Raw genomic sequence first — 72089 nt, forward strand, 5'->3', positions numbered from 1 at the left:
ACAGTGCACAACTGCACATGCCCAGGCTTTCTCCTCCCCCTTTTGCCTGTGCCCTATTCTGATTTGCTCCCCTGTTTGTCTGTCTGATAGCCCACCCTATGTTCTGCCCCCTTTTCCCTGGCGGGACAGTTAAGAATCGGGCACACGCCTGAATAAAGCATTCTGCTTGCACCCTTCCTCGTGTCCTGTCCCTTCCTCCCTTCGGACCGCGACACTCTCCAGCTTCCCTACAGGCCCCTTCAGATTCTGGAAGGTGCCGTGAGGTCTCCACACAACCTTCTCCTCTCCAGGCTGAACAGCCTCAGCTCTCCCCTCCTGTCTCCATAAGGAAGGTGCTCCAGTCTCTTTATCAACCTTGGTGCATCCTCTGCACTTGCTTCCACAGTTCCATGTCCTTCCCATGTTGGGGCACCAGAACTGAGCACAGTGCTCCAGGCAGGGTGTCAGGAGAGCAACAGTCAGTCATAAATACATCATTTCTTTACACCAGTTATGTCACATTTGTGACAGACACTATGTCACCACATCAGGCTGCCAAGGTGGCGGTTCAGGGAAGTGTGGTCAGTTTGCCATCACCCATGAGGACTTAGACTGAAAAATTCCCAGCTCCTTTTCAAGACTATGCAGATATTTTAAGGCCTCTCCTCACCCCTGTTCTGAAAGTGTCTTCTTCCTCCACACCCTTCCCACGCCTTCTTTTAATGCTGAAAAATTAAAGCAAAAGAACAAACAAACACAAACCCCACCACTGTGGACTGAGGTTCCACACACTCCACAGCAGTCAGTGTGCACAAGCAGATTAAATGCAATTCTTTCACAGGTTTAAGGCTCAGCGATCTTTAGCATTTACAGAATTCTTCCAAGTCACTAATGCTGAAGGATTACTGGAACAGAAAATATCACCCTTCTACTCCCAGTACTGCCTTGCTGAATAAGTGTCAGGTATTGAAGATGGTTCTCCATTCTCATTTCAGTGTAAAAAAAACAAACACCCAAACCAAAAGAAAGACATTACCAAAAGTACTACTAAATTAAAGTGTTAACAGGCAGCAATATATACATGAATTCAAGAGGTTCAGAGTGTAAAATCTTCCAACTTAAGTGTCAGAAATGTCTGTAAATGCCTATGATTCAGGAATCTGAACTTTCTGAAAGTTGGGTATCACAGATATGCTTCTTTTTAACATCAGCTGGGAACATTTTTGAAACAAAATGCCATTTTGTTCATGCCCTTCAGTTTCATATAACTTCAAAAATGTTATATATTACCTGGCTCAATAAAATAGAACACAACTGTGTTGTTGAGTACACAGCACTATGCAAGTCTGATATATCTCTTGACCAATGGGAATGCAAAACACTGGAAAGGTCATGTATTTCAAACCTTCCCACAAAATTAACAAGGGAAAGAGAAGAGCAGTAAACAAGGAAGATAAGTAAAATTTTCAGCAATCCGTTTATAGAATATTGAAAAGGTCACTGTGTATACTATATTCCCCAAATTCTTTGAATATATGAGACTTTAAAATTCCAAATTCTTACTGAAGGTTGTAATGAGAACAGAACAGAAATGTGAAGCTATTATTTTGACAGTAATTGTAATGACAATGTGAAATGTTATAAACTTAATGTACTCCAAGGGAATCTGTCACCTTATATACTGCTATATATATAAAAGCAATAATAATCATACACATACATGTTGACAATTAGAAACTATAGATTTTATATACAAAAGGTAAGGTTACAGAAATGCTTTAATTCTAACTTGTGAGACAAAATGCAATTTAACAAATAGTCTTACAAAAGACACAGAATTTCTTCTTTCCTTCTGCCACCAACAGCAAGAATTTAGGCATTGCCTTCCTGTGCCTTCAGATTAAAAAATTATTTAGATGATGCTCAATTCTGCAGTAAATCTGAAAACTAGACAAATTTCAAAAAATTCATAGAATATTAATTAATTCACTGTTGACAGTTGTACAGACAAGCAATAAACTGATTACATGGCCTCACCTGGGGCCAGGAGAAGACTTTTAATCTTATTTTTATACACATAATTAATATTGCAATAACTATCAATAGCAGAGTTAAATGAAAAAAAAGATTGTCATTTGGATTTAGTAGCTGGCTTCAAACTTTATAATAAGGCAGCTATTGTGGAGATATTTTTATTGAGATTAGCTAAATAAAATACTTATTAAAAATTCTTAAAAACCCCTCTGTTTTTATTCAATGACTGGGCAATGATAGAGCTGACAGAAGAGAATAAAGATAATATCAGATGTTCTCTTTTGTTCTGTTCATGATCAAATTGCTTTTATGTTCTGACAGGTAACACCCAAGCTAAAATCCTGTGAAATTTGGCTTCGAGTCCAAACTGAAAGCATAATTGAATAGCCTCACCTCACACAGATCACCTTCCTGTTCTTGATTTTAGCCAAATCAAATAAATCATTCCATCACTTATGCTCTTTTTTATAACTATGAATTATTAAAAAAATCTTAAGTGAAGGCAAACAAGGTTATTTATATTTGTCCTTACTTTCCCTCTTGTCATATCGTCTTCACAAATACATTAGTGTTAAGGAAAATTTAGGTGACAAATTTCACCACAATTGCAGAATACACATGATTAGATCACAATATTCTGTAATTAATTGTCTCTTAATTTGTCTTCTCTCTGCAGAAAATTTGGGGTCCTTAAGCCAGTGTTATTTAAAGAGTCTTTTTTATATTTCACATCTGAAGTTATAAATGTGAGCTAATTTAATAAAGTATTTGTTCATATTATATTTCTGTCTCTAAATCAATTAGAATCTTGTTTCTGCTGAGGATATCTAATTTTCCTCTCTTGCTACAACTTAAAATTCATATTCCACTTCCATTTGCCATTTTTACCTAAAATTGCTGTTCCTGCAAACATTCTTGGCTCGTGTCCTCACTTGTTCAGAAGTCTACATAAATCCAAAACAAATGAATTTTTAAAACAGCCAAATAAAGTCCTTGGACAACTCTGAGTAGACACGTAAAAATAATAAAACAGGTAATATTAATTCTGCAATATTTGGAATAATTCTAAGATTATTCATTTGTTCAACACGTTGATTCACCATATAAAAATTGCCAGAGGTTATCATTCTTTGAGATAAGGAGCTTTGAACCAAGAATAGCAATGTTTCTGTGACAAATTTCTTCCGCAGTCATAAAGTAGTGCATTAATGGACACGTGCAAGGAAGCTTTTCCCATTTCTCTCTGCACTATATATGTCTTCAGTGCCATTAGTTCCTCACTTAGATGAATATTGAAATTTAAACCAAAAGACTTCCTCCTTGTTTTAACCTTGAAGTTCTACATTGTGCCGATGGATGAGCTTTGAGAAACCAGCTGAGAGGAACTTTTGGATTAAATGGGTAAGAGACAACTGCTCAAAGAAGGGGGCTGGAATACTGTTTTATTCCTGATTCATTCAGTGGACTAAGGAATAATTCCTCCAAGTGGAAGTCAATCCAAAGAAAATAGAAGAGCATCAGAGCAATGTGTCCATCACCATGGAGTACAGTACAACCCAGAAAAGGTCCTTTTACTTCAAGTTTCTCTTTACATCTAAGTTTAAACAATAAGAATCTACACTGAAAGAATTAAGATGGGTTTGAACTGCACAGTAAATGATCCCAAAGTAAATGTAAGAAATAATACTGCTTTTTTTTTCCTTAACTGCGACACAGCAAAGGGTTTCAGGCATAAATACTCCTTGACATATTAAATACTGGGAAAGAAATTCTTATTAAAGTAGCCACAAAATGGAAAGAAATTCTTATTAAAGTAGCCACAAAATTAACGTAGATAGGTACAACAGGAAGGCTTCTATTTTTGGCTGCCTTCTAGAAGAGGAATACACAACCCCCATTTGCTTTAAAATGCAATCATTATGTAAGTTGACAATATTGATCTAATTTCTAGGCAGTCTTGTCACTCTTAAAGGTTGGATTTTTTTCTTTGTTTATTACCACCAGGAAAGAAACAATAGAAAATGAAGGTGTATCCTGCCAAAAACCAGCAGCCACATTTCGTGTTGTTCTGTTTTGCCAGTGTTTCAACATATCTATTTCCACAGCATGTCTTGGAGTATTTCTGTTGCACAGGTAGAATTTGAACACCAATTAAACAGTTCTTCATAAGTTAAAATGTCTCATGACTATTTGTCATCCACCTTCTTTCAAAAGCCTCAAAAAATCCTCCCTTTTATCGCTAATTTATAAAAACTGCCCATCTGTCAGATGAAAAACTTACAGAAAAGACGTAGAAAACATTTCATTATACAGAAAAGTGCATTTTTTAAAGGGCTTTTATTGTGAATTTTTTAAAGCTTCTCTAAAGAATCTTCTTGCTTATGACCATGGATGATGTAAGAAGGCAACAACCACATGCACAAATGGCATCATTAAAGACAAGGAAGTTATTGTCATCATTTCTATGAATTGAAAAATTATATATTCATCTCCACCCTCATCACTATACTGGAATTAAATCTGAAAGGTAAAGCCAAAGATTAGGGTTTTCTTTTGCTTAAAAAAAAAAAAAGGTAAAAATTAAATGTTTCAAACATCTACGATATTTCCTCTTTTTTCCCTACTTTTCTCTCTCTTTCCCCTACACCCACCTCAGCGCAATTTGAGAGTCACATGTACTTTGTGGATTCCAACAACTGCAAAATTACTAAGAGAAGCTAAAAATCCCCCAAACTAACAACCAGGCCAAGAGCAACACTGTTTTCATCACTGTTAGGTTTCTTCCCAGTCATGAAGGAAAACTCCCCCCAAAGGCATGGGACAAGCTGACCTCTCCTCCTGTTCCCCCAGATCTGTTTCAATTGTTTTGGTCAAGACCTTTAGGGTGCTTTTGGCACCAAAATAAGACACTGCTCAGTTATCTGTTTGAGAACTCTTGCCAAACGCTTTTCTCTTTTCCCAGAGGAAATAAAAAGCCCAAAGTTATATTTAGAAATGCTTGACTTAGCTTTACTTATTAAATATTTATTTTGATAGAGGTCACAATCATGTAAGTTAAGTTTGATTCTAGTCACAAGTCCTGAACTTAGATATGGTTTGGCCTTTTTTTATGTATTTAATGCACTAAGCAAATGATCTTCTCTTGCAACTGTATTATTCTACTTTTCTTGAAAAATCTGTGTCTAAAATATGCAGCAGGAGAAAGATCAACTTCACATTCTGAAGACAGAAAACAAATATTGTTTTTTGTACAATATCAGCAGAAATGGTTACTCTCCTGAACAGCAATGTAAGCACTGCACAATGACTGAAAAAAGGTAAGAATTTAGCAGTTGTAATATTAGGCCATTGTGTCTGAATCTGATTTACACATAGAACTCATCTTTTTCTTCAGCACATTATATAAGTTATATATAATTATTCAAAATTAACTAAGAGACATGATTGCATTTGGATTCTGAACTGGAATAATTTACATAAATCAACACTGCACCTACTGGTGTATTTGTTCAACATTTTAAGATTGTCAATGCCAAAAAAACCCAAAACCAAAAATACCCAAAAAAGCAGCAGCTCAGCACAAAAGAGACATTACTGTTGTTGTCTGAAATTCTATCGTAACCAAAACAGGTCAGCAATAACATAATTAAAACAAAAATTAAAATATTGCTACTTGTTTGACAACTGTTCCTTAGAAGTCCATCTAAATGTCTTTGACATGAGCTCAGAGAGGACTAAAACAACTTACAATGAAAACCTACAGAGAGGACCACAACTGTAGCAAGACTTTTTATTCTTAGAAACGAGTGGCTGTACTTCATTTTGTGAATAAATTTAGAGATATATGAAATAATGCTGCAAATTTTTGTACATACATGTAGAATAACAGGGATGATGGAAACATGAGTTTTAAGAAGTAAAGAGCAACAAAATATATAAAACGATAAATCTCCACTGGATTCTCTTCTTCGTGTATGTTCTCTGCTTTACTGAGGAAAGGGAATGTTATAAGTAAACCAAGGAAATTTGCTGTTCAAGGAGTAGATTAATCAAGTTGTTATGTTATTAAGAGTTATGGGTAAAGTGATTATAGAATCCTTAACCACAATTTTGATTATTGCAGAACACAACGCAGAGTAATTCAGTGGTTTTGAAGTTGTTTGTTATAGGCATGCTGATGTGAACTAATGTAGGAGGAGCAAGCCATGAGGAGTCTGGTGATTAGATGACATCACCCCATGGAAAGTTCCTGAACTACAATCTCATAGAGACTAATGGCTCCGATATCATTGGTGGAAACCCCTCGACAACAACAACGCCCACCCCTTAGCAACACCAATCACAAATTTGCCCACGAAAAGGGAACCAAACAAGGAGCAGCTTGCAAAATCCAACCAATGGACTATTGACATGACTTGGGGGGGTGGTGCCAACCGAGGGGATAATTGTTGCTGTTTCGGTTCTCCCTTTTGCTGACTGTGGTGGAGCAAGGGTTTCCCCCGGTCGCCCGGCTAGCCGCTTTTGCTTGTTAGCTTTAATAAACTTGTTTTGTTTTACCTTGCAACCGAAATTATAGCCTCATTATCTATCACAGGGAATGTCAGATATCAGTGTTACAGTGATAATGTTTTCAGGCACATTCATATTTGTCAAGCAGTCTAAAATCCTGCCATGAACTTTCTACCTATAACATTGTAAACCAGAAAATTTATAGAAATCTGGCAAAAATTAAAATCTTTATCTGCACTGCCAGCAGGGCAGGGAGGGGATCCTGCCCCTCTGCCCAGCCCTGGGCAGGCACATCTGCAGGGCTGGGCCCAGCTCGGGCTCCTCAGCACAGCAGGGCCAGGGAGCTCCTGCAGCGGGGCCAGCGCAGGCTGCAGAGATGCCCAAGGGATGGAGCAGCTCTGGGAGCAGCAAAGGCTGAGGGAGCTGGGGCTGTTCAGCCTCCAGAGCAGAGCCTGAGAGGGGCCCTCCCCAGGGTGTGTCAGGGGCTGCAGGGAGGGGGCAGAGGATGGAGCAGGCTCTGCTCGGGGGGCCCAGCAATGGCACAGGAGGAACGGGCAGGAACTGATGCCCAGGAAGTTCCCCCTGGACAGGAGGAAGAACTTCTTTGCTGGGCAGTGACCCAGCCCTGAAGAGGCTGCCCAGGGAGGGGCTGGAATCTCCTCCCTGGGGATATTCCAGACCCCTCTGGACACAATCCTGTGCCATGTGCTCTGGGCTGGCCCTGCTGGAGCAGGGAGGTGGGACCAGATGACCCACTGTGGTCTCTTTGCCAGTGAACCTTAGAGGGAACTGAACAGTATGTGAGCTGTATTACAAGCTGACTTACAGGAAGAAAATCCATCTATGGAGAGGTAAAATAAAGAATTTCAAAAGAAGATGGACATTCCTGATATCTTCAAAGTAGATAAATAAATCAGTGCTGACAATTCTGAAGAAATAGGGAAAAGCTTAGGGATGCCCAAAGTTGGCAAAATACCACCAACACAACACTGACTGAGGCAAAGATAGTTTTAAAGAGTCATAGGGAAGATTAAAAACAGTCCTGGACATGAGCTCATGGGACATTTCAAAAAGGTGGACAACGATAATAAAAGTATGCTACAAATAATAGTAGTATAGTTCATTATACTAATGAACTATAATAGTTCATTAGCCTGAAAAATAAATGCAATGCTTACTTGTTTTTCACTACCTGTCTCATTTTATAACCTACACCATGATGGAAATAAATGTGAGATTTCTAGAGGGCATTTGGAAAAAAATCTCATTTGCCATACTCTCTTAAAAGTACCCAGTAAAATTACACTAATTAGATTTAATGGCATAGACCATGCTGAGATATATGCAACTCATAATTTAAATGAGGAGATTTGCCATAAACCTAGTTGCCTGTCTGCTGAGAGAGAGAAGCATCAAACCACCCCTCAGCACTCTCTAAAAATTAAGACCCCTTTTGAAATTGAAGCCCACTGAGTCACTGATGCTACTCCACTTAGAACCAGAGGAAAATTTATGCTGGAAGAAGGCTATAGAAATCATCCAGTCCAGTCTCCTACTCAAAGCAGAGGTAGCTTTAAAGCAAGATCATGTTGTTCAGGGCCTTTTGAAAAAACCCATGGACAGGGATTACACAAGTTGTCCGGTTGCTGCTCCAAGGCTAAGCAGCTCTCATGGTCACAAGTTTTCTTCTGTGTCTAACTGGAATTTTCTTTGCTGAAACTCTAAAATGATTGCCAGCCTTGGTTTTGCTGTGCATATCTAAGAAAAGGTTGGCTCTGTCTTCTCTACACTCCACTCTGTTAGGGTGTGAAAGCTTATAAAGCCCTGAACAGTCTCTTATTCCCCACACTAGAGGAAACACAACTCCTTTAACCTTTCATCACGCATGTGCTCATGGTGTCTTCTCTTCATCCCATCGTGCATCCCTCACTTCTGCTCCCCTCAACACATGTGTTAGTCCCTCACCCACCTCAGTGCCTTTCTCATGGACTCCTAACAGTTTTCTGGTCTCTCCTGACTGCTGAGAGTCCCAGCACTGCATTCCAAATTTCAGACACAGCATCACAGATGTCAAATAGAAGGGAAGAGTCACTTGTTTTTGTAGAATCACCTGGTAATGCAGCCCTGTATGGAACTTGCTCACACAAAGACTCACTGCTGACTCATAGCCACCGAGTTAATCACTGCCACTGATGGACCAAATCAAGCAGCCAGAGCTGTTTGAGGACATTCCTCCGGTAAATGTGCACTGACAGCCCAAAAACCAACCCTCTCCCGGGCAGATCCCCCAATGTGGACAGCAGGGCAGGAGTGGATTCTGCCCCTCTGCCCTTCAGGTGACACCTCCCTGCAGAGCTGCTCCAACCCTGGGGAACAGCACAGCAAGGACATGGAGCTGCTGCAGAGAGTCCAGAGGAGGCACCAAGATGAGCAGAGGGATGGAGCAGTGTAACGGCGGGGTCCTTGTGTAACAAGGAATGAATCTGCTCCTCGTGGTGGTGTAATCAAAGAGGCTATATTTCAAAATTCCCGTTCCTTATATCCCTGCATACCATGTGACTTCTTCAGCCAATAGAGTTATATGTGACCGCACATGTTCTTTTGAGCCCACTGCCCTGGCACATCTCTCGTGCCTTCAGACACGCCTCCCACATATCCCCTCTCTTAATTATCTAAAGAAGTCACAAAAAACAGTGCAAAAAAAACAGTGCAAACAACCCAAACGTAAACTCCTAAGCTTCGCAGTGACCCAGCACATTGCTGCTCAGTTTCTTAACTCTAATGTAAACCTTTTTAAAACTTTCTTATATTCTTATAGGGTAGTGCAACTTGGATAATTACTTTATTAACTTAGGGCCTTAGCCCAACTGTGTGTAAACTATAACCTTTATTAACCTGAGGGGGTTTTTTAATAACTGGGGTTTTCAAACTTTATTTAAGAAACAGGGTAAGCATAGTAAAAACTCAATTCCTTTAAAGTGACCTTGTGGTGTAGGTAACGTGGTTTTGTGAGGTGTTCTGTGTTTTTATATTTGTCCAGTCATACAATTCTTTTATTCATTCACTCATCTCACACACTGATGGCCGTCATTCACGCACACACATACACACACCGGTATTTTGTAGATTGCTTCTTACCACACTGGTCATTCATTAATATAAACTGAAACATAAAGTAACTCTTTTTAAACTACTGTGTTATCTGGTTCCTGCAGCTGTGATTGTGTATCTAAATAGGCTTTACACACCTGGAGGGAACCCACTTTAATTCTTTTCCTGTTGCCACACAAGCGTAACCTCTCCCCCAAGTCATAAGATCTAAAGGTCCTGTCCATTGTCCCGAGATCAAATCTTTTACCATGACCAGTGGCCTGGGAGAGGTAAACGCCTGAGATTTGTGCTGCTTCTCATATCTGCTTCTTTCAGCACTGTCACAATTTAAAAAATTGATCACAGATGTGGCTTTCCACAAACGTTCTTGTGGACTATACAGCTTCTCCCCCCCTCTTTGTTTTATTAGCATCTCTTTCAGTGTGCGATGTGCCCTTTCTACAATTGCTTGTCCAGTAGGTGAGTGTAGGATCCCTGTGATATGTGAAATTCTCCATTCTGATAGGAAATCTCTTACCTTTTCAGAGATGTATGCCAGTCCGTTATCAGTCTTAATCTGTTTTGGGGTGCCAAGGGTAGCAAAACAGCTTAGCCAGTGTCTTATTACATCCTTGGCTTTCTCACCTGTGTGTGCTGTTGCAGTGATGTACTGTGAGTGTGTGTCTACAGTTACATGTACATATTTCAAAGTGCCAAATTCCGGGATGTGTGTGACATCTGTTTGCCAAATCTCATTGGCCATTAACCCTCTGGGGTTAATGCCTTCCTGAGATGGCATGGGGGTGATTCTTTGACAGTCTGGACAAGTCAATATGATGTCTCGAGCCTGATTAATTGTAATTTTGAATTGTCTCTTTAGAGAGCGTGCATTCTGGTGAAAAAATGAATGGGACAATTTTGCTTGCTCAAGGGTCCTCGGTACTGTGTTAAACATTGCTGCTCTGTCAGCTTCCCGGTTCCCTTCAGCTATTGGCCCTGGCATGTCAGTGTGAGACCTGATGTGCATTATGTAAAAATCAAACCTTCTGTGATTGACAAGAAACCAAATAGAACGCATTTCAAACAGCAAATGAGAGTTAGAAACATCCCGAAGAAATGAACATTCTAGACGTGAAACTAACCCTGCAGCATAACAAGAATCAGTGACAATATTAACAGGTTGTTCAGAAAACTTTTCCAAGGCAATATGAATGGCAGCCAGTTCCAGAACCTGCACAGAGCATTGGTTCATGGTCTGTATTTCTCGTTCCCATTGTCCTGTATCAGGGTTTACCAAAGTCACTGCAGCCTTTTGTGATCGCTCAGATGCATCTCTAAAGACTGTGAGGCCTTTTACTGGCTCACTTCTGCATCTAGTCGTAGCTCTTAAAGGTAAATTACTGATTTCTGCCCAAAGTCTGTGCTTAGTGAGATTAACTGAAATGTCACCATCAAAACCTGCTAAGGCAGCTTGGAACTCGGCGTCCTCAGCCAGCATCCAAGCTAAATTGTCCTTCGTGGCTGGAATGTACATGACCGCTGGATCTTTTCCATCCAGTTCCTGTAGTCGTCCTCTGCCTTTAATAACAAGCTTAGCAAACATTTCATTAACTGTCCATACAGTTTTAGGTGGTGTGTGGGGCAGAAATAGCCATTCTAGAACCAGCAGTGGGTCCTTTTCAGTCTGGTCCCACTGAAACAAGACTGCAAATGGCTGGTACCTGCTGGGAACTAAGGTCAGGCAGATTTGCAGTTCAGGATCTCTCCTCCTGCTTTGCCTAGTTTCTATCGCCTTGGCACAAATGTTCAACGCCTGTTTGGCCTCTGCTGTCAGAGCCCTATTAGATGTTAGATCAGTACCCCTTTAGTAACACAAAGAGAGGGTGTAGCTCCTCTGTGGTTAAGCCTAGAACAGGCCTTAACCAATTAATAGCTCCCAGGAGTTTTTGCAACTCATGTAAGGTTAGGGTGTCTTTTACCTCGAGCTGCAGCGGCTGTGGGGAAATCTGTTGTTGCGTGATTCTCCATCCAAGATAGCTCCAGGGCTGCGATCGCTGGATTTTCTCTGCTGCAACCTGCAAGCCTGCTTCTTGGACAGCATCAGTCAGAGCAGTGACAACAATTTGCAGTTCATTTTCTGTGGCCATGCTTATTAAAATATCATCCATGTATTGGTAAATTATTGCTGAGGGAAAACGCTTTCTAATGGGTTGAATAGCGTTTGCAACTACTGTTTGACATATGGTAGGACTGTTTTTTATCCCCTGAGGGAGGACAACCCAGTGATACCTTTGCATAGGTTGTGAGTTGTTTAATGCCGGGATGGAAAATGCAAACCTTGGGGCATCTTCAGGGTGTAGAAATATGGTAAAAAAGCAGTCCTTTAAATCAATTATTGTTAGTGGCCAATTTGCTGGAAGCATAGCAGGTGAGGGTAACCCTGGTTGCAAAGCCCCCATAGACTCAATGACTGCATTTATTGCCCTGAGATCCTGAAGCATCCTCCATTTGCCACTCTTTTTGGGAATGCAAAATACAGGAGTGTTCCAAGGACTGTTTGTTGGCACAATGTGTCCTGCTTCTAATTGCTCTTTTACAAGCATTTTTAAATGTTCAAGCCGTTCCTTTTTCATAGACCATTGATCTACCCAGACCGGCTGGTCACTTTTCCAGACTAGCTTAATAGGTGCTTGGGATGGCTGACCAATGGCCCCTATTGAAAAACCTGGCTGCTTGCAGGAGGAATTTGCATGACTGTGCCAAATTGTCCAAGTACATCACATCCCCACAAAGAACAAGGGATTGGAGCTATGAATGGAGCTACCTTTGCTAATTGTCCCTCTGGTCCCAAGACAGTGAGTATTTGAGCACTCTGTCTGGGCCTTTGTGTACCTCCCACCCCCTGAATGGTTGCAGCTGGGCAAACAGTAGGCCAGTGAAGTGGCCATTCTGAGTCTTTTATGATGGAAACATCAGCCCCAGAATCTGCAAGGCCTGTAAATCTGTGCCCATTAATCTGGCACGTCATGAGCGTCTGAGCAGCTGTGATGGCTGCTGCCCAGTAAACCTGTGGGTGTCCTGTGCTGCCAAAGGCCCCTGAACCCCACTGCCTCCCCCCCTCCCCTGCAGGCGACGCATTGTAGAAGGAGATTAATTGTGCAATCTTCTGTCCTTTTGGGATGAAACAGGGGGGTGAAGGGGTCCATGCCATTATTAGAATCTCGCTATGAGAATATGAATCTATTACACCCGGCAGCACAAACAAACCCATTCTGGTGGTGGAGGATCTTCCAATCAGCAGTGCGTGTATCCCTGGACTAAGGGGACCCCAACGTCCAGTCGGGATTAGCACTACCTCAGTGGAAGTTATGAGGACTGTGTCCCTGTTGGATAAGTCCAGCCCAGCGCTGGCTGTGGTGGAGGGGCGCAGATCGCTGGCTGGGGTATAGGGGCACAGAGCGCTGGCTGTTGGGGGGTGGCACAGATTGCCAGCCTGTTCCCTTGTGTCGCATGTGTTTGCTGTATCGGGGCGTGAGACAGCGCCCCTCGCCTCCAGTTTTTTGGCATCCTCTTTGCTTTGGGGTGCTTTCGGGGTGCCACTACTAGAGGTTTCTGAGGGCAGTCCCTTTGGAAGTGGTCGGGGGCCCCACAAATGTAGCAACCATTTCTGGGTCTGGCCCCCTGCTGTTTTCTTAGTTGAGCACTCAGTGCTACTGCCAGTAAATCAGTTTGGTGTGTCAAGGAACCAACCCCCTGGCAGGCACGAACTAATTCTGAAATGCTACAACTTTCCCTTTTAGGAAGGGTTTGCAGAACTCTTTTACAATCAACGTTAGCATTTTCGAAAGCCAGTCTTCTGCTAAGGATTTCCCTGGCTTCCTCATTTTCAATCTGCCTATCTAGAGCAGATTGCAGCTGATCTAGGAATTGTGTGTAAGGTTCTGTTGGGCCCTGCATTATCTTTGTAAATGACAAGTTTGTGTCTTTGTCTGATGTGGGTAGTTTTCTCATTGCCAGCATTGCATGTTTTGCTATGACTTCATATATTTCTCTATTGCACCCGGTTTGTGCATCTATGGAACGGTAGTTCCCATCCCCTGTGAGCTGGTGTGCTGTTACCCCTGCTTGTGGGTCATTAGCATAAGTGGAGCAGATTTCTCTAAAATCGTTCAGCCATACATTATACTGTGTGTTAGTGAGGCTTATTTTCAACAGAGTTCTCCAATCATGTGGCATGAAAATGTATGTGGAGCTCAGTATTTCTAAAAATGCAAGTGTGTTAGGGGAAGATACACCAGTTTCTCTTATCAGCTGTCTCAGTTCTTTGGTTAGTTCATGTGGCAAGGGTTGAAACCTGCGGCTTTGGCGTGGCCCAATAATTACTGGACATGCATGTATAACTTGTAAGTCCCCAGTTCGCAATGCCTCCTCTCTGCACAAATCCCATCTGTCAATCGAATCCTCTCAGTATGTTGCTTCCTCCCCTCCCGGCAGAGCTGTCCCGAAATCCCCCTCCTCCTCCCCCCATTCCTCTCATTCCTCCCCCCCTGCAGCTTCGGCGAAAGCGGCTGCCTGTGGGTGGGCGGTGGTGGTGGGTGGGGAGTACGGAGCGGGGGCGGGGAAGGACGGGCTGCTGTCCATTCTGCGTGGCGAGCGAGATGGCGGCACCCGCCCCTGGGCGCGTGCTCGGCGTTCATCCACGGAATGGGTTGGCAGGTAAGCTGGGTTAGCCCCCCCATTCCCGTCACGGGGCCCCCTGCGGTTGTCCCACGGATTGGGACCTCGCATCTGGGGCCCCGCTCCTTCCCGCCGACCCGTGTCCCATGGGCTCCCAGTTCCCTTCCCCGAAGTGGAATCGTGAACGGCTCCACCCCCTCCCCCCGCCGAGCTTTGTGTGTTTAAACTGTGGCGCGTAAGAGTTGGGCTGCTGCTCGCAGCCTGAGTGGGGGTGTGTGTTTGTTTTTCTTTGGTGGGCTCTGCTTAACGCAGTCATTATAGCTTGCCAGGCTGGGTAAGCATTGTTTGCCTGGGAGTCTCCTCCCTGAGCTTTGACTTTGATGAGATTTCCTATTTTGTCCAAATGTGAATGTGGAGGGCTTGGGTAAAGGCCCGCGCGGTCTGAATGCGGCGCGGGGGCTTTTTTTCCGGCAGTGCTTTTTAAGCACGCCTCAGGGTCAGTCAGAGGCGACGAGCAGGCGGGGAGCCGTGGCAGTTTCTGCTGGACAGAAAACTGGAACGGGGCTCCACGGGGGTCAGCGGTGGCTGAAGATATTAAGAGGCTGTAGCGGCAAGACCGCTTTTCGCACGTGGTCCGGCCGGAGCTGTCGGCAGCGGCAAGCCGCTTTTACCAGATGACCGACGCACGAGGGACCAACAGGCTTTCCCTGACGATCTTAAGGTGCTCCACGGCCCGGGTCTCCAAGCTGCAGTCACACTCTCGCCCAGGGAGCAGTCTTAGGCGTGCGGAATGCCTCCCAGCTAGACTCACCGGTTTTGATGTTGCATAGAGCCTCTCTGCTCTATCCGGTGGCTGCTTTGACCTCTCGGTTTCTTCTTTAACTTCTTTCTTCTCTTCTTTCATGCACTATCCTAATATTTTGGAGCTCCTAAACTAACTTTCCGTTTCTCAGATGCCACTAAGACAACGGGATTACTGACGTCAATGTTTTTTGCGGTAAAGGTTCCCGTCTCCGAAAATTGAGACGATATCAGAACCACCGGCTAATTTCCTGATCCAGGATAAATATCTGGCTTAATATAAGCTAAAAGAGTCCCAACTTCAGGTCGCCATATGTAACGACGGGGTCCTTGTGTAACAAGGAATCCTCGTGGTGGTGTAATCAAAGAGGCTTTATTTCAAAATTCCCGCTCCTTATATCCCTGCATACCATGTGACTTCTTCAACCAATAGAGTTATATGTGACCGCGCATGTTCTTTTGAGCCCACTGCCCTGGCACATCTCTCGTGCCTTCAGACACGCCTCCCACAGAGCAGCTCTGCTGGGAGGAAAGGCTGGGAGAGTTGGGATTGTTCAGTCTGGAGAAAAGAAGCTTTGGGGTGACCTGATTGTGGCCTTGCAGGGCCTGAAGGGGCCTGGAAGAAAGATGGAGAGAGACTATTGACAAGGGCTGGAGTGACAGGACAGGGGGAATGGCTTCCCACAGACAGAGAGGAAATTTAGATTGGATATGGGGAAGGAATTCCTCCCTGTGAGGGTGGTGAGGCCCTGGCCCAGGTTGCCCACAGAAGCTGTGGCTGCCCCATCCCTGGCAGTGTCCAAGGCCAGGTTGGACGGGGCTTGGAGCAACCCGGGCTAGTGTCTCTGCCCATGGCAGGGGCCAGAACAAGATGAACTTTAAGATCCCTTCCAACCCAAACCATTCTATGATTCCATGATTTTATTCCACATGCAAGACTTGGTGTTTGTCTTTGTTAAACTTCATGGGGCCTTGAATGAAGGGACTGGGGTGAAAAGGAGAAGCAAGATCTGTTCAAACAGTCCTGTCCTGCAGTATATCAACCATTGCCTCCAATTTGGGAAATTTGGCTAAAAAGATTTACCTTTTCCTGCCACAAATACTTTACCATTCAGCAAATTAGATTAATGTAAAGACTCAAAAAAGGTTTGTGCAAAATCCCCAAAACCTTTAGCTGTGGCAGTGGGAGAGAATAGGCATCTATTCTGCAGAGCTGAGCCATAAGCAATTTAAAATACTTCTCAGATATTCTTTTACCAGATTTTTTTCTTTGCTTTTAAATAAATTTCCTTTGATTTCTCAATTTCAAAGCCTAAATTACAGTTGCTCCCTTGATTATTAACAGTCCTAACTTTTGTTTATCCAAGCCATCAGGCATTGCTTTTAGCAGTACATGACCACTTCTGTTTCATTCTTTCTCTGTTTGCTAAAAAGCTGACTTATTCCATTGAGGTTTGGCCAAATCATACCTACAGTAGTAGAGTATTCAAATTCTTCAACCATGTTTGATTCTCAAGGAAAGAACTCACAACTTTTCCTTATTATTAAAAAGAAAGAGAAGGTGTTGCATTTATAAATCAGTATTTATGTATTTTGCCAAAAATAACGGTGTCAATGATGAAATTCAGTTAAACATTGCTATTTTCATGAACACAGAAAGGAATTTCATATTATAAATATTTCTATGGATTTCTAAAGAAAATGGATGTAAACACAGACTTCCTACATGACACCTGTCATATCACACATTTTCTAGAGTACTGAAATCTCCTTTGGAGCCTCATTTCCCAGTGAGCTCAGAACGTGACACTAAATGTTTTAACATAAATGATGAGCAAAAGTTTTGGTCATATATATAAGTGACCCTTAATTAATTTTTTTAACTAGGCAGCAGACAAGTGCTTCTGGTCCTAATTGTCATTTAATCATCATCCATTATACTTATTGCAAAATGGAAAGTACATAGACTGTTGTTGTTTTCTTTTGTTTTTAATTTTTATCAGAACTACTTATACCACCAACATTGTCAATTTTCCTTGAATTTGTTACTCCACTTCTGACTCTTGAGTTTCATATGCTAATATGGTTCTATCAAAATTTTCTATGATAAAAACAACAGTGTCATTATAAAAATCAATGGCCTTGTAAGGATTTTACATAAAACATCTAAATTTCCTTAATGATAGATTAGAAAGGTACATACTTTTTTCTAGGATAGTAACAAACAACCCGACAAGAGTTAGTCCAGGGACTCTTGGAGGTTTCAGTAAGGAGGAGCTAAATCAAGGAAGTGTTCCTGTTCACAGACCTACATTTTGGGTCTTACATAAGGTTATGATGATCCTGTTCTCCTTTATTTGGTACTTCATGGACACGAATATGTTTTGCCCATTGTCACAGTAGAGCTTACCACAAAGTCTAGATTTACTGGTTAACATCTGCTTTGCTCATGTTTTATCAGGTGACACAGTATAATAACTAAGACAGATTATGGGCTGTCCATGGACTGTCTCCCAGGGAAGCCAGTTCATTGGACAGCTTTTCCTCGTGGAGTTACAGAACCCTCCCAGAATGCAACCAAAGAAATGGCCAAAATGCAGTCCATTCCCTCAACTGGAAAGTCCTAATCTCAGTTCATTGCCTAGTCTTGGGACAGCACATTAGGAAGTTGCTTTTACTTTGGACCCTCAGGAGGCACAACAGCAGTGGTGAACACACAGAGGCCAGAGGTGCCCCTGGATAATGCCCCAAACCTGAAGGCTGTTGCTCCCTGCTATGATGCAGAGATTATGTGCCTGATCTATGGCAGATAAGACACGTGCAAAACAATTCATGTGTGTGACTGCTTAAACAAACTGGAATCTGCAGTCACCATTAGTGCTGACAGCCACCACATGGAGGTGCCCAGAGCATTCTCCACAAAGGTCACTCATAAAGCATATTCCAATTCATTACTTTTTGCTTCTGCCTTTGCCTTCTAGCACAAATTCAATTACTTCTGTTTTGTATGCCAGGATCCTCAGCAGCAGCACACAGCAGAAAGCAAAACATACTTAGGTGACACTTTCTTAACTGTGGGAAGATCTGATTAATGAGGCAGGGCTGAAATTAACCTTTTCCTTCATGTCAAGAAGATTTCCTGAGTAGCGCAGAATTCCCATTCTGATGTTGTTCATTAACATTTTAACCACTGCCAAGCATGCTGAAAGCTAACACACTTCTTAAGCTGTGCTTACCATCCATCCATGTCTTATTATCTCTGTAAATATAATGAGATGTGATTTGATATTAACGGTCACAGATTTATCTATTTAGATTGGAAATGTTACTCTCTCTGCAGTACCAGCTATCTGGGAATGTACACAGTGACTTCAACTCATTCAAATAAGAGGAACGTGGATATCTTAAAGATTACCTTCATAACTTAAAAACATGACATTTAAAAACGCTCAGTGTTTTGATTAATATTGAAAACACTGCTCCTTCCTGGGAGCAATATTGCTCACACATACAGCCAGGAAGAATTAAATCATCTATCAATATAAATAACTGGTTAAAAAAAATGTCCACTCAAATTTAGCAGGAAGGGAAACTCTTGAAGCATATTTAATTACTGGCAATATGTAAAAGTTCTAAGTGACATCCTGTGGTTTTCCCTACTCCATGGACAGTCCTGCCTATGTAGCATCGCATTGTTAGACTAGTAGAGCTGTCTTATATTTTTTTAAATATTAATTTTCTGGTTACACATACATATAAAATTCAAACCATAGGAAAAATCTGGCTGTTGAAAGAAGCCAAAGGGAATCAAAGCTCTACACTGGAGCCCTGAATGGAGCTTCCAGTTCACCCAGCCTGAAGGTTCTCTGTACCAAGGCAGGCTGTTAAACTAATCAGTCCCCACATAGGAAAACTTATGTTACAAGTTGCCCAGTGAAATTTAATGTTAAAAAGATTACAAGATTGTTTAGTCATAAAGGCAGAAAATAAAAAAAAAATTAAAGGGGAAAAGAAAAAAAGGAAAAAAGTTCACAGTTCCTACCAGATACAAAGTTTTCATGCCTAATCCTATATGCATCAGTACAGTTTTGTTTTACATTATTGTCCTCATTTTTTTGTTACTCACTTGCATAAATTTATGCATAATCAGAATTGTGAACGCCAATGCCCACAACCTGTTATAACATAATTAAATATAATTTTTCCTGATTAGGATCCAAAATACTAGTTGCCTTCCCTATTTTCAAACTGTTCAAGGAAAGCAAATGTGTCTTGGTTCATCCCCTTTCATTTCTCTTTAGACTTTTCCTCTTGACTTTACCTTCCAGGACTAGGTAGATTCAATTAATATACTCACATCTTGTTTCTGATTATCTCTCAAAGATATGAACTTCCTATTCCAAACAGGTAAGAACTTAGACTGTCAGCATTACCCAAGCCAAGGCAAATTAAAAAACACAAATCTGTTAATACAGTAATAACTACTCCCAAAGTAATTTAATTATGTTAAAATTTAGTACACCAGAACACCATTATTCCTGAAGGACTCTGTTACCAAGTCATAGTTCCCAAACAACTTTAAGGTTTGTATATTTTAAAATATATATACATTCTTCAGCATGAAGTGGTTTAAGATTAAAAAGCCAAAACACTCAGGAGAAAGATATAGTGATTTGCTGAGGAGACACCACTTTAGAGTTTTGGGACCATCATTCCTGTGAACTCCGGGTCACACCATCCTTGTCAAAGCTCCACATCGTGGATAGATCACGATTACTGCACTATTCATGAATTATCTATTAGCACATTCCCTTGGATAAATTACAAGTGGAAATTACCTGGAAGTGAGCAGATGGAATGTAATGTCTCAGAATAGAAGAGGTGCAGGTTATAAGAGTGGGGGACCCCTACAAGAACATCCCTTTGCTGGAGCTCTAAAAGTACTTTTGAATTCCAACAGCACTAGAAATAGTAAGTGAAGTCGACCTGATTCAGAATGATCAATTGTTTTGTAACTCTGGAAAATTATCTTTTTCTAGCTGGAAATTCTTATTTCTTCTATGCAGTTAAGAAATGAAAGAAAAAATCCTAAAATTTCTACTAAATATTTCTGATTGTTATATTCTGAAGCACATTGTTATAATCATGGATTTTTTGAGCCATATGGGAAACTGAATTTGAAGACCTACTGATAGAATAATATTTTATTCATTAAGGTAATAAGTTGCATTTTTTCATCTAATTATTTAAAAGTCTGCCTATAAAGCTTCCTCCAACGTACTCAAAATTATTTTTATAAGCTTAATATAGACTTACATTAGAGTTTGCGTTAACATAGCCAACAAATAATGTGTTTTCCCTTGGAAAATGTTGTTACAATAAGTGTGCTTTATCAATAATGTATCACAAGAACTCCACTGTGTCTTGATTTAAATTCTAAAACTCATTCATTATTGACCAGAACTGGGAGAAAAAAAAAATCACATTTGAAGCTGCATATGGCTACATTTAAAATAAATTTTAGATCTCAACATATTCAAATTAAATTGTATATAACTATGCATCGTCCTACTCTGAAGAGCAGGTCAGATTTCCTGACTTTAGGAATTCAGTTTCTTGAATATCAGGGAGCAGAAATCAAACAAAAGCATAACCCAAACAGTCTCTCATTTTTACAGTGCTATGAACAAGCCGCAATTATAACCAGATAAATTATTTATATATTAGAAATCTCAATTTTCATTTCTCCTTTCTTGTGACAAGAAGGGTGAAAATTCGCATTTTTCTGTAGCACAAAGCACATACAAAGTATTTGCTGATATTGCAAGTACATTGTCTGATATGGCTATGGGGTTTTATTTACACAATTTAACTCTTTCAATTATTCAGAATTTTGTTCACCTGTCAGGATGCACGTGGTTGTTGCATTTCAGTCAATTATGGGTCAAATTTGAACAGGCCATTATACTTCTCACTAAAACAGATCTCATCAGCGTACATGGTAATAGTTTCTCTCAGTAGAGTTCCTGTCAGTATTCTGAAGTTACTTTATTCAGGGCTAAATGCAGAAAATCAGTGACTTGCCAGAAGTTCATGTTTTGAGATTTTGTCTCTTTAACTCCACGCTTTATCCCTCATTATTTATATAGTTTCCTTGTTTCCAGAAAACAGCTATACCCATCCTATTTTGCTGCTGATATTCAGTAAACATTACCTCTAGTTAAATAGGGTTTTTTTCCTAAATAGTCTTTTTCAAGAACAAACGAGGGGTTTTACTCAGATATAGCAAAAGCAGGAAGGGTGAGGATTAGATTGTGTTCCACACGTAGAGCACCCATGTGTGTGTGTCAGCCCTTTAAACTGAATATTCAGTGTTTTTATATCATTAGACCCATATCATTGACTTCATGGCACTGTTTGAAGTGTCTTGGTATTGCCTGTTTAAAAAGTCAATACGCTGGATCAAGTCCAGCTTTAAGTTGTCGTGTTGTTCCATCCCAGAGGAAATGAAAACAGGTGTTTCACAGGAAAGTGCTGCAAGTCCTATATAAACTGATATGGCCTGATTTGTTCTCTATGAATAGTCTGCGATATCAACTAGCTAATATTTGGCTTCAGAGGTGAAGAACAATGCCAATTATAGAACATATTTTGGAAGAGATTTTAAACTTTGCAGTGCTGGATAAATGTTAACCCTTCTCCCTGAGAAGCACCTACATTTTGGTTATTATTACTTCATGAATACAAATATCAGATCTAAGGATAAAGAAAATTCTGTTTATCACAATCTAAAATGCAGTATTAGAACATTGGTGATTAATGTTAGCAATTAAGTTACAATCAATAGAAAGAACAACTAAAGCATGCACAGAAAAAGTTAAAATAAATCCTCATAAAATTTCTTCCTATTGCTGCTAACACTGTTTTCTCCAAGTTAAGTAGTTTTATAGTAGAAGAAAGAGCTAGATAAAGTGTAATTGTATTTTGTGCATGTGTAACTGATGCACAAAACTGTGATACTTAGTTATATTACATCTTTAGGAGGTATATAATACAATTCACTGAAGCAATTGAAATTAAAAATGTATATGCAAGGCTTAAGTACTCAAAAGAGAGTCTTAACTAAATCAAATCATGGTGTGAAAATTTAAAGAGTTGCAACTACAGTGCCTTTATGGTACTTGGATAAGCCAGATTTGGGAAACTGAGCCACTGCAGTCATTTTTAGACAGGGCTCAAACACCTTAATGAGTGTCTTGAGGATGTAACTTCTTGAGCAGCCATTTTCCCTTTCATTATTTAGTCTTATTAAACATAAAGAAGTCCTAATATCTGTTCTTCTGCTGGATTAGCTGTACCTCTTGTATCCTGAGATACTTGTTCAGGTTTCCTGTTCTTTAACTTGGCTCATCTCTTGCCCTCCCAGTCCTGCAAAGTCTCTTCAGTGAGCTGATGTTCTGCTCAAGGGATCAATGAAGCCACCCATGTGCTTTACTGTCATGAAATTACTGTTTTTATCCACTTCTGCTCTTCCTCAGCTCCTATTTCACCCTAGATGAGGTCTAGTCTTCCTCCTAACTGGAGAAACAACGTATTTCCACTGTCCAAGAGATTTCAATCTTCACACAGACAACTTTCACAGGCAGGAAAAACAGAAGAATTAATTTCTATCAACCACCACAACCCAACAGTTGCAATTTAACTGTTAAGCTACACACATTGGTGGCTCAGCCAGTCTCCTCCACTGCTTTCAAGTCAAAGAAGAGAAATGGGCACTTTCTGCAGCATGATTCATGTCATCCTGGAGTGAGTGGCTAAGGGTGTCTAGCGATAAGAAATCACGCAACAGAAGTCTCTACCTCTCAACTATAAAGGCAGCCTAAAAGACTAGTTCCAATGGCACCTATTTCTCAGATGACATCTAATTTATGAACATTTCCAGTTAAATGAGATTACCCTCATTCCAAAAAATCAAATCTTCTTGTGATCCGGATCAATCATTTCCATGTTCCAGAGAAAGCCATTAGACTGATAACGAGGTGAAGACTGAAGCTGTTTAGGCATCTGAAGGGGCCTACAAGGAAGCTGGAGATGGACTCTTCATCAGGAACTGGAGTGACAGGACAGGGAAAATGGCTTCACACTGGTAGAGAGTAGGGTTAGGTGGGGTTAGATGGGATATTGGAAAGACATTCCTCCTTGTGGGGGTGGTGAGGCCCTGGCACAGGTTGCCCAGAGAAGCTGTGGCTGCCCCATCCCTGGAAGTGTCCAAGGCCAGGTTAGAGGGGGCTTGGAGCAACCTGGGCTAGTGGAAGGTCCATGGAAGTTAGTGGAAGTTCCAGCCCCGGCCCACGGCAGGGGCTGGAATGGATGAGCTTTAAATCCCTTCCAAGCCAAAGCACTCTGTGATTCTATAACAGAGAAAGAGTAGATCTGTAGCTGTGCATATCCCTTAATATGTCTTTTCGTTACACGTATAAATACATCACACTATTTGAGCTCTTTTTTTCTACCAGGGGCATACACTAATTAATACTGTAAATGTATAAAATCACAATGATAGAATCAGAAAGATGAGTCCTCCAGATGCTGGTACTGTTTGAACACCTAGGAGCGCAGCACATCATCATTAATATTTTCAATGGCTATTATTTTTTCATGCACAGAACATTATTACAAACAGTTAAGATGTAGTAGTTGAAAGAACCCTTTGAGCATTCTAGGCCACTTAAATCTGATATACTATCATTATTCTTTTGAAGCAATATCATAAGCTCAGTAAGGCACATGTGAAAGAAGTTATTGCACAGGACAGTTTTGCTCTTTACAGCACTGTCATCAAAATTTACTGGTATACTAAAGGTTCTAATTTGGCAATAAGTTTTCTGCCTTTTTATGGTATGTGATAATTTATAGAGATTAAATTCATGGAGGAACTCAGAAACACAATAATTAACAACTTTAAGATCTTCTAAATGCCAAAGTTGTTCCATGGGCTGACCAAGAACATTTAAAAGTCATGAATGATGTCAGAGAACATATTCCCCAAGATTAAATTATTCCTGAAGGAAAGATTAAAGCAGTTTACAAGCCTATATTTAATACAAACAAATAGTGATTAAAAAACAAGTAACCAGGATAAAAATAAGAATGTGCTGTGACACAGTCAGAAAACAATTTCTAATATATTCCACCCTTGTTGGCTGATATGTAAATTTTATAATAAGTGGTAGTACAAGAGTTGTATTTTTTTAATGTGGGAAACAAGAAGAAAATGTTGTACATTTTTTGCTGTCTCCTCAAACCATACATGTTAGACCTTCATGTGAAAGAAAAGAAAAGCAGGGGAAAAGAAGAAAGAAGGGGAAAAAAAGAATGGGGAAATAGAAGCTTCATGTTGCCCATTTTCCCCTGGAGCCATTCAGATCCCTCCCGGAACAAACACCAAGTTCTTTGGCCAAATCCAGCAGCAGCCTAATACAACTGGTGAGTTCCAAGATCACGGGTGACTAATGGGTCTGTCAATCAGAGGTGTAATAAGTCATCCAGAAAACATACAAAAAGCATTCAATATAAGAAAGAAGCACAGATGCAGGACTATATGAGGGACCAAAATTCTTTCATATTTCTTTTCTACACAAATCTAATTATTGTCTTCTTCCAGGTGTTCCTTTGGCTGACTTGACTTTAACAAATCACTTCACTCTGTTAGTAGATGCTCACATGAATAAAAATCTCTGCTTTACTCCAGCAGACTATTATTTGAGCAATGATAAATATTTAGTGACACAGGATGGTGTGCACTACTTACAAATAAACACTGATTTATTTCAAATTTGATCACCATTTTCTGTTCTGCTTGTTAGTTGAGAAACCAAGAAAACCATGTTGAAAATAAAATGTGTTCTTTCTTAAACTGGATGATCATTCTCGAAGAGATAAAAGAATAAATTAAGAGTTAATAGTATTATGCACAATGACAGTCTTTAAAAAAATAAAGATATAGAAACCACCACATTTTACCTGAGACTTGCTAGGAATAAGTTACACTGGGGAGGAGAGGGAGGGAGGGTTGCCAGTGAAGTGATTCAGCACAAAGAAAGAAAGAGAGCAATTCACACCTCTTTTCCTCATTTGCACAGGTGAATTTATCTTGGTCTGCATCCCCTTGTGCAGAATACTAAAGGCCCCCTGGAAATACCCCACCAATCTCTTTTGCACAGTGAAGTCCCCATGGATCATACCTGTGAGCAGGTATCTTTACAGACACCATGGCCCTGGGGGGAAGAGCTTATCTTAAAGGAACCTCCCTCCCTGTCCCTGAACCACTGCTCCAACACTTGTGATTATTTTAATTATGCCTTACCTGAAAGAAAATACAGCCTTTATTTCCTCAAATAGCACATGGTGAAACTACAAAAATAGATGACTACTTATTTCTCCTAAGGAATCTTGCACATTCAGTGTGTTTCCTCACCTGCCATCTACTCTTGAATAAAGTTTTTTAAAAGTCTTTATGCCCCTCTAGTTTAAACTTCCAATTTTGCACTCATTTAATATAAAAGAGTACAATCTGTACTAGTTCAAGAGCTGGTTCATGAAATAATCTCTCACCCCGAGGAGGGAGCTGATCATTCATCAGGAGAGCAAAGCAGACAGCTGGGCTGGGAGATCTGCAGCCATCCAATTCGAGCCTGTTTTGGCATCTAATTTTAATCTGCATGTTTGTCCAATACCTTAGATGAACATCATGGTCACCAGTGAGTTTGGAAGGATTACTACTAATTCTTTCCCTTAAAAAGATGGAGGTGGGGAACAACTAAGGGAGAATATTTTGCATCTCTGTATTTCTGCTGCATGTTATAAATATTTCAAGGGTTGGCTGTGTTAGAAAGAATCCTTTATCTTTCAAATATAAATATACATGACAATATTTGGTATTTCTGCACCCTTTTGGAATGAACATTTAAAGAAGTCTTCCCTCCCCTCTAGTTAAACCCAGATTAATACAGGAATTGTAAGACTCCTTTCCACTTACTTAATATGAAAAGGGAAAAATCTTGGAGGTGACCTTGAAATACATCTTAAAAACTTTCTTGATTGTCATACAGCAGTAGTAGGTGGTCTGTGTTCTTGACTTCAGGAAGTCCAGAAGTTGAAATCCTGTTTAAAGGATGTAAAATAAGAAGCTGTAGTGGGTTTCTGTGGCTACATTTTGGTAGCGGGGGGGCTACAGGGGTGGCCTCTGTTAGAAGCTGCCAGAAGCTTCCCCTGTCCCGTGGAGCCAATGCCAGCCGGCTCCAGGATGGAATTCCTGCTGCTGGCCAAGGTCGAGCCAATCAGGAGTGATAGTAACGCCTCTGGGATAACATATTTCAAGTCCAGAAAGCCACTGCACAGAAAGAATTCCAGCCAGGGAAGAGCAGAGTGGGAACATGGGAACAGCAATGCAGACCCCAAGGGCAGTGCAGGAGGAGGGACAGGATGTGCTCCAGGCGCCGGAGCTGAGGCCCTGCAGTCTGTGGGGCAGAGCAAGGTGGGGCAGCTCTGCCCCTGCAGCCCCTGGGGGAGCATCGGGGTGCAGAGACCCCCCTGCAGCCTGTGGGGGACAATCGGGGTGCAGAGACCCCCCTGCAGCCCCTGGGGGAGCATCGGGGTGCAGAGACCCCCCTGCAGTCCATGGGGGACCATTGGGGTGCAGAGACCCCCCTGCAGCCCCTGGGGGAGCCCACGCTGAAGCAGGTGGGGATCTGAAGGAGGCTGTGGGAGGCCTAGGATGGAGCAGAGTCCTGGCAGGGACCTGCAGCCCGTGGAGAGGGAAGCCCAGGCTGGAGCAGGTTTTTCCCAGGCAGGACTCGTGGCCCCTCTGGGGGACCCACGCCAGTACAGCTCATTCCTGAAGGACTGACCCCATGGAGGAGTGACCCACGGGACAGCAGTTTGGGAAGAGCTGCTGCCCGAAGGATGGACTCACGCCAGAGAGTTCCATCAAGGACTGTCTCCCGCGGGAGGGACCCCACGGGGGCAGGAGAAGGACTGCAGCTCCTCTCCCTGAGCAGCAGCAGAAACAACTGACCGTAACCCCCATTCCCCGTCCCCCTGCACCGCTGGGGGGGAGGAGGGAGAACATGGAAGGAAGGAGGGGTGGGGGAAGCTTTTTTTAAGATTATTTTACTTTTCATTCTTTTGCTCTGATCCTGTTAGTAATAAGTTTAAGTAATAAATTTAGGTACTATCTTTGACTTTGAGTCTGTTTTGCCCATGAAGGTAATCAGTAAGTGACCTCTCCCAGCTCTTAACTCATGAATCCTGCTGTTGTTTGTTCTCTCCTCTGTCCAGTTGCAGACAAGAGTGAGAGAGTGGCATCTGGCCAGGGTCAACCCACTACAGAAGTATTATTCTGCTTCTACCTCTTATGTAGCTGGATTTAATTTTGGTTTGGGCCTTTTTTCCCTATGACTTCTGTAACAGGCAAATACTGTGAGATTCCAGGTAGGACTTCTCTCATTTGAGTCATTGCTCCTCTCTGAGGATGGTCAAAATATTGTTCTTCTGTCAATCAGTCTTCATTTCTGGTCTGCCACCTTTCCCGTCTTCTGATACAATATTGATCACAAAATGTCAGCTTCAAATATACTGAGCAGAAGGAAATTCAGAAGCCACGGAGTTTATCTAGACTGAGGTCCATTTCCACACTTTGTCTTCCAAGCCCTGAGGACACTGTGCTATGAGAACTATATTCTTTCTCCTCTGTGATGGGATCATGGTTGCACTAGCAACAAAACTGTAGAAAGCAATGTCTTGGCACTCTCCTAGTGCTGGTATCAACTGCAAGAATAACTGTCTTAATCTACCCATTGTCAGAAATATACACTCTGTGTAATATCTGCTTGCATATATTAAGAAAAACATTGGCAGTTCCCAAGACAAAACCTTTCATTTCTTCAGCTGCTTCTGAGGGATGTGTGTGTATGTTCTACTTCTTTCTCCATAGCCTAGAGCCACAATTACTTATATATATGCCTACAAATTATCCAAATGCAGTAACATCATCTGAATCAACAAATGTTATAAACTGTGTTGATGCTGATATTATTGTATTAAAGATCACAGTAGTTTATCTGGAAAACAACCAACTAGGAATGTAGAGTCCTGAGATCCTAAAGCAAGGCATGAGGAGATCAGCATTGAACAGAATGTGCGGTGTTGTGAACATACAAATTGCTGATTTAGGCAGTGAAACCCATAAGGAATTTTCCTTGTCTCTGTATGCTCCCTTGTTTATGACAGATTTTTAAGATTATTTCTGTGAGGCATTTCAGATCTCTCACAGAAACAACTAAACCCACCACATTAGTAGGTAAATCAGCTTCCAAGGTGTTTTGAAGAGGAGTGTCTGCCAGAGAGGAATGCAGGAACACTCAGTCTTGCTCCCTTAGCCAATGCAGCGCCTGCTTTGAAAGGGAGTTGAGTGAGGATTGTTTTCCCAGATCCCTGAATGTCATGGTTTCCTCCAAAGAGATAAAAGATGCAAATGTTCCACAGCTGTTATTTGTGTTGAGCTCACCTGTGTAAGCCAAGCTCAGTGTGAGCTGAGCATCCTTGCACTGGACCACTTCAGGAGTGATATAGAACTGCGAGGATCTGGTTCAGCTTTGTAGGCAGCAGGTGTTTCAGCTGGGAGAGGCAGTCAGGGCATCCTCAACAGAGGGAGTGGGAGCCTGGGCATCTCCCAGGCTGAAACAAGATCCACTTCAGCATTTGCTGAGCTGCGTGGAAGACCTGCATTACAGATATTGTAATATTGAAAAACACAAGAGGTGCCCTGCTTCAGCCACCCTCCTCTGAAGGTCACCACTACATTGTATATTCTGCATCACACCATTTTCAAAAACAAGTACAAAAAAGCTGCTTTGAATAAACAGTCAAAATAAGATTCTCCTTTCTGTTTATATTTCATTAACAAGCTCTTTTTGTTCATTGCACGGGGCATGTGTTTTCTCTATTGTCTCTGCAAATATTTGTCTTTAAGTAGAGCAGTTAATTTGTTTTGATTATACTCAAATCTCCCCTTATCACCACACCTATCTGATCTGATTAACATAAAGTAGTGAATGTTACTGCCATTAAACATAATGAGTAAACCCCTAAAAGTTAAATAGCCTAAACTGATAAATAAGTATATTTAAGGGAAAAAAATCTCCATTCTTCTTTTGTACTATAAACTGTTTAAGAGCTCATATTCAATGTACGAAATAACAGAACATAAATTATCGGTGTGATATTGCACTGAAATAATTCTAAAGTCTGTCAAAAACAAGGGAGTATACAAAGACAGGGAAAATTCTTTCAAAAATAAAAGTCTGTATCTGGAGAAAATCACTACTCATTTGCATATTACCAGGTACATCACACATCAGGATAGATAGATGCACACTCTCCTATAAAGGCCCCAGTGTAGGGCCTACATTGCCCAGTAATCTCTCTTTATGAGGCATAGCTTTTGAAGAGTCTAATCCTCCTCCAGTATTTCCTTCCTGTTGTCCAAAAGGTGGGATGATTTTATGATGTGAATGGAAATTAATAAATAAAAAACCATAAAAACCTCAAACAAACAATCAACAAACCAGGAAACAGTAAAATCTACCGCTTGAATTTCTGGACTCAAGGAAGGATTAAGGATGACAGCCTCGTCATTAACTAGAAAAGGTATTTACTTACAGTAAGATGAATTTAACAATTTGCTGTTATTCTATGAAACATTTGAATATGTATTATCCACTTACCTGGATTTACCACAGTTGCTGGATCTATTGGTACCAGATTATCCAGATGCTGAATCAGAATTTAACCATTTAGATGAAAGCATTTATTTCAATCCTGCTAAGAAGCCTCAGACCCCTCAAGAGTTGCACTGAGTTCCAGTGACAAAACCAAAAGTTAGCAAAGGATGTGTCACATGCAGAGAAGTGAGATTAGGAAAAAATAGTTTTTATGCAGGGAATTTAAGGAAGACATCTTTGATGTATCATATCTACTCCAAGGTTAAAAACTGTCCTGAAATACACTTTGAAAAGACGCAATATTTTTTATGTTAAAAGGATTTATGGTCTTCCTGTGACAACTACTGTCATTAATAAAAAGCCAAAACAACTTCTAGTGTTTCATAAATCAAAAAAAAAAAAAAAGGGTAGTTCTACCTGGAAAAGGAGGCAGTTTGTGTGTGTTTCAACAAGCATCAATAATAGTCCATTAGGTAACAATTCAAATTGAGTTTGTGGTGGGTGAATCTTGGCCAGGTGCCAAACACCCACTCAGCCACTCACTGATTCACTTTCCTCAACAAGATGGGGGAAGAAAATAAGATGAAAAGGCTTGTGGATCACAATAAAGACAGAGACATCATCAGAATCTGGTAAGACAAACAAGATGGTATGAAGTAAAAAGCACAGTAGGATCTAATTTACCCAAATTAATAAAGCTCATAATTTCCTGTTCAAAATCAAGTGAAGCAATTAAAACATTAAAATGAAAAATATGATGTGCTCACCTCCTACAAGTGACAAAAATGTGTTCATATTCATTTGCATATGAAAAACGTTTTTATTGCTACATTGTAAAAATTCAATTGTTAAGGTACGAACATGCTAAGTTTAAAATCATATGAAAGACTAAGTCACTTACCTGCTTTCAATAGAGATTATTAAAAAAATGAATTTAATGTATTTAATACCAAGAGAGCATGAGAGACTAGATGACAATGACACTCTTGGAATCTGGAAGATCATTCTGTGCATTGATTCTGCATTTCTATGTACGTGAATTGATTTTACATATGAATGTTTCATGCAGCAAAACAAAGTCATATTCTAGATTCAGATAATTCACATTTATAGACAACAAGAATTTGAGGAACTTTAAGACATTGCAATCCTGATTTAACAAAGCTGTTAAGCATAGAAAACCAACACCAACTTTCAGTGTGCTGAAACACATACCTAAATATTTTTGGCTAGAAGTGGGACTGCTCATATCTGCTTTGCTGAATAAGAAATCTTAAACACAGCAGTTTGGACACAGCCTCCTCAAAGCAATGGAACTTAAAAAGAAGTTTCACTGAGATGAGACTTCCCCTCTAAAGGATAAGTGATTAAAACAGAGTTTCATTTTAAGGTTGATAAAAGGGAGTCACTCCTTATAAATAAAGTGTTCACTATGCATGATGAAAAACCAATGTGAAAGTCTGAAAAGCAAACCTGATTAAAGGCTATCAGTGAGTAAAAATGGATATAAGGCCAGATAACCATCTAGATCAGATAAGAATTCACAAAGAAACCTTGCAATAGCAAGTTAACTAGTGAAGAAGAAAACACTGATCTAAAAAATACTAGAATTTTTAAATATTATCATCCCTGTGCTATTAAAGTTGCAGTCCTTTAATATCATGTGCTCAAACCTAGTTCAGTTTAAGTTTAAACTCTGGTGACCAGCCACATAGGGATTGGAGACTGCAGAGTCTTCTGAAGTGTCATGGAGAGACAGAACCAGTTTCCCATGTAAACTTATGTTCCCATAGTTCAGAGGACATTGGAAGACAGTCTTAACACTAGTTACATGTTTTTTCCTCTAACTTGCCCAAACTGCGAACTGGAATATCTTGGAGCTATCCTAGGAATTTTGCAGCACTAAAAATCTGCCTGTGTTATGAGCCTATTATGACCTTGTCCATCTTGCCCTCAGGGTCTGGGCTGTGGTTTAACAAAGCTGGAACCGAGCGCGAACTTCCCGACCTGTCCCGCTCCCGCGGGCCGCTCCCCGCGACACTCCCGGGTCTGTTTGTCCTGGGGCAAGTGGGCACGGGGAAGGGGCAGAGCTGCCAGACCCCCGCGCATCTCAGAGCCCTCCAGGAGATCCCAGAGCGCTCCTTACCCGCCGCATCCCGCGGTCCCGCTGCGAGCGCCCGCCCGGGCAGCGCTGGGGCTGTGCCGCGTTCCTGGGGCCGGTGCGGATCCAGCCCTGGCTGTTCCTGGAGACTGCGGTGCCTTGGTGGGACCATCGTACCCCTGTATCGGCCGGGGCGGCTGCTTGGCCGAGGGGCTGTACCAGGGCCAGGCCGGGCTTTGCCCCGCTCCAGGCTCAACCCCTGCCCCGAGGTGGCTCCGGGGAATGCGCGGCGCTGGCGGGGGGTGATGGGGAGGGGGCTCGGTTCTACCTTCAAAGACCGAATCCCAGAATATGCTGAGTTGGAAGGGACACACAAGGATCATCGAATCCAGCTCTGCACAGACTCACCCCCAAGATTCACACCCTGTGCCCAGAGGATCATCCAAACACTCCCTGAGCTCTGGCAGCCTTGGGGCTGTGCCCACTGCCCTGGGGAGCTCGTTCAGTGCCCAAGATGGGGCCAAGGTCCCCGAGAAGTTCTCTGGGGCCGCGAGTGAACCAACTCCGTAGCTCCTCTCCGAGCAGGGAAAGGCAGGGCCAGCCCGTGCTGTGCCGGGGCTCTCTCCTGGCTTTGGTCCCTTTTCCCTCTCCCGCGAGCAGGGGATGCCCCGCTGGCCAATGCGAGGGTCCCCCAGGGATGGAGGGTCAATGGGCACTTCTCCGTCTCTGTCCAGGGGGCTGTGGCAGGACACGGTGGGCACTGGAAGCAGGAGGGCTCTGTCCCTGCAGAGGCGCTGGTGGCACCGGGACACGTGGTTCTCCTGTCGTACCCGCGTCCTGCAGCGGGAACCTGGGGCAGGGGCAGTGTCACGGGATGCTCGGGGCGTCGCCCAGGCCCCATCCCTCCCCGGGACCCCTAAAGGCCCTGCTCCAGGACCCCCCCACCCAGGGCTCACTTCTCCCTGACTTCACGGGGTTTTTGGGGCTCCCTCGGCTCCCCAGCCGGCCTCTGCCGGGTGCTGTGCTTTTAATAGGCAAAGGAAACACAGTTTGACCTGTTGATGTCATTCACTGTTTCACTCTTACTGTCTAGTCTCCTGTACCAAGACAGCAACCCAAAATGCCCTTCTGGGCACTAAACTGCAGTCATTGGGCCCCAGATGGTTCCCAGCAGACCCCAGGTTGTACCCCTTGTGTCCCAGGTTGCTCCCAGTGCCCCATGTCACCCCACAGCAGTCCCAGATGTCCCCATCAGGCTCTCACTCCCCTGGCTGAGCCCCAGTTTGTGTCCCCAGTGCATCCAGGATAGGCCCCACAGTGTCGTCTTAGTACGCCAAATGGCCTGGCTGGGCACCAAGTTGCTCCTTGGGTACTGAAGGGACTGGGGATACAAACTATGGGATCAAAAGAAGAAAAAGAAAAGTTATTGAAATTGCTGATTAATAGCTCTTAAAACTACACATGAACCAAATCCAATCAATTCAAGAATGAATAAACTATAGCTAGTTTTACGCCACTACTTACCTAGAAGATTTTCCACAATTTTCAACAAAGTACAGTTGTGCCACAGATTCCCAGTTTTCAGCTGTTAGTAGGTACTCCCACCACACTTTATGCTTCTTGACTACTAATTCAATCACACTATGAAATTTTGCCTTGTGGTTTCACACTTCAGTTCAGTGTATTGTGTCACGAGTACTCACAATTCTGCAAAAGAATAGAAAAGGAAAAAAAGACAGAGAGGGGAAAAAAAATCTTGGTAAGAAAAGAACTGAGCCTTGATCATTCCCTTTATCTTACACTGCAGATACATGAAGTGTTGAAGAATGCAAAGACAAAACCATAAATCTTTCATAAAGACATTTTTCCTTAAAAATTAGATCACAAAACTTGTAACCCTGATGAAATCATCAAAGATATGGGAAGCTGGAAGTGAAGAACAGAAGATTTTTCATACTCAACTCCTATTACATTGATTCCTGTTATTTCAATTAGATGCATTATCATAGAATCCCAGACTACTTTGGGTTGGGAGGGACGTTAAAGCTCATCTCATTCCAACCCTTTGCCATGGGCAGGGACACCTTCCACTAGCCCAGGTTGCTCCAAGCCCCGTCCAACCTGGCCTTGGACACTTCCAGGGATCCAGGGGCAGCCACCAACACCCTCACAGCGAAGAATTCCTTCCCAATATCCCATCTAACCCTGCCCTCTGTCTGTGGGAAGCCATTCCCCCTGTCCTGTCACTTCAGCCCTTGTCAATAGTCTCTCTCCATGTTTCTTCCAGGCCCCTTCAGGCCCTGCAAGGCCACAATCAGGTCACTCCAAAGCTTCTCCAGGCTGCACAATCCCAACTCTCCCAGCTTTTCCTCCCAGCAGAGCTGCTCCATCCCTCTGCTCATCTTGGTGCCTCCTCTGGACTCTCTGCAGCAGCTCCATGTCCTTGCTGTGCTGTTCCCCAGGGCTGGAGCAGCTCTGCAGGGGGGTCTGTCCTGAAGGGCAGAGGGGCAGAATCCCCCCCTGCCCTGCTGCCTATGCTGAGGGATCAGCCCAGGGCACGGGGGGTTCTGGGCTGGTTCATGTTCAGCCTGTCCCCCACCAGCCCCCCAGGTCCCTCTCCCAGGGCTGCTCCATCTGCTCATCCCCAGCCTGAATTGATCCCAGGGGCTGCCCTGACCCAGGTGCAGCTCAATCACTTGGCCCTCTTAAAGTTCGTGGGATTCCCTTGGGCCACTGCTTGACCTCATCCAAGTCCCTCTGGATGGAATCCCAAAGATAAACAAAGCACATGTTGCATCTACATACTGGTGCAATTGTGCTCTGATTCAAGAAAGAAAGATCTATCCAGACAGGAATCTCTGCCTGAGAGCAATGCCCAAAGAGACACCTGTGGAGAAAGTTTCTGGACGTGGTTTCAAAAGACTCTTAAAATTATGCATCATATTAACAGGATTTGCATAACACTGAAAATGTTTCCTGCTGAAGATGATGGAGTGTTAAGCAGTGCTGTAAAATCAGACAGTATTTGTTCTCCCTGTGAATGAAATTAGTACTAAACAATTCCAACTATACCTATTTCTCAAATTTACTACATTTGTCTAAACAATATAATGTATTTATAAGAATATGAAACCAAGTTTTATAGTACTACCATTAGCTATATGAAATTAGTTCACTGGAATATAATATTACTGTATCTTTTCATACACCTCTGCTGCAGGAGAGCTTTATATCGCCAGGTTTTTCCTGGTCTTCTTATGTTTGCTAAAAGAGGGCACATTTAAAAAAAAAAACCAACCAATCAAAAAAACCCACCAAATCACCACCAAAAACCAAATCCCAAACTAACAAAAAACCCACCAACAATGACCCAATTCTATACAGAATATAATAAGACTTAAGATCCACCATCATATATCAGACTCAAATGTTGTTATATGGGCATTTTAACTGACCAGGAACAAGACTCCCAATCCCGTTCTGCGCAACTGGTGCAATGTAATATTCTTTTACTGCCAAGAAATATGTGTGAACACAAAGAGAACTGTTTGACTTATTAATATTGTTCCTCTAACATTTAGGCTTTTATGAGGACATCATGAAATTTCAATAAAGTATAATAAAAAGTTTTATTTTTGACATATTACAGAATAGTAAATGTAACAGGCTAACCTTAAGCAAAGATAAAGGATGCAGATATTCTAACAGCTCAGGTTTCCTACTGCTGTTACTCGCAAGTATTTACTCCAGGTGAAGATGAAGCCTAAAAAATACCCAATTCCTCTGCAGTGGGTTTTCATTTTGATTCTTTTTTTCTAAATCCTAGTAAAATTGTAATAAAAATTCTAAATTCTAATAAAAACATGAAAATATTTTTTCCCATTGCATGCTCTGCTGCTAAAATGCAAAAAGAGAGCCAGGGGAATGTAAGACATTACCAGAAGTTTTTTCCTAATTCTCATCAATATAACTCCAGTCTAGGAAAGGAAAATTAGATACGGTATGTGCATTATATTCAGGATGTATTAGGGTTGCTTTACAAGGCTGAGTCCAGGTTTTAAGAAACCTCTAAATAAGAGAGGTTTAGATGAACATATAAATATTTAGAGTTTTGAAAGTCTGACTTTGCTTCCTTCCTTGTCAACTGGGAATGTCATAGAATCATAGACTATCCTGAGCTGGAAGACACCCACAAAGATCACTGAAGCCCAGCTCCTGGCCCTGCAAAGGACAGCCCAACAATCCCACCCTGCATGAGATCCAACAGGCATTTGTTTCAAATTTTGACTTTAGATTTACTAAAAGGGTGATTATTTGTGGCTAACCATTGCGTTCCAGAATGGTTTGGGTTGGAAGGGATCTTAATGATCATCCAGTTCCACCCCCTGCCCTGGGCAGGGACACCTTCCAGTAGCCCAGGTTGCTCCAAGCCCTGTCCAACCTGGCCTTGGACACTTCCAGGGATGGGGCAGCCACAGCTTCTCTGGGCAACCTGGGCCAGGGCCTGCCCACCCTCACAGGGAAGAACTTCTTCAATATCCCATCTAACTCTCCCCTCTGTCAGTGGGAAGAATTCCCCCTTGTCCTGTCACTACATGCTCTTGTAAAAGTTAACTGACACTCACTAGAGGAATTCAGCATTTTTCAAGAAAAAGGAAAAAACCCAAGTCTTTGTGATCATCTCAGCAACTAAGACTCCTTATTTAACAGTCTACCATCACTGGTCATGATATATAAACTATTAGATGACTAAATTATTGTACTTTTTGATGACATGAGGAGGGGCTTAGCTGAACTGAGTGCCAAAATGTTAACAGGACAAAAAAAGGAAAAAAAAAAAAAGAGAGAGCAAAAAAAAAAAAAATCTAAATCCACATAGGTTTTCTTCTTGTCTTTCCCTGGTAGAGTGTATGTCCGGAAAGATGTCAGAAACTCCTGTGATTTGTTGAGTATCTCAGCTTTTTCTAAAATCAGTAGCACATCTGACAAATTAGGACTGGGGCCAAGTCCTTCTTAAGTTAATGAGGTTTTTTTAGAATTATCTACTGCAATACCTACATTGACCGTACACATTAATGCCCTTTGTTTTGTGTTTAGCACAAAAGCATTAAAAATAATAAAAATAAAAAAGTCAGAAAAAAACTCCTCTGAATTATATCTAAGAGAGAACACAAGCTTTTGTAAAAAAAGCTTTAAATTAAGAAAAACAGGATAAAATGAAAAAATACCACCCCTAATTGTTGAAGTCTGTAAACACTAACATACTGTAAATATAAAAAGATAACCACTTCTATTTTCTTGGAGAAATTTATTTATTTTTTCTATGATATGTGTAGAACAACTGATTTATGAATCTGGCTCCCAGTCTGGACAGATCCTGCTGAGTCACAAAATGGATTGGTCTGAAACGTACAAGTGATACTCATAATTCTGTTGATCTGTTTACATCACACGTGAAAAGGCGAGTTCTCCCTGCACTGTCATGAGGAAAGAAGCAAAAAATTGTAGGAAATCTTCAATTCTAAATAATTTTTTCCTTTGTTTTTCTAGTTTTCAGTCCCAGACTTGGCAATCCCTTTCCAGAACAGTAGGGTCCCACAGAGCTGTGCAGGGCTGCACATGCTCAAGCACCTACTGGTATGGATCAGATTCCTGGATCTTGGTCAGAGCTGCACCTTGTGCAAATGTTTCACTTTATTCTCCATTTCAAAAACTGCAAAAGAAGGAAGAAAAACTTATACATTTGTTTCTCTAGCATGGTAGTGGCATCCTCATTAAAATTGTCCCTGTTTCCTTGCATGTCTCTGCAAAGTCTGCTTATGTACTTGAACTTTGATTGTGTGCCCAAAAAATCAAAGTATATTTGCAAAATAAAAAACAATAATAGAAGTATTTACATCAAGCATTACTTAACGATTTAAATAAATAATGAGCCTATAGTAAAACTGGTAAATCATTCTAAGAGGTACTTGGCTTCAGAGCTGTAAATATTTCTGCAGCTTGTTGTAAAAAGGCAGGTAATATGAAAAAGGAACATAAAAATTGAGAAGACTTTTAGATCTGAGTTAGTTCCCTTATACTGTATATTGTAAATTATGCTATGCAATAGAATTTTTAAACTTGATTTTACTCTAACTTAAGGGATAAAATGAAGGTGTTTCAAGCACACCCTTTTCACCTTGTGAAGTAGGTGAACAAACACTATTCCTGCTTCTCTGTGAAACTTCTGTAGGGTGTCACTGAAAATAACACACACACACACACACAAAAGTGCTCCAAACTAGAATAGTTTCGGGAAAAAAAAGGGGGGGGACAGCAATCAAACAATCCCAATGCTGAATGCAGCTACCTAGACATAGTGAAGGGCATGGAATGCTGATAAGGTCATTGCATTTACATCCCAGGAGGAGTTTTTTATTTCAGGTTTGTTTATGCCTGCAAACCCCCAGCTCATAAACTAGTGTTTTACTAAGGAATACATTGGATAAGCATTAAATTCCAGTACTTACCACTAAATAATATTGACCACATTGACTTTCTGTGAATGTCAATGAAAAAATTCCCAATGATCCCTCTGAGAAATTCCTCAGCACTATCCAAGCATAAAGGATGACATATCTAAATAAAGAAGCTATTAGCCTTGAGAGTCACTAGGTATTTTCATTCTGCCCTTAATATAAAATCTAATCCTTATACATTAACCCTAAAATTGCTTCAGAACCTTTTGCACAGACTTCTGCCACACTGGGTTTTTTGTTTGTTTGTTTGTTATTTGGAGCATTCAACATAGTAAAAAATTCATATATCTGTTATTGCTGCCACTAATTGGCCTATGACTCCGGAGGGCATTGGTGATGAAAGAAAGGAAAAAATTAACAGCAGGAGGTTGTGGTGCAGAGCACAGCTCCAGATCTTACACAACTGAGACTGTAAAAATTACTTATTTTTCTATTATATCACTATCATGTTATTCTCATAATCACTACACGGGTTGAGTTTTAACCTGAATAAGCACATTCTTTCTTAATCAGTCTGATTCTATGACAATGCAATATCATACTTAATTTAATGGTACATGATGCTCTTGAATAGGCCATGGAAACAGAATAATCATAAATAAGTTTATTTTATATACAATTTTTTTCCACCTGCTCTCTCCCACTCCCCCCCCAAAGGACAATCTCTGTCATCCAACTCAATGAGCTGCAAAAATCCACGGAAAATGTTAGTTAACATCTATTCCTTTGAGGATTCTTTTCTAGTGGTTGATGGTAGAGAAACCTTATATATACTAAACCACATTTTCAGATACCAGCTTGTGCTTTGAGACCTGTGAACTGGTGGATGTAGCTATTTGTCTTGATAATAAAGGCTCACCAAGCAGACAAAATCCAGGAATGCATTAATAGCCTAAATTCCATTTATACTGGTATTTATACAGTTAAATAACTGTTGTGTTCAACAGAGGTTTTAATAAACAGAATCACTTACTAAGAACATGAGATAAGCAAAATAATAGCAAAGAGCATTGAACCAAACAGCTTTTTGTTTGTTTGTTAGTTAATAATGATGAGTAAGGATTTGTCATGTACAAGACAAAACTCATTTCATAACCCTGGAAGCAGAGAGCAATGTGAAAGCTGTTAATCACAGGTGAAACTAGTGATTCCAATATTACGTAGTGTGTTATGAAAATTAAGCTTTCCACACTGAGGTAACACTTAAATTCTTAAAACTGGTGCCCATGGAGAGGAAAGTAACCATATTCAACCAGAAACTGTGTTTAGTGCTTTTATTCTGTTCCTCAGCCATCAGTCTCTCTGAAGTCTGGTTTGATAACCCTCAGTGATACTCTCCTGTGTCAGTTGTGGGAGTAATTTATTTAATTCTTGTCTTTATGTTATTGTTGGGACACAGAGAAAAATGCTTCATATTTTGATATTTTAAAATTTTCAGAGAGAGATGGTGCTCATGAGTTCATATGATCTTGATTAAATTAATCTGGCAGATGAATGAAGGCTGTTATAGTTACTATTATAAAGACTTGTAACCCTAAATGGAAATAGAACTGTTATATTTACTATTATAAGTACTTGCAAGCCTAGATGGAAATAGAACTGCAGCACAGGTTCCCAGCACCATGAACACCAGAGAACCAGTTCATCTATGTAATAAAATTTAGATGAACTCTGAGAACCAGTTCATCTGTGTAATAAAACTTAGATGAACTCTGAGAATATACATTGCTTGGGTTTCTTTCTAGGTATGTAGATGAATATCTTGAAATACGGGACCTAAAATGTATTATTCTCATGCCACTACTGTTGCTGAAAATACATACAGACATAATTCTAGTATATTAGTCATAGTTAAATCACTCTTCTCAGGATTTAGTGATTTCTGGACAGAACAAGACCTATCACATGCTTTGATCATGAATGTTTGTGGACGAAGCACTATTTCCAGTATTGATCTTATCCCTATGGGCTGATGCAATTATTTAAAGCCTTTTCCTTTTCTTATTTACTTTCATTGTATCACAAAACACTGCTCCCTCCATCTTCTTCAACAGTTCTATTTCATTCAATCCCTCCAGGATCCCTCTCATGTTTTATATGATTAAGAAACTAAACATTTTCAAGATTTTTTTTATACACTGCTATAGGTTTTGCTGGCTCCTCATTACCACGTTTGCAGTTAGGGATGCAGGTAAAAATGAGTGACACAGTCTTAGTTTGCAGTAGGGCCTCTGAGTGTCTGCAGGCTGTAGGTGGGCAGTCTGAGACTGTTGGCAAGGACTGTCACAGAAACTATCACAAGCTGGTATAGTAATTAGCTTATTTTCACCCAAATGAGCTCATTACCTCCCTCCCTCCCTTTAGAATGATGATTCATGTAGCAGTTTGAGTACTCTGTGGTTGATCTGATCACCCCTTGAAGTTTGAAAAGTACAGCCACTGCCCTTATAACCAAAGAGATGAAGGTCATCGGTTTTATCTCAGAGCCAGATAGAGTCAGAGAATCATAGAATCCTGGAATGGTTTGGGTTGGAAGGGACCTTAAAGACCATCTCTGGGACACCTTTCACTAGACCAGGTTGCTCCAAGCCCCGGAGCAATCCTTAAGCATTTAATCAACTTTTGTGCAATATCTGACATAGAGAAATGATTCAGTCTTTCAGTTCACCCAACATAATGATGTCATCAATAACTAAATGTAGTATTTTATCAGCTTTCACTATCTAGTGACATTAAATTGATTTTGGACAGCAGGATATCAAGGCTTAAAAGACTGTAAAGCTTAAAACTTCTGCAGGTGTGGAAGGGGGATGGTTGACGATGTCAAGGCAACAGTGGGGTACAAAGGCTGGGCAAGGGCAAAGGTATCTCCAAAACACCTTCTTTACTATTAATATGATTATGATTTTTTAATTATGATTTTGATTATAAACACCTCTAACCAGAACAAAGAAGGATTTAGAACCAGAGTTCAAAGTACGCAGAGAGACTTCTGAGCTGACCAACATTTCCCAGTATTGACAAGGTATTAATGCCTTATTATTTCGTGCTGCATATTAATACAATATATTCCAAGCTACAAGTCTTGGCAATGAAACTGCAGCCTCTCTCTTTTCCCCCACTTTCTTGATTCAAGAAATGGCAATTTGTCAAACAGTACAAATACATTCAATTACAGAACTGAGGAACAGTCTCACTGTCTTTGATATGAATAACAAACTAATTAGCTGCTGTAGAGGGTTTATTTCCTGTTTAATAGAAAGCTGACACAGCCGTCATGAGCATCTTAGGATGTACTCAGCTTAATATGCAAAGCATACTAAAATTAACACAATAATTATGTCAGAACAAACAGGATACAAAATGTTTAGATGAATTTAACTCAGCAAATAATATCTTCACACTAACACACTAATACGGGCAGTTGCAGTGTTTTCCATTGTGTGCTACACTCACATAAATTAAATGTACATTAGATACATGCTATTTGTTCTCACACAGTCTTCCATACATGGCTGTGATGATCAGCTCTAGGAAGAAAACAGCTCTCAAAAAAAGAGAATTTTTTTATGCTTTACAATATCTACATGCACACACAATACATAAAAAAAAAGCTGGACTACCAAAAGGGAAGAGTTCATCTGCTTTTCTGAGGAGAGACATTCTGCCATTGCAGTTCTTATACAGTTTATTTAGTTTAATTCTCAACCAACATTTGCTCATTCCCGTCTGCTCATTTATGTTCTTTAAGCATCTTACTTTATTCCAAAAATAAATTAAAATACATAAAAGTTATATTAAGGTTGCCTAGGTGAAAGCACAAAGTTTAAGGTCTAACTGTAAGTTTTCACCTGCAGAGATCTCTCGTTACTAAACAGCCAGAAAAACACAGAGAGAAAAAAATAAATACAGCCACTTTAATGCTGAAATCCTAGTGCAAATTTGTCATTTCATTTGTTTGTTCTTTTATTAAGAAGTAAGGACTGAGCAAGTACTTGTGGAAATTCACGACTGCCTGTGTTTGCTGCACTCCGTGTAAGAGTTTTATGTATTGTCTTTTCTGGGACAAGTGTTTCAATCGTGCACCAAGAACAGTCTTCACAATAGTCATTCTTGTGCTCCCTGAACTGCATGGGAAAAGAATATGCAATAATTTTAGAAATGAAAGTCAGCATTTTCATGGAAAATTTTTGACTGACACATACTTAGAACACTTTACCCCCCAGATGTTGACTTCTATAAATTCAATCCTTCCATCCCACAACTATGAGAATGAATGAGAGATCACAAGGAGAAGTAGCTGCTTGGAAGAAAGAGAAAAGTTCAACCAGACACATGAACACTGGAATTATTTTCACTTTCTTAAACTTCACATATAGGTTAATTAATAGTCAAGTCTATGGGACCAGATGGGATCCACCCTAAAGTGATGAGGGAGCTGGCAGAAGAGCTCACCAAGCCGCTCTCCATCATTTACCAACAGCTCTGGCTCACTGGGGAGGTCCCAGATGATTGGAAGTTGGCAAATGTCATGCCCACCCACAAAAAGGGCTGCAAGGAGGACCCAGGTAACTCCAGGCCTGTCAGCCTGACCTAAGTGCCTGGCAAGGTTATGGAGCAGATCATCCCAAGTGCAGTTCCACAGCACCTGCAGGATGGACAAGGGATCAGACCCAGCCAGCACGGGTTTAGGAGGGGCAGGTCCTGTCTGACCAACCTGATCTCCTTTTCTGACCAGGTGACCTGCCCGGTGGATGAGGGGAAGGCTGTGGATGTGTCTACAAAGCCTTGGACACCGTCTCCCATAGCACACTCCTGGAAAAGCTGCAGCCCACGGCTTGGACAGGGGCACTCTGTGCTGGGTTAGGAACTGGCTGGAGGACCAGGCCCAGAGAGTGGTGGGAATGGTGCTGTATCCAGGTGGGATCTGGTCACCAGTGGTGTCCCCAGGGATCGATGTTGGGCCCAGTCCTGTTTAATATCTTTATTGATGATTTAGATGAGGGGATTGAGTCCACCATTACCAAATTTGCAGATGACACCAAGCTGGGGGGTGTGTTGATCTGCTGGAAGGCAGGAGGGCTCTGGACAAGCTAGAGAGTTGGGCTGATTCCAACGGGATGAGGTTCACCAAGGCCAAGTGCTGGGTCCTGCACTTCGGTCACAACTCCCCCCTGCAGCCCCATGGGCTGGGGACAGAGTGGCTGGAGAGCAGCCAGGTAGGAAGGGACCTGGGAGTCTGGATCTACAGGAAGTGAACGTGAGCCAGAGTGTGCCCAGGTGGCCAAGAGGGCCAATTGATCCTGGCCTGGATCAGTGCTGATGAGGCCACCCCTGGAGTGCTGCGTCCAGCTCTGGGCCCCTCAGCTCAGGAAGGACATGGAGGGGCTGGAGCAGGTGCAGAGAAGAGCAGCGAGGCTGGGGAAGGGACCGGAGCACAAGTGCTGTGAGGAGAGGCTGAGGGAGCTGGGGGTGTTGAGGCTGGAGGAGACTCAGGGGAGACCTCCTGACTCTCTGCAAGTCTCTGCCAAGAGATTGTAGCCAGGTGGGGGTCGGGCTCTTCTCCCAGGAACCACCAGTAGGACAAGAGGGCTGGGTCTTCAGCTGTGCCAGGGGAGGCTTAGGTTGGATATCGGGAAGAAATTCTTTATAGAGAGAGTGATCAGACCTTGGAATGGGCTGCCCAGGGACGGGTGGAGTCCCCGTCCCTGGACGTGTTTAAGGACAGACTGGATGTGGCATCAGTGCCATGGTTTATAACCATGACTGGGTTGGACTTGATGACCTCAGAGGTCTTTTCCAACCCAGCTGATTCTATGATTCTATGATTCTAATTAATATTCTGATTTGTTTCTTCTTTTGGTGAAAACTTGTTTTCAGGGACAGTATTTCACACTGTTCCTTCTAACTTTCCAGATATCACTTTTGCAGAAGAAACTTTCTTTGTGATCACTGTACAACATGACTTTGTACACACTGGTCACTGTGATGAGACCCCAAACTGGCCAGAGTTCTGTGATCTTGATCTTCTCACCTTGATCTACAAGGAGACTCAAATTTCTGAGTGTTCAACTTAAGAAATTAACCCTTTGGCTTTTCATTTTAATTACGACAGCAAACAGAGAAGCCTAAAGGAATAAGAGGGTTTCATACACCAGTCTCCCCTATTCATGGTGAGCTTGCATGCCTTTCCTTTTCAGGCTTCATTTTGTTCCACTAAGGACAAAAGCAAAGCCTGTGCATTCTCCTTTGGTTCTCAGAAAAGCCTTTCATCTCCTGTACAGCATCCTGCTTTCTTGTGGTGATGTCCCAAATCCATAGTGATCTGTACACCTTTGTGGTGGTTTGAGACAGAGCAAAAGAGCTCTGATAGGACTCTTAGGGCAAAGACTGAACTGAAAGCTGCCCTAAACGTTCTGACTCAGGGGGAGCTTAAATCCTCTGAGGAAGGGACTGTCACAAAGATTCCTGCACTTGGTGAGGTGAGCCTTTGTCCCGGTTATCGCAGTCCACAGGAGAGAGACCTTCGCTTGGAGTCGAAGGGCTGAGAGGGGTGAGAGGAGACCCCCTTGTGTGTAATGGAAAGAGATCCAACTACAACTCCAGCTACGACTGCTGCATTGAAGGAGAGAGTGCTGCCCTAAATGTGGAAAGGATCTTTTCTTCTTCCCTTCTGGGCTTTTATTGGAGGGAAAAGAGATTTGACCCAATGTAAATACTGCTTTACCATAGGAGAGATAGTTAGAATTGTGTATATAATGTATTATAATATTTATGTGTGCAATAATTGTAATATAATTCCCTTCCCCCCCTATTGAGTCTTGTGTCGTGTCTGGAAAAACCCTCTCACACTGGGGTGAGTTGTGGGAGGGGGGCTTGGACTTGGAAATTGGATTTTTGGGGGTCTCAAACTACCACAACCTTTGCTACAATAAGCATGCTCAGGAACTTCTGGAGAGAAGGAACAATCTCCTCCCCGCCACATCTCATTTTTCCTAAGGAAAAGTAACATAATCCTGAAAGAAAAAAACAAACAAACAAACAAACCAAAAAAGAAGGAAAACACCTAAAAACACCTATCCCCCCAAAACCCCCAACCAAACTCAAACCATAAATCCCCCAACAATCATGTTCAGCACAGTGGCACTTCCAGAACAGCTTACTCTAACTTTGAAATAGTAGCAAGCCATGACATTTTTGAATATTCTGTTTTCTATGAAGTAACTCATAGATAATTCTATTTGATATATTCCAATATGGATATGTTCTAATAAAAGTTTAATGTGGTTTTAAATCTGATATGCTCATCCTGGATCAAAAGATCTCTCTATATTGGCCTTGATGTCAAGATGTTCCTAATATCTGTATATTTTATGACTTTTAACCAGAACCATGTTCTTTCAGATGCCACCCTGCGTGGCTGGAGCACTGTCTGCAGTTTTGTGCAAGGGGCCTTCTTCAGAGGGAAATGATCCAACAGTTAACATTGGAGAACATCCAGAACCAACCTTCCACCTGAAGCAAAGGAGACAGTGTGTCATGTCTACCTGAGGGGCCAACATCTACAGATACGCACACACACAACAGAGCAAATTAAGTCTATTTGTAACAAAGTTGCTAAAACAAATGGGTTAGAGGTCCTTAAAAAAAAAATAAAATTTATCTACAATTATACGCATTTTTGCTTCCTGGTAAGAAAAAAAATTAATCCTGAGACTTTATTATTTCTCACAAAATAGATAATGTTGATTTTGTACTCCTTTGAGATTTTCCATTGGCACAAATAGGTTATAGTGGCTGATATTTATATCTTAGCTGAGAAAATTCTGTTCAACAATTAAAGGATCTTTGAGGGTCACCAAGTTGATAAGGGGACTGGAACACCTTCCCTATGGAGACAGGAGGGGAGAGCTGGGGCTGTTCAGCCTGGAGAGGAGAAGGTTGTGTGGAGACCTCACGGCACCTTCCAGAGTCTGAAGGGGCCTGCAGGGAAACTGGAGAGGGACTGTTCATCAGGAACTGGAGTGACAGGACAGGGGGAATGGGTTTGCACTGCCAGAGTAGGGTAAAATGGGATATTGTGAAGAAATTGTTCCCTGAGAGGGTGTTGAGGCCCTGGCCCAGGTTGCCCAGAGGAGCTGTGGCTGCCCCATCCCTGGAAATGTCCAAGGCCAGGTTGGAGCAACCTGGGCTAGTGGAAGGTGTCCCTGCCCATGGCAGAAGGTGGAAAGAGATGAACTTTAAGGTCCCTTCCAACCGAATCCTTTCTATGATTCTATGATATTCCACCCATGGCATTAGCCAAAAGAAGACTAAACAAAGCAACAAACAAACCAATACAGTTTCAGCTCAAAACAAATATCCTTTTAAAAAACAAACTCCCTTTTAAAGTTATTTAGCTGGAAGGTGAGATTCTGTAAAACAAGCCTTCCTTCTGACTCATGTTAATCTTAAAATACCTCATCTGTCTTGGTGGCAACTAATTATTGTAACTATTTTATGTAAGGACTATTTAATTAACAAAATAACTGAGAATAAGCTGGAATCGAGGGGAACCTGTATGGATGCCTATTAAATTTGCCTTCATATGGCTGCATCTTCAATCCTTAGTTCGCATTGTGTCCTCAATAAGACCCTCTCCTTGTTGCTACTGTTTCTGATGTGCAGCATGTTGCTGCCTATTTTAGATTGCTGACATTTTTGAGAACAGTTGGTTTGATATACATGCACTAACAAACCGAGCTGGTGAAAGATTAATATTTTCTTGGCAAAGGTCAGTCATGTGATAATGGCTTTTTGCTTTCTCAACACAACTTTTTAAGGAAGGTTACAGTAAATTAACCCAACTCCTGTCTGTCAATCCACATATGACCACATGTCATGTTTTCTCTTTGATAAACTGTTATAGTTCAGCTTGTATTGTCCTAAACTATAAAAGAGCTAGAAGGAAAAAGCTTCTCGTATGGGCAAATTTACATTCTTTGGTAATTTTTCCAAGGAATGATAAGTTTTATTTAGAAGAATAGTCCCAAATGTGCAGGTCAAGGTGGGTGTTTGTACTTACAACCATATCAGTATAGAACATGAGGAGGAAAGACTTGATATGGAAGACTTGATGAAAACCTTTTTCTTTTTAATATTTACATTTTTAAAATTTTTTTAAATACGTTGAGATCTCCATGTTTGCCAAATGCTCACCCATTTTTATTCTTTTTTTCTCAGAGAAGATCCCGAGTCAACAAAACACTTAACCATTTTCTTCATAAAAGAAGAAAACAAAGTGACCCTAAAAACAAACATACTGGGTTAGCACAGCAGTCCTTCCATCCCAAGATCCTTTCCCAAAGAGTGGCTGGTGAGAGTCACTCAGGAAAAGGCTGAAAGAACACTAAATACATAGAAAGATGCATCCTGTCAAGCAGGATGCTATCCCCTACAGGCCATGGAAAGTTCTGTTTGACTAACAACTATTGTGTCCTGCTTGTCCCCCACACTTGTCATGGTTTGAGATAGCCCCAAAAATCCAATCCCCTAGTCTAAGCCCCCTCCCACATCTCAACCTAATGTGAGATGGGTTTTTCCAGACAAAACACACCAGACTCAGAATGGGGGAAAGGGAATATATTACAATGACTGTACAGATAAATACCATATCACATTATACACACGATCACAATATCTCTACCATGACTTATAGTATTTACAATGGATCAGATCTCCTCTCCCCTCCAAATAAAAGTCCAGGAGGGAAAGAAGGACAGATCCCTTCCAGTCTCTGAGCAGCATCTTCTAAGGCAGCAGGTTTCTTCTTCTCATGCATGCAGCAGCTGTGGCTGGCTTTCTGCCAGCATCCACGAGGGAGGTATCCAAGCCTCTCTCGGCCCCATCACCTCACAACTGAGGGGTCTTCCGTGGACTTCGTAACCCCAGACAAGGTCGTTTCACCACGGTCATATCACAAAGACGCAGGGGGTCTTCGTGACGGTCTGGTATCTCCAGGAGACTCAAGCTCCTGCAGGGCCTCTGTGCCCTGTTCTCAGGCTGCCACCGTGGCAGCAGTGCGAGGGGGGAGCCAAGGTCACCCCCTCTGCATTCCATCCAGCCATCCCGGTCCAGCTCCGGGACATCTTTGAGCTTCTTAGCTCCTCACTCTCTCCGGTGCTGCATGTCTAAAACTCTCTCCAAAATAGGAGTCCATATCCCTCTTCTCTAAGAGGGGTCTCAAGGGAGTTTTGGGGTCTGGTATTCAGTCTTACCCCAAACTCTGTAGCTCTGCTGCTGGCTCTCTCTCTCTCTCTCCCTTTCCAGGAGTCCTGTCTGCAATGCTGCATGTCTCTGTTGCTTCTCCGGTTCAGGTCTTATCTGTCCTGGCTCTGTGCCACTGTTTCTCTGGTCAGTGCCGGCTGCTGCTCTGCGCCCATGGAGAAAAACATCTCCCGGCATACTACAGACACTTAGCCCAGTCTAAGACTGTTCCAAGTCTCTGCAATCTTCCCCCAGCCAGGGGCTGAGAGGGGGCCAGAGGCCCCAAGGGGCTCAGAGCCCCTACCTCGTGGCTCACAACATGGCCACCTCTCTTCAACAACTCAAAAACTACAACTCATCTCTTCCGGTGCTTGTGATATGTTTATATTTTTGCAGGAGCGCCCATTGGGCAAAACTTCAAAACTTCCAGGGGTTTCCACCCCTTGGGGTCTACCACTTTTCAGCCTCTGGGGGAAAAACCAAGGTCCAAACCACCACAGGAAAGGAACAAAAAGGTGGAAAAATCCCTTATGGTTGCATCACTCCAGGCAGTCCTTGAGGAAGACTCCAAGAGCAGGGAATGTGACCCTTTCCTGGCATTAGGAGAAACTGATGCAGCAGGAAGCCTGCTGAGCCCAGCAAAACCAGCTGCTCAGCCCAGTGACATCCCTGTGACTGCCACTCACCCGGGAAATTGGGCAGAGCACCAGACAGGGCACAGCACAAAGGCATTGCCTTTTATTGAGGTCTAAGCAAAATCCAAGAAGGATGCAATCCCAGCACCCCTCATTTCACACATGGATGAGAACTCACATGACATTAGTGTTCAAAATTACATTAACAGTCAAAAACCAGGGAGGTGTACTTTCTTTGTCCTTTTCTCCTATTCTGCTCCTCATCTTCTTCCTAAAATCCAGGCGACTGATAGCATACTGTGCATCTCAAAATGTCAAAAGCAAAAAACTAGGAAACAAAATACACCTGACTGAATGTAAAAAAAACACCCACATTTCTCAATGTCTGAAAATTGTCATAGAAGGTGGGATGGGAACCCAAGAGTGGAATGAGTAAAACTCAATATTTCAATTTTTCCAAGCATGCTCACATTTCAAAATTTGCTTTTGCTTGGAAATAAATACTGCCTATCTTTAGGGAACTTCTGAAGTGAAAAATCAAAAATGAAAATATATATTTTTAATTTGGACAAAAATTCAGTTTGAAAACTCACAGATAACTGCACTTTCATTTAGACGTATTTACTTTATAATGTATATCTGTACTACTCTTACCTCATTGAGGAACTCAACACAAAAGATGCAACACACCAGGTAGAAGAGCCTGAGAGACAGATCGTTAGTGCACCTAAGAGCAATGGCTACTATTTGCTGACACAGCTCTAACTAGGGCCTCATCAATCCAGTTGGAAAATCAAAGGGTACTGAAAACAGACAGTCTTCTAATTAGTACAGAGTGCTAAACCCTTCTTCTTGAGTGTTAAATCTGTCTCACTGGTAAAAAATCTGATCTGGGAAGTAAAACAGAAATAAAATCTTTACAAGGAAACTTGTGATTAATTAATTAAAAATACTAAAAGGAATCAAATTGATACTGTTTCTAATCATGTGATTTACACTATAAAAACATCAGGACATAACTACGTATTTATATATTTATGAATATCAAAAAGGCACTTCACAAAGGAAAAATATTTCTGTTGCTATCTGCTACATTAATTTTATTGCATTTTATGTTGAATTTCCCTGAGAAAATATTTTCTCCCTTCTTGAACTTTGATTTATTTTTGAAATGAATACAAGGTTTTTCTCATCTTCTATTAAGATGAGTGGAATTTAGACTATCAGATAATACTATAAATTGAAAAACTAATCACTTTGAAGTTTGTATGTAATCAGATTCAGTTAGTTTTAGTATAAATGTTTCAGAGTACTCATGTAAAATGCTCACTCTAGAAGAGCAAAGTCACTTTTTCCCTGTCCATAGGTCCAGTGATCTTCAGAAAAGCATCACAGTTTTTGCTACAGTTCTTTCTTGTGATGAAAGTTGAGACCTCAGGATAAAATTAACTTCTATTTCAGGGTGTCCGTAAGCAATATTATCTGTGTATGTATCATCTTTGTATTTCTGTTCAGATTTTTCTCAGATAATGAGAAACATCATGTAAAGGGAACAGAATCCTACTCTTTCATAATCATGCAATTCTTGCCATTTCAGTTTCTTCACCCTTCTAACTCACAGCCAGTACCCAGAGGAAGCAATGAGCTGCCAAAAAAATGGCATGTATTTTGTTATTGTACTTTTGATGCTTCCAGGATGTCATCTACCGAACAGAGATCTCGCCTGTCCACCACAAAATTGCCAACTCCGCTAGTTATTAAAGAACAAACATCTTTTATCAGCACAGAGTTGTAGGACTTGTGGAAGGGCTACAAACTACTGAAGAGAACAATAATGAAAGATGATACTGGAGATTTCCTCAGCTCCTAATCATGACTAACAAACTCAGGAAAGAAGACGTGTACGGCGGATTAGTGGGACAGGGGAGACCTCCAGGCCTTAGGCTGCCAGCCCCATTACCTGCGAGGTGAATGCCCTTCCCCCCTGCCCCCCAGCACGTGGCCCGGTGACTCCGCAAGGAGCACACAGACCACCAGGGAGGGACGGACGAAAGAGGAAGTTTACTGTGGGGAAGGGGTTTATAAAGCTTTTAGGAGGGTCAAAAGGGGACCAATCACAAGTTCAGGGTCACACAGAAAAAAACCAATCAGGTAAGGGGTCAACAGCCAACAGGAAAGGGTTAACAAGGACCAGTGAGTAACACCTCAGGACACCTTCCCAGGACACTTTGTATGGGAGACAAGTCCCTCACAGGGGGTGTCGGGAAGAAGAAACAGTAACCTTGCAGAAAATACCAAAAGCCATTTTGAAAACATGTTTAAACCACATAAAAAACTTCTATCTCTATAACGTTTGAGCTGTTTTCCTCTTTCTCCTCACCAGTCCATCTCTGACAGGACTTCTTCCATCCTGCATATGGCAAATCCATTGCCACACATGTGTCTTTTGCAAAGCTAAAAGCTTAGTTAGTTTTAGTGTTTAGTTCCATTAAAAACATCATTCTGTGAACAATTCATGATGAAGGATCTAATTTAGTGGAAAAATAGTAATAAACCTCTCACACACATATTTACAGCAAAACCCTACATGTATAAATCCAAAGGGTGTTTTGCCAATCTGGACTCCTTTGGTTTATTTTAATGAAGTGGACATTCCTTGGTCTCTTGTGGGTGCCGTGATTATCCAGTGTTCATAACATTTGGAATACTTCCCACCAGTTTATTATTCTACACTTTTGCTACACCAGGGAGAGAAGCACTTATAACAAGTGAGACATTTCTATTCCAATGGTGAGAGAACCAGCATATGAACAGTATTTTCTCTTGGGAGAGAAAATTTCTAGGTCAAAGCCTTTGCTAGCAAAGAAATTTGAAAGGCATGACAGGAGCATATTAGGTTGGGTTAAGAACAGAGTACTGCATGTCATGTTAAAGGAATCTGCCTAGCGTTTGGGTGAGTACAAAGGCAGCAAAGTAGGACACCAGTATGTATTTTAGATGGATAGGTAGATAGATAGTTTCCTTTCCTCACATGTGCCAGAGATGTGTTTCTTGATTTTTTTTTTACCTCAAGTGCTGGGGACAGTTTGGGAACCATCGTATAAGAAAGATCTAAAGCTGTTAGAGAGTGTCCAAAGGAGGGACAAGAAGTTGTTGAAGGGTCTGGAGGGGCCACAAAAGGAGCAGCTGAAGGCACTTGGTGCGTTCAGCTGGAGAGGAGGACATTGAGGTCAGAGCTCATCAGGGGCTGCAGCTCCTCCCGAGGGGCAGCTCCATCTCTGCTCCATGTGAGCAGTGACAGGACCCCAGGGAATGGCTGGAGCTGTGTCAGGGCAGGTTTAGGTTGGACATTAGGAAAAGGTTCTTCTGCCAGAGGGTGGTTGGGCACTGACCAGGCTCCCCAGGGCAGTGGGCACAGCCCCAAGGCTGCCAGAGCTCAAGGAGGGTTTGGAAGATTCTCTCAGGGAGATGGTGAGATTGTTGGGCTGTCTGTGCAGGGCCAGGAATTGGACTGGGTAGTCCTTGTGTGTCCCTTCCAACTCAGCATATTGTACGATTTTAAGATAATCATACATGTAGGCCTGTGCCTCTGTTTTTACAGAATCTCACTTGCCTTCTGCTGGGTTTTCCACAATTGTTTGGGTATTATATTGTGCTACAAAATAACCTCTATCTGTTCGAGAAATAGGCACAGTTCCTTCCCTGTTAAAAGGACATACAAATCCTCTCCTAGAAAAGCTAAATGCAATCTAAATCCAAGTCAAGGCAAAATGGAGCACTTCAGAGTAAAATCAGGCTCTAAGCTTAAGAATGAAAATCCTTCAGAGAACTTCAGTCCAGCAGTTCCTAAGCTTCTGCAAAAACAATACCATATCAAAGTGCTTCTTACATAACTTCAATATAATTTTTGGGAATTAAGTATAAGCAAGTCATGGAAAAAGAGAAAGGAGATTTCTAGTGAATATAAGTCCTTCAATATTCTTACAAAAATTAAGTGCTTTGTCTTCCTGGAAGTGTCTAAAATGATGTTTCAAAAACTTTTGTTCTGTCTTGAGCTTATAGGAATTAAGCAACGAGGGGCATCTTAAGAAACAATGTTCTTTGCAAGTAAGTGTGTCTATTTTGTTGAAATATAACCAAGGAATCTAATCAGTAGCATTGCTTTAGCGTGTGTCTTAACTGTTGTGCAATTTTTCTGTGTTGCCTTTATTGAGCTTTCTTAGTAGCGTAGTTTAAATGCCACTGCAGTAGTGACAGAGGTTAAAGTGGGATTAATTACTCACCTCAGCTGTGCCACATTAACATTATCTGCTGTATCACACAACCCCTCCACCTTCAGATATCCAAGGCAAATATGACAAGTACAGAAATTTAATGGTACTGGCTGTTCTAATATTACTTTTAATTTGATAGTTCTAGCTCCAGTTAAAAACAAATAATACTGAGAATAAGCATAAATTATTAAAAAAATGTCATTACAGGACAAGGGCGAATGGCGTCACACCAAGAGAGAGTAGGTATAGATTAGATATATGGAAGAAATTGTTCCCTGTGAGGGTGGTGAGGCCTTGGCCCAGGTTGCCCAGAGAAGCTGTGGCTGCCCCATCCCTGGAAGTGTCCAAGGCCAGGTTGGACGGGGCTTGGAGTAACCTGGGCTAGTGGAAGTTGTCCCTGCCCATGGCAGGGGGTAGAATGGGATGATCTTTAAGACCCCTTCCCCTTATTTTTGTAACTACTCAAATGATCTTACACTTTTACTGCGAACTGCACCAAACAAGCTGCTCTCTTACATACAACATTGCTGAAGTGTGTTGGTTATTGGTAAGTGGAGGCAGTAACTAATTGGATAGCAAACTCCAGTATTCTGAGGAGAAAAGAATCAAGTCACAGGAATAAATCCCAAATCCTATAGAAAGATTATGTTATTTCCAGTAATTAAATAGAGCAGACAGGACTTGATTTTTGGAAGTTTCAGCTAAACTCTCTCTGCAACAGACTCTGTGAACTTTATAGAACGGAATTTATTAACCTCAGAAGGATAACTGCATGCTGTGGTTGTGGTAGGATTGAATACACATCTTCAGGGAGCCCAAATATTTCAGAGCAGGTATCTCAAATAATAAGAGATGAGAAGCAACCAAAAGAAATTTCAACTATTCCAAACCTGACTACATGGTAGAAACCCATGATGAGAGAAAGTGAAGGAAAATTAGAGGCAAAACTGACAACTGGGAGAAATGTAAACAGAAAAAAAAAGGTGAATTCTGAATAACAATTCATGGAAATTTGGATGACAAAAAAAAAAAAAATCACTGCTTTCCTTAAAAAGGTGTAACTTTGGCAATAGATCCAATCAAGTGAAAGTAAAAATAAGAAAGGAAAACAAATACAATAATAAAAATAGTATCAATTACATTCTTTTTAATATAAATTATAATTGTATAAATACTGGTAGAAGCCAATAAACCTAAAGAACAACCAAACTGTAAATAAAAACATGAAACCAGATTATAGCAAAACTACTGTATCAAGAATGAAGGACTCCAAACCCAAATACCAAACTACTTTTCTTCAGTAAACTTGTTTTACTGAAAGAAAGACAGGTATTTGTGATGACAGTCTACAAGTGTATCTCAAAGGCTACTATGAAAGAAAAGCATTTCTTTCATTTATTTCTTAACGTACTATATATGGTTGAGGGAAAAAGCTGCAGTTATAAAGCAAGGAGAAAAGGCTGTATCTCTCTTGTGACTCGAGGTATGAGGAAGTATCTTCAAAAGAAGAGTGATGAGCTTGTGAATCTCAAGGAAGCTCAAGACACTGAGAAAACCATTTGGAGTTTGCATAATTCAGAAACCCCTTCTCCCAGCCCAAGCTGCCAGGATGCTCAGCAGGACTGGAACAAATGCCAGGATCCTTTGGACAAGGTGCAGATTTATCTTTTAGTCTCTTGCCTCTGTTTTACCCCCGAATTTCTCAAAGTACTTTAACCTATTCTACTAACACTAAACAAGACCAGTGTTAAGTACTGGGTTTTTGGCAAGTTCAGTTTGAAGAAAAGAAGCAAAGCAGCAATTGCTGCCTGATGAACGGTTCTGTCTCAGAGGTCTGAGAGTCATAAAATAAATATTTTAGACATCATAATTTCTTAACATGAAAGGTTCAATGGAGGAATGATAAACCACTTCAGCAATAAATGACAGCAGTAATGTACATAGCAAGCAACATTTACTGGTTCTAAATAACTTATATTAAAAGTTGTGGCCCTCGAGGTAAAATTTTTGTCAATTGTATTTTTATCAGCAGCACCATGTAACAAATGTTGCAATATGAAAGTGTTAAACAATAGTAATAAGGTACTGGACATCATGATCACAGTATCTCATCAGGTCGTAGGTACCAGACAGCGGACTTAGAACCAGAATATTTGTGGAACACATAAAATGAAAAATATTAAAACCACATATGGTAAAAAAAAAAAAATCACAGCTAACCTACCTCTCCACTCACTAAAGGTGGCCTGAACACATCCCATACCTTGAGAAAGATAGCTTAAATACTCTAAAATGTTACCAAAACACACTACAAATCTTTAGATTTACTTTTTAGCAATCCATGGCTTCTTGAGTATCCTCTGACAGTTGTGGCACATTTCAATTTTATGGGATCACTGACAGATATGTCTGTAATTTTCCTCTGCACAAGAATTTATGCACAGCTTCAGTGGCATTCAGTGACAATTGATAAAATACTATCATTCTTTCAGATAATATTTTGATGCAACTCTCTGTCCTGAGAATGCCAGGTACATTACTCAGCAGGTGAAGCATTTACCCAGAGACTAATAATAGAGCAGCTTACAATCAGAAGATTGTAATTAATTGGCCATTGAAACAACTCTGAATCAGGCCTGGTACCATCTGCCCTGTACAGGTGATGAAGGAAAGGGAAACACCAGAGATTTGCCCATTAAGTCCATCTTTGGGTCAGCGAAGAAATGAAGAAATTCCCATTTACAACTTATTAAATTCCCAATGTCAACTCTTTAAAAACAAATCAAATGGAGCAAGTGTTAATTATTCATTGGGATGAAGGTTTGTGAACTACCACAAAGAGCCCCACTGGGCTTGGGAGGAGGAGGAATGACAAATGCTGGAAAAACATAAGAGGACAGAGCACACTATAATACAGCAATATTAATTTATAATTCAGATATGGTTTATGTTTAATAGGTTATAAAGCCATTTGGGGTTAATAAACTAACTGACCATCAACTTTGCAGTGAGTAGGCACAAGATATATTGCTTCTTAAAGAATGAATGCTCCAACATTGCCTTTGAAAATGAACGTGTTGTTTGGTAACAGTGATTCAGTTTATTACACATTATCCCTCACATGGAAAAGAGGATAATTAATTAACTATTAAACTCTGTGTATGTAATCCACTGTAAAAGAAAATCAATATTTATCTTTCCTAGAGTTCAGGAGACAATCACCTCAGAGAAACCAGATTTTTCATGAGCAAGTCTCCCAGTAGCAGGCATGGCATTTCAGTCTTAAAATCTGCTGTCAGAACTGTTGGGTGAACCATGGCACTCCCACAATACCAAGAATGTGTGGAGACCCATCTGCATGCAAAATTCACTGAAACTCAGAAATTCTGAGTTCTTAAGAGGAAAGAGAAGCAAACCCTAAATTTGTGCAAGCAAATATCCACTGTTAAGGGGGTTTTGGCAGTAATGTTGCAAAGCATGTGCTAAAGTCCCTTGAATTCATAGCTCATTTGCATGCAAAATGGATGGTATGCAAATCTAAAATCTGGGCTCTACAGACTTCTTTTTCTGTTGTTATGATGTATAATAGATTCAAAATTAGCCCGGCCAACAACAAAGTCAGAGGTTTGTTAGGTATCTTGTTGGTGTAGTTGAAAATTATTCTCCAAGTAAAACACCAAAATTTTTCTGTACTGAAACATCTCTCTGTAAATATGGCAGCCTTTAAACCCAGAGTGCCAGAATCACTGAGAGCAGCACCATGGCTGCCATGGGGACACAGATATTTAGAGCATATCCAGAGTAAAGGGGTTGTCACTTGCCACCTGATCTCTGCAGACAGTAGTGACTCAGGTTGTATAAAAAGTCATCTGGGGCCATCAGTGGGTGGTCATCATACCAAACAGCATTATTTAACCCTGCTGTCTATGTAATACTGCATGAAAACACTTGTCCATGTCCAAAAAAGATGAGGAAGAGTCTTGATTTGAAGGTATGTGAGGACACTGAGGGCATTTGGCGTGTTCAGCTGGAGCAGAGGAGACTGAGGGGAGACCTCAGTGCAGTTCCAACTGCCTGGAGAGGGGCAGAGGAGGGGCAGGGACTGAGCTCTGCTCTGGGGGGACCAGGGACAGCAGCCAGGGAATGGCTGGAGCTGTGTCAGGGCAGGTTCAGGTTGGATCTCAGCAAAAGATTCTTCCCCCAGAGGCTGGTTGGGCACTGCCCAGGCTCCCCAGGAAGCCCCAAAGCTGCCAGAGCTCCAGGAGGGTTTGGATGATGCTCTGGGGCACAGGGGTGACTCCTGGGGATGGGCCTGTGCAGGGCCAGGGGTTGGACTCAATGATCCTTGTGGGTCCCTTACAGTTCAGCATAGTCTGGGATTCTGTGACCTTCACAGCATTTTTACTAAACTAGTTTCTGTTGTCATTTAAAATGTTAATTTATGAGTGTCCCTTTGGACACACAAACTGAATCACATAAAAAACATTTTGTCCCATTGTACAGATCAGTATTTTTAGCTTAACATACAGACACACTAAACTGTAAAATGCTAAACAGACTACATAAACACTGTGGACATCATATTCTTTTTATGCTATAGATGGTGTATTGTCTCAGAAGGCTCTGCAACATACTGATGCATAATAATCTATTTAAAAACACATTGACTTATTCTCTTATCCTAGAAACACACACTCTTGAGTCTATTACTCTAAATTATATACTAGTTTAACATGAAATGTGTAGATTTCTTATTTTTCTTCAGCTGAATTTATTTTAATAAAGATTGTGGAGCTCAATGAGACATAAGCCATTAATCCACATTAAATAAACATGGAAGAAATTAAAGATTTATTGCTAACCAACTAGCCTTACAGTTAAGGAATCACCACATTCTTGTCATCCATAGACTGTGCTTCCTTGAAATACTAAATTAACTGGTTAATTAAAAAAGCAAGCAAAAAGAATTAATGCTCCACAATTTCTATATTCCACAATGCTGTTCCAAACAAAGTAAATCTATAGAGATTTTTGTTGCCTTCTATTTTTTTAACAAAGATTTTGCATATTTTCAAAATACAAGGATAAGATGAAACACTTCTGGTTTCCTGTTCCAAGAACTAGAAATAAAACTGAGACCTTGCCCAAGGAAGTAGTGCTACTGAATTTAAAGAGAATAAATTAATCTGTCTGTCTTCTCTGCATATTAATTGAAACAAGTGAGATATGAAAAAATTATGAGGTAGAAAAGAATTTGTCATCCCAGGAGCAAGTGAGGTGTATTTATGTAGAGATACAAGTGGATAAAGCATATGGTATTGTAAACAAACACGTGAAGCTCCAGCAATCAATGAAAATAGTCATATATGAAACAAATCCAATGTGCAGTCTGGAGTGAATGGAATTACTTGTTCTCAGAGTCTGTGGAATTAGTCCCATTTGTTGTTAGCCTTGTCAGAGTGCACTGCTAGAAAGTGCATGATAAATATTTTGCAATAAAAATTATTTTTTCTTTTGTTTTTTGTTAAAAAATAAAGAAGGTGAATAGGAGCTGTTTCCTTGGTTTAAATGCACAGGTTTGTTTCAGGAAAAATGTAAGTGGTGATTTATTATCAGAGGTAAAATACGTAGGAGAGGCATTTTCTCATGGCTAGGCCTAGATAATTTTCAGCTGTAATCATGCAGTCTTATTTACACAAGAACATTTTATATACAGACATATCTATACATGCAATAGATACAGTACAAAGGTGTAAAGCAGTAACAACACACAAGGATACAAATGTATATCCATAATGAAGCAGAGGTTGTGTCCACTGAACATGTAATTCCTATGATCGACAAAAAAGGGATATATCTAAGTCCTTTGATTTATTGAGGGACTGTGTGCCAGACTCCAAATTAGGAGGTCAGATCTAAAGTCCTCCATTCCCTGTCACAAGGTCCATCATTCTGCACTTCTACACATCATTCTGCACCTCCTTCCGGAGGATGGATCTTGGAGAAAAGGCTCAGGGCATTAGTTAAGGTCAAGGAAAAACATAAATTGCCAGCCAGAGCTGCTCAAGAAAGAATGGGAAAAGGGCAGGAATACTGAAAGATGAAGAGGGAACTCCTACACAGGCTTTCAGAATGGGTTCTGCAGAGATGCTCTACATCCCATTGCTCACCCTTAGCCTTCCAGCAAATTTCCTTTACAACACAGCTTCTGTTTCACTGCTGTTATGGAGGTAGATAAGACTGATTTAGCTTTTTTTTTTAATCACAGGGAGCATTTTTTTAAACTCTGCTACAAGACAAGTAGAGAAAGAGAATATTTTTAAATATTTTTTTTAAGTTCTAGAAATTCAGTATTTTCATGGCATATGTGAAGACCAGTGTGTTTGTTACTTCTTCCATATTTTCCTAGAAATCGTGGAAACTACCAAAAGTGACTCCTGCATTATGGGTTCTTTTGTTCAGACCCAGAACTCAACTCACTCTTGGTTCATACAAGAAAAGGCTACCAGAGTAGTGCATGCTTTAAAGAGGTTAATTACACAGCTTAACAGAAATGAGGTGAGTGGTCTAGAGCAGCAACTGGACTGTTTTCATTCATGGCCAGTCTTCACGAATGAAGATTTGGGAAAGGTCTTTACCCTTCGAGCCTGCGCAGTGGATTTTTTAGGTGAGACACGGTGTGCGCTGAACTGAGCCCACCCTTTAATCCTAAGGTTCATCTGCTGGGGCCAAGCGAGCTTGGACAGTGGCAGTGAGGTCCTCAGGTTGTAGGTTTGTTTAGAATGACCTTCTCTTCAGCCTTACAGGGCTGAACGAGCTCCATCTGCCCGGGGAAGTCCCCTGACCGGGAATCGAACCCGGGCTGTGGTGGTGAGAGTGCCACATCCTAACCACTAGACCACCAGGGTGCCCTGCACTGTTTTCATTACATGTCCATATTTGTATCAAGGTATCAGAGATATTTCACATCAGAGGAATGGCCCCTCAGAGTTCCATATTTCTGTATTTCAGCATTATCATCTCCAGACACACACTATTTTTAGAAATCCTTTCACTGACTGGGTGAATTACGGGCACATGTTCACCGAGGAGAGGCATCATTTTAAGCTACTTACCTCCCTTATTTATTTGATGAATTAGCTCTTGGTGATGACCATGTTCTTAAGCTTCCTAACTCTTGGTACAATCTCGAGGATTTCTGGTCTTTAAGTGCATTTTTGGGAGAAAGATTGATTTCACAGAACAATTCTTTTCCTGCTGGAACAGCCTTTCTCTGCTTCAGTCCACTAATAGTCCAGTAAGGCCATTCTCCCAGCTTATGTATTAACATTTGTGAGGAAATAGGTATTGAAATAGATTGAAAATAACTGAAAATAATAAATACAAAGTGTTTAACTATGACATGAGAAAATGTGATTTTCATTGTCATATACGCATGAGAATATGCAAAAGCTGAGTACTTCTGAAACCTATAATGTAAATCACAATCCATAGCTGAAAAAGCATGTCCTATCACCATTTAGAAATATATTCCATACTTGTTTTCTTCCCGACAGTTAGTACTTACACAGTTTTCTTGTTTATTATTGCAGAAATTCAGCTACTGTCTGAGGATTTTGGGTAGAGGCAAACCCGTCTAGATCTTTATTTGTGTTCTTACCCAACAGCTTTATCAATAGAATTACTTTTGTTATGTATGAAAACCTCTGTGAGGGCAGGGGAAGCAGTGCACTTATCCTATTATTGATGTTAGAGGAGAGACTATTCCTGGTGTACACACACATGTGCAAGAACAGAAGGAGCACAGAGACCCTCTGTTTCCTCTCTTCTCTCCCTCCACAAACACAGTCTCCCAGCACATCCCTGACCGGACAGTGAAATTCCCTCCTCAGAAAGTGAAAGGTGGCAGGAGATCAAATGACGGCTCAGAGATCCCCTATGGGTCAGCCTACAAACAGAGAAAGAGGGTATGCCAAGTACCAGTCGAAGGTTGGAAAGACCTTGTTAATGTCTAAGCAAAGCCTCCAAAGCAGAGTCTCACCCAGAGACTCCCCTGAGCTGGACACAGTGCAGAGCAGAGCCTGAAAAGTGCAATCTCACTCTTAAGGTTACATGTGAGCTCCCTACAAACTCAGTCAGCAGCAGGAACGTTAACCATTGCTTCAGTCAATCACAGCCCTCAGAGGTTACAAAAGCACTGCCTGAGACATGTTTAAGACATAATGATTTATAATATATCAATCCCTGGTGGACCCTCAATACCTTTCACAGTTCCTCCTAGAAAAATTCCTTCTAAAATACTTAGATTGAGATTGGGAATCAATTTTACACCTAAAAACCCTCTAAAAGATGCTATCAATAAAACATATTGGTCTGGTAAAAGTCAATTTGACCTTTGGAGGTTTGTATAGTTTTCTGAGCTCTTGACTTTAATTACAGCCTTATTCAACTATTTTGCTCTGAAAATATTATTTTATATGTGCAAGCACTGCTTGGCTCCCATTTTCTTAATCTTAACGGGAGTTACACTTAGTTTGTATGTTACCATATCAGTTTTAAACTCAATAGGTAGGGAAACTGCATTTTCTTCAGATTCTCATCATCCAACAACCAACTTCCACCTTGCTTCTGAGCAAGATTTTGGAGTGAGACTGTTTACAAACACAAGATTTCAGAGACCAAATAAAAACATAACAAAATCCAGAAGGACTGGATTTCTGTCCATTTTAAACATAATCTTGCACGCTTTGTATACAAACCTTTGCTCACATGAGTATTCAGATGCAATTGCCAGAACTCTACACCTGAATATGTTTGTGTACAGTTATAGGCTTATACAAAATTGCCTGACTTGCTACTTATGATACTGTAGCTTTAATTTCTTGCTAACACATTAAAAATGAAAGAATTCCATATTTTCAGAAATCTCCAGCATTTATTCTGGCTGTGAAAGGCTCATCAAAATAATATTTTAACAATTCCTTTAATTAAGATACATAGTCCAGTGTTGAAGTCCATTGATGACAACTCTCATTGAACAGGTATTTTATTATGGTCAGAGAGAGCATCCAGTCCTAGTAATTAGATTTACTTTTTCTTCCATTTCTTCAAATCATTCTTTTAAGAATTGTGCAGTTGTTTGGAATAAAACTACAGACTTCAAAGCTTTTTAATGGGCTCCTGGCAATTGCTGCTATTTTACTGAATCAAGCAAATGACACTAAATGCTGCATTAACACAGCACTGGTCAGTGGAATTATTGCTTTCAAGTGGATTAATAATGTACTAACCAGTAGGAATGACTCTCTAGTAAAATATTAAGATACAACATGTGTTTATCATACCCATGACAAACTTTTGAGCACTACAGTGTTAATTGTAGTGTGGTTTCCAAATTACTTGTACTTTGACTTTGCACTTATGGCTTTTACCCGCCCCCCCCTGCAGAGCTGCTCCAGCCCTGGGGAACAGCACAGCAAGGACATGGAGCTGCTGCAGAGAGTCCAGAGGAGGCCCCAAGACGAGCAGAGGGATGGAGCAGCTCTGCTGGGAGGAAAGGCTGGGAGAGTTGGGATTGTGCAGCCTGGAGAAGAGAAGCTTTGGGGTGACCTGACTGTGGCCTTGCAGGGCCTGAAGGGGCCTGGAAGAAAGATGGAGAGAGACTATTGACAAGGGCTGGAGTGACAGGACAGGGGGAATGGCTTCCCACTGCCAGAGAGCAGGGTTAGATGACATGTGGGGAAGGAATTCTCGGCTGTGAGGTTGTTGAGGCCCTGACCCAGGTTTCCCAGAGAAGCTGTGGCTGCCCCTGGATCCCTGGAAGTGTCCAAGGCCAGGTTGGACGGGGCTTGGAGCAACCTGGGCTAGTGGAAGGTGTCCCTGCCCATGGCAGGGGGGTGGAACGAGATGGGCTTTAAGGTCCCTTCCAACCTGTTCAGGTTCATTTTACAGCAGTGTAAATTGTGCTTCTTACCTGCTGAAATACTGGACTGACTTTCGTCATCTGGCATTTTTGATATTCGTGTCTTTATTTTCTTCTTCCTTTCTGAGTTAAAAGGTTCCTGAATATTCACCTTAAAACTGAACACAGAAGTGGAGCTCCAAGAAAACTCATTCTCCAATTCATCCAGTGATTACTTCTGTCTTTTCTTGTGATTTTCTAGAATGTGGAAAATGTGTTTATTCTTTGCTGACATGCAGAATTCTGCAAAGTAATGACACATCATCAGAATTTCTAAACTTCTCCATATTTTCAAATAAAGAATCTATCACCATAAATGGATCACAATAGATCTAAAATTTCATCATCTTCATGAAAATTTACATTACAAAATTTAAAAAAATGGGATCAAGAGGGTATATCAATAAAACATTTCTCATATCCTAAGTAAAGAAGAAAATAAAATTTAACATTTCAAATAAAAGACTTTTTAAAATTACTCCGCTTCTTAGCAAATAGCTGTAAAAGTTTTTTCCAGTAATGAAAAATGACCTACTGTGAAATATTAATGAAAAATATACTACTGTGGCCCATTAAAATATATGACAAAATTGCCACTAACTTTATCTGGGGTTGGAATTTTGTCCTTTGCTAACAAACTCTCTGAGCAGGCTGTTACATCAAATAGAAATTATTGATTTTATCTTATCAATTTTATTGTTTTATATTTCTCTAATTAAGACAAAATTCTAACTCTGGGTAAGGGAAATAGAAAGCTGATGGGGTTAACTGTTAACTCACACACTGCCTGTACAGTATCATAGGTAGAGATTATACCTTAAACATAGAAAGAAACTTTAATTTTCACAACAGGTTTATGTACAGAAGCCTATAGAGGGTGAACAGACCTTCATTGCACTGCTTCACAAGAAGATGCTTCTAATACAATGCTGACATAACTCTTCTGATATTTGCAATTTGTAAACTAAGAAATACCAATTTGAGTTTTGGAGATGCTGAATCTTGCGCTGGAGAAATGATTGATTTAAAAGCTTGTACCACTGTATCTTTGTGCTGTAGAGGTTGTTCTCAGATAATTACTTTGAGACTTGAAATCTTGGGCTGGTTTAATCTCTACTGTGTTACTTTCTTATGTGCACTATCACAGTCTGAGCTATTCCAGGCTTAGACCAGTACCTCTGAATTTTAGAAGTGAATATATTTTGTTTCTAGTAATACCACCAAGGTTCACTGTGTAAGAAATTATGCCATTAAAAGCAAGCCCAGGCTGCAAAGCTCTGTGTAACTATGTTAAATCCACAAGTGTACTGCTGTCACCACCTATTGGTTAGTTCTTTAGGTGTACAAACCAAATCCTTTGGAGAACAGAGCTGAAGCTAATTAGCAAAACTAGCAAGCACAACAGAAGAATTAATAAGAAATATTATGTTAAAAATCTCAAATTCGAGTCATGAATTGAGAGCAATTTAAAAGCCCGTTTAAGAGTATGTACAGGAATCAGTAACAAACATATCCAACTTTTTGCGCTTATCAGGAGGAAGATTAGCTCATGGTAGCTGAAACATCTGAGAGAGAAACGGATCCTTAATCTGTTAACATAAATAAACTAATTTCTGACAATCCATTTCAAGGACTTAATCTAAATTGCCAAGGTAATTAGCCCTGTTTACTGAGGCTTGCCCTCTTAACTTTATCTGGCATTCTAAGAAGGCAAAAGATTTCCAGTATCAAGAAATAGCACAGTAAATATAGTTACCACCCTACTCTACATGATGCTGTAGGTGTAACAGAGAAAAGAATTAGATGTGTGTCAAGATGAAAACACTGGCAGGGTAGACCAAGAACTGTGGCCCAGATCAGGCATTTTGTAGGATCAACAGCACTGAGCACGGCCAGGACACTGCGACAACCTGGGCAGGGTTTGCCTGAGCAAGATGGATAGCTCAGGGATCTGTTTACACTGTCTGCACCCTGCAGCCTGGCAAATACTAACCCGTCCCTTCGGAGGGACTGCAGGCTTCTCTTTAGATGTGACAGCAAATCCTGCGCTTGGCCAGGAATTCAGGAGGGTGCTTTCCAAGCTTAAAAGGGCTTTCTGGGACTCTTTCTGACCCCATTCAATTCAATTCTTTGTAGCATGGCTTCCTTCCAGGAGTTTCAACATGCCATTTATTCAGGGAAATGCACTTTAAGTCAATGGTAGGTTTGCCTGCATAAGAAGTATGAGCTCTGTCTCTATTCCCAATTAATCTTGGAAAGTCAGCTTGTGTGCACTCTATTTTAAAACCAAAGTTACTTTCCAACAGTCCACTCACATAATGCATCTACAGGAGGAGTGATATTTTGTGAGAACTCAGACTGGGTCCCAAATGAGAGGGTTGCTTTGTGTTTTATTTTGTTGTGGGATGTTTTTTTCATATAAAATGTAGAATGATATTGATAGAAAATTGTACAATTTTCATCCTACTTTTTTTTTTAAAGAATTTGCTACAAAAATATACATATTTACTTTTAAATTCTATTTTTAAATTAATCAGATGCAGGCAAGAATTAACAGTCTTGACTTGCCAATTATCAATGTACAAAGAATCTGATATTTTCTGGTTACTGCAGTTTGCTTTGATTTAGCATTTATAAAGGTATTTTTTTCTCTAAATTGTACTATTTTCACCTTCCATTATTTATGAATTTACTACAAAAATATGCATAAACATTTTTAAATTGCATTTTTAAATTAATCAGCTACAGACAAGAATTAAAAGTCTTGAGTTGCCAATGGTCAATGTATAACATAATCTGATATTTTCCAGTTATTGTGCAATTAAACATTTATAAAGGGCTTTCTGTCTCTAAAGGACATTATAGCAGAGAACACCTGAGTGAAGAGGAAAGCAGGCTGGGTGAGAGGAGTGAGATTTCAAGAGAACACAATGCAGGTGCCTGTCTTTGCCAACTCAGCTTATGGGGCTTCTTTCCATTCATCCTGAAAGCACTTGCTGAATCAGGGGCTGACTGCACACAAAGCACCACGGATAACAAAGGGCAGGAAACTCCGTCACACTGACTTGCTCATGAACACCCGAGGAATGGAAATCATTCTAAATAAAGAGCCAGACCAGGATGAGCTTAGTGGGCTGAAACAGCTGGGATCATTTGTGGGAGAAGCCCAGTCTTTGTATGAAGAGGTTGTCGGACTCTGGCCCAAATAGTTCAGCCACCCTCAACAAAGAGGGACGCTGAGCACCTTCCATTCCCACTGAGCCACTGCTCTTGGAAATGCCAGCACCCCAGAAACAGGGCTTCAGGAAGGGGAGGGGGCTTGCAATCCCACCCAAACAAGGGAAAAAAAGTCTGCCTCCTTGCAGATCATTCCTGAGCAGAAAACAGGGCTAGGTTTTTGATGTAGGAGCATTCACTCAGAATCATTCACTTCGCTCTCCACTTGAAACAAACCTTCTCTTTGTGTAATTGTAATGCTCCCTAATTACTGATGACTGACCAATTATTTAAGCGTTAAGTTAATACTATATATAGTCAATCTGCCTGTGTTTGGTGTTACACAAGGATTCTCATTTTATGTACTGCAGTTCTCCATTTCCCTTAAATGATGTCAAGTAAATTAACATCAAGGTTCCTGCCTACTAGTTTGCTCAGACATGTCTTCTTAGATATCTTTTAAACCAGTTCTGACATTTTAATGGGATATAATTATTATGATGAGAAACTCATTATAGAGAAGAGATTGAGGTCATATTAGGAAAATATTTCCCCTGTTAGTTATTTTGCCCAATGAGGTACATTGATCTTTTGAAAGAGGCAAAGATTTCTACAAACCAAAATAAATATCAAATATTTATGCGAATAAAACTACGTAAATGTAGTGTGGAATCATTTCTGTTTATATACATCTGAGGCAAAACACTTTCTATGTATATTCACATTGACTTTGAGAAACACTTAATGCAGTTGTGCAGGTATAAGGTCCTTAGAGGAAAAGTGGAGGAGCTCTGAATTCCCCCTTTAATCTATCCTATGTTCTATTTTGTACATCTGTCAAGCCACATAACATCTCTTATGTAATATAGGCCTATAGAAAACAGTTTTTATTTCCAGCTGGCACGTTTCTAAACTCAAACACTCAGCCATAATTTAGTTATTTCTTCCCTACATGTGGATTGTTTATTTACTTTACAGACTTGCACAGAAAATGCAACTGTACACTAAACCATTAGTATTCTGTTGGGAAGATGTGTGTTTTGTGTTGGAGGCAGTTCACATTAAACTCAAGGTCTTAATACTCCTTTGAGGCTTCTGAAGCCCCATGGCAACTCTTGAAAAGACTTTTATTCCTTCAGCATATGTAAATTGGATAGGGTGAAGTCAATGTGATTTAAAGCTAACATCTCTTCAAGAACTCAGATGAGACAAAGGTTTTATTAAATGAAATAGTGGAGGAAATTGAAGCTCCACATTTCAGTGTAATGTGATCATGAAGATGGAAAATAATATTTAGTGAAATTAAAAGTGCAGGCTTGGAATTTATATCACTCTTAATCTAGATCTGTTCTTTTGATTTAATTTATCTGGCATGCCCCACTTCTTTCAGGGGAATTACTGAAAAAGATCTATTGGATATAGGGATATTAGCAAGACTACATTGGGGTCATACATTGATTTGGGCAACAGCCTTTTTATTATATTAATTAGGCAGAGATAATAGCAAATTAAAAAAGAAGAGTTAAAGTTTGTATGTCATGCAGATCCCTGTCTATGTTTATAACTAACTACAATATTTATATTCACAAGCCATATACTGTTATTTGTTTGCTCAGAAGGGAAAAAGTATAGTATTAGTCTGAAAAATTGACTTGGCTTCAAATTATTTCTCTTCTAAAAGTGAGTGCATTTAACATTTCCTGAGATGTCTCATTTAAATGGTGTTACATTAGGACTTAACAAGGTATTACTGTTTGTCAGGAGTTGACCTATGACCTGTACCACGTTATTTGTGTCATAAAATTCTTTCATCCTTTACATTCCTAATTGGTTGTTCAGAGTTAAAAATACTGTATTATATGATAAAGTATTTTATTTTTGCAATTTGAAAAATCAAGAGAAGAGAGGAAGAAATAATGCAAAACTTGTTTACAGTTATTTCAGCATTAATTAATAATTATCATGGGAGGAGGGAACATCGACAGTGCAACCACCACAAACATCAGAAAAGGATCTTCCATGCTTGTGGTCTTTTAGACTGTAAGAGGCACCAGCAGGCAGGAAGCACTGAATCAAAGAGGGTTAAGAACTCCCAAGTGTACCTTTCTAACCCTCCCAGGCCATTTTTACATGTACATTCCAGCAGTAGACATGGAACATTTTCAGTGAATAGGAGAAAACTGCGCATAAAAGCTCCTCGAGAAACTCACACATCTAAGAAAATATCAAATTATGTATCTTAGCACAAAATCCATCAATACAAAAATGCAATTCTGGAGCAGCTGGTTTCACATTATCCTTTAAAAAGTATAGCCTGCAATATTTAATTTATAACATAGCATTTATATTTATTTTTATTTTTATTTATTTATTTTTTATTTACTTTTAACCTTAGCTTATATTTAAGCTAAGTAGTGGAAGGAGGTGCAGAACATTGACATAAAAAAACCCAGGGTCAACTAAAAAACTTACCCACTAAGGGGGACTCTACTTGAAGCATAAGTGCTTTTTTTGAGGCACGTGATCTACCCTCATCATAGTATGATCATATAAATCATAGAAAATGAGTAACAAAAAATTATTCTGCCTTTATAGGAATCAAATCAGGGCACTTGAATTCCTTGGCCATCCTACTACCTTCTGGGGAGACTTTGAATGGCAAGGCTTGATTTCTACTGAGAATGCTTCAGTGTGCAATATTAATTTCTGATTTCCAGTTACCACACTGCTTTTTTCCTTCAGCTCATACCAGACACAACATGTAACACTTGTACAGATTTATCTTTGTTACATCAGTTACTGACAAATCACAGCAGTGATTTATCATAGAAATTAAATTTATCTTTTCAAAACAGCAACAACCTTTCCTCTCTGATGGGGCTGAAGAAAACCACTCTTGTGATTTTTTTTTCATTCTATTGTTTCTTTGTATTCCCTACATAGCTTTGAGTTAGCTAGAACAAAAGAACTGCACAGAGCCTTACTAAAAACAATGCTGAAAAACAGAGAAAGGAAGGGCTCTTCAATTCAAGAATGATCTTTCAGTATTGCCTGCGTATTTTGTATTTGGAAACCTATAATTTTTGGTGTGGAAAGGCAAATATGTAAGGCCTAGTGATACACCTAGTTAACTGTTTTTCATCTAAAAGGCCAAATTTGATCACATTTGTCCCACCTAACTTCAGTTATCACTTGATAACCTGTCGTTCACATCAAATGGGATAACACCACTACCTATAAAAACCAGCAGTCCATTTAAACAGTGAATGTTCTCTGGAGGTACCAATACTTCTCTGGTGGCTACAAAAATATCACAGTTTGAGTAAACTTTTAACTTAAGATTCTCCCTGAGGAGGCTTCAGTAGATGGAATGAACCTGAGCACGTTTGTCTTGATCATTCAGGGCTGAGATAATTTATCCCAGAGGAGTGGATTCTGTTTGGAAGAATTTACACAAATATAAAGTTCATTCTATTTCTCAACATTCTTGCTTCCCATGGACAAAGGAACAATTCCAGATTACTTGCACCAGGTCACATTTCAAATTAATGTTTGTCACTCATACTGGAATGACACAGGAGGACACAATGCTTGGAACAGTGGGAGAAATCAATTCAATTAGTTAATGACCTAACATAAGAAGGGCTAGATTTGGCTCCACTCTTCACAACTGGTTCTGCAAATAGGTGTAATCAAGCCCAACAATACTGCTGCTTGTAAAGTACTATGAAAATATCATAGAATCATAGAACGGTTTGGGTTGGAAGGACCTTAAAGCTCATCCAGTTCCACCCCCTGCCACAGGCAGGGATACCTTCCACAAGCCCAGGTTGCTCCAAGCCCTGTCCAACCTGGCCTTGGACGCTTCCAGGGATGAGTCAGCCACAATTTCTCTGTGAAAATATAGAAAATATATAGAATAGTTTTGTAAAACAGTCACAGTTTAAATGATGATTCTAAGCCTTCACACAAGTAAGAAGAAATGGAAAAAATCAACACTAGTCTTTAAAAACATAACAAATTCCTCTACAAAGCTATACTGTATTATGAAGATTGCCTTTTTCTTTTAGGTTATGATGATTTGTTTAATCTTTTTTAAAGCTTTCAGGTCACTATTTGAAATGGAAGCAGGTATATTTTAATTAAGCACTCCTTAAATTATGGGGCACGAAGCCTCTCCTAGAGCATAGAAATTGCACTGGTTTCTTTTTTTTTAATTTTTTGAATATTAAACAAATATGGGTTCATTTAAGCACTGTATACAGTTGCTGAATTGCATAATATTGACAATAAAACAAATTTCAGTTTTCAAAACAATAGAAAGTTGCAACTTTTTATTCCTATTGAAATTCTCTTATTCCATCCTGTTGCAGTTTATATTGTGGTTTTGGTAAATCATTTCAATGTGTGATGGCTGCAAGTACTTTTCCTGATATCTGCACTATTTCTCCTTAAAATTTGAAGACAAGTGTGAAGAGTACAAACAGCACAGAAAAATAGCAGCACACTTGAAGACAGTTAAAGAGATTATTTCCTTATCGTGACGGCAAAATGGCTTTGTGCACTGTACATTCATTATCATTCAGGAAGCTCAGAATGAAATTTTTCTCCTCCCCAGAGCACACATATTTTACATTGATTTCTGGTTCCCATATCACAACACTGAATTTCAACACAGTGAAATAAAAAATCAACACTATGCTTGTGAGATGATGTGATTTTCTGTAAGCTGCCATATGTTGAGTACTACATGACTATGGCTAAAAGTAAATCTGATCGTTCACCTACAGAGATGAGGAGGACTTTGGATAAAACAAACAATCTTCTTCAAAGTGCACTGTCCACACTCAACAAATCTTTTACCATTGTTTCTATCAATCAGTTGGCTGTTTCATTGTCTGAATACAAATACTGCTTCTTTCCCAGAGCCACAACTCTTAAATATTTGATGTAACAAAAAGAGGTGTCCTGTTAAGTGGGTTCAGGCATGTATTAACAGACTTCTCTACTGTGGAGATCAAAGGGAACAGAAGAGCAGATCCCAAAATCACTTAGTCTGGAAAATCCCTTCAAGACCATTGAGTCCACCCTGTGCCCAATTGTGCCCGTGCCCCCTTGTTCCCCAGCCCAGAGCACTCAGTGCCACAGCCAGGCCTTCCTTGGACACCTCCAGGGATGGGGACTCTACCACCTCCCTGGACAGCCCCTGCCAAGGCCTCACCACCCTTTCCAGCAAGAAATTCCTCCTGATGTCCAACCTGACCCT

The sequence above is a fragment of the Lepidothrix coronata genome, unplaced genomic scaffold (genome assembly GCF_001604755.1).
Source record: "Lepidothrix coronata isolate B3197 unplaced genomic scaffold, Lepidothrix_coronata-1.0 Scaffold200, whole genome shotgun sequence".
NCBI classification, from domain to species: domain Eukaryota; kingdom Metazoa; phylum Chordata; class Aves; order Passeriformes; family Pipridae; genus Lepidothrix; species Lepidothrix coronata.